The sequence below is a fragment of the Oryza glaberrima genome, chromosome 12, assembly GCF_000147395.1.
Source record: "Oryza glaberrima chromosome 12, OglaRS2, whole genome shotgun sequence".
Lineage (NCBI taxonomy): Eukaryota > Viridiplantae > Streptophyta > Magnoliopsida > Poales > Poaceae > Oryza > Oryza glaberrima.
Genome location: NC_068337.1, coordinates 150,884 through 211,831, shown reverse-complemented (window position 1 = coordinate 211,831; position 60,948 = coordinate 150,884). Strand labels below are relative to the sequence as shown.

Sequence of the window (60,948 nt, the reverse complement as noted above, 5' to 3'; positions counted from 1 at the left end):
AAGGGAGGAGAAAGGAAAGCGAGGGAAGATGGAGAGAGAGGGGAGTTGTGGCGCTGCTGCTAACAACACCATCCGTGTGGCAGCCTCACCGACGGCGGCGGAAGAAGGCCCTGGGTCGGCATTGTTTTTCCATCTCCCAGGTCTACTTTAGATTCTACAGATTTAGGATATGCATATTAAAATTCCCATTGGGTTTGTAAAGGTAAAATTGTATGAAAAATTTCATCGATGGTAGGGTTCGAACCTGTGCGTGCAATGCACAGGCCTGTCTCCATAACCACTCGGACACATTGACATATTTACGTGTGAAGCCTTGTGGGCATTTTGACATATTGTACTGCGTGAGGGAGAAAGATGACACACTTGTGTTGTACCGTCCGTTTCACTTGAACGGGCCATACAGTACGCAAATGATGGACGGAAATGCTTTGCATGGATATACAAAATACAATATTTTTAAGTAGGCTAGCAAGATGCTTGTGACCTACTTGTAAGTTGTAACGGTGTACAAAAGAGCGATGTTGCGACAATAACGCATGAATGAAACATGTTGGATGACCATTCATTCACCTTGTGCACTCGGTTCTAGAGGTTTAGTTAGAAGATGATATAATGTGAAGAAAGACAAACTGAAGTTGTTGTGTCTTCGACTAGATCAGCTCCTTTATGGGCTCATTGTGACCCTAAATTTCCTCTTGTTAACATGCGCGCTCTCTCTCTTCAAGTAGAATCTAATTTTTGCTACTATTTGATTGTTTTTAGGTCTCACAACGTCATCTTGCAAGCCAACAACTGCCTTGGCACAACGAATATTTTATCGTTGTGGCTAGGTGGTAACTTCACCATTGCTTATAGGCTTCCGTGCGCCGAGGAAAGGGGCCCCATGGATGCCATTGTTGGTGTGAGTCGACGGTGTGTGTTTTCCTAAGCAACTTGACAAACCAAGTACATTGGATTGGCGCGGTGCATCTGGACCAAGCAGCTAGAGGTCAAGGCGAAGCTGTTTAGGCATGACGTCATCTATTGATGTACGTGGATGTCGTGCCGGTGATGCTGCTCTCGGTCAATGGTGCCAGAACTATGTTGGCGTGAACTAAGTCGACGAACACAACGCCCTAGGAGATCTGCTTAGCTCCAGTGCAGGTCCAAAATATTGATGAGATGTGGGCGTGCCAGTCAGTTTGATCCTGCAACTAACAAGATATACGAATAGCATATCAAAGAGTCGATTGGCTGACAAGCCCATGATGTAGTCCAGCCGATGCCGATGACAGCCGATAGCGATACTAGCCGATGTCGATAGGGTTTTGAGACATCAGCTATATGTCCAATGTAGATAACGATATAAAGACAATCGACTGACGGTCATGTAATAGAACAACAGTCCTGGAAGATCTGCTTAACTTCAGTGCCAAGTCCAAAATCTTGCTTTTAGGTTCGTGAGCATGCCAGTTGATTTGATCCTGCAATCAACAAGAAAGAAAGACAAGAAAACCGCGGTTAAATCCATAAATGATAGCCGATCAGCTAGTTACCGATGACATATCATTTATCTTTGAGCCGATGTCATATTGGGATCGATCGGCAGTCATGAATAAATAAGATAGAACTAAATCTACTCGATCGGCTATAGATATTAACGACATATAATCAATCCTTCGATGTATATTTAAACTAAGTGATTGGGATAGATCGGTCGCCATGCCGAGACAGTATAAATCACTTAAGTCGAAGTATACATTAAAGTACTGATTATATAGAAGTTTATAGCATAGCCGATCAGATAGATTTAGCATGTATCGGCTAATACTCCGATATTACTCTATGTTAAGATATTAAAGCAGGCAGAATATATCAAACTAGAAGTCTAATATTCCTTAATGCAATAAGATCTTAATATAAAGGGCGGATCTAGCATATCAATCAAGCATATAAGATATAAAGTAACTAAATCAGGTAAGATCGGCTGAAACCCCGATGCTCTCTCTCGATGATCATAGAACAAGCCAGATATCATAATTATAAATATTACTTAATAGATCGAACTCAACCGATGCAGCATTAAGCATAAAGACAAGTATGAGATCTAGGCAAGATGATGAAAACCTCTAAGAAATGGTAGATACACGATGTAATCTAGATTAATAACAGAACATAACTCTACCGATTGCTTCCTAACAATAAGAACCAGTCGATAACAAGTTATATAGTGCAACTAATAGAGATTGCAACGTGTATATGTGTCGCGTCCCAAATCGACCCTAAAATACATCCTCTAAATTATGCCTAGAATAATTAAAATGCTTGTGAAAGCCTTCAAAAATTAAAATGTGCAAAGTTAAAAGTCAAATAGGGCTTGGAGGATTTTTGTATATTTCCTAAAAGCCTAAAATGTGTAAATAAATTTTAGTGGAATTTTCAGAGCACAAATAATAATTATTAAGAAATAAACAAAGTTAAAATGATTTTATAAAAAGAAAAACCCTAAAATCCCTCCTTCTCTCTAATGGGCCGGATTCGGCCCATCTCCCTCCCCCTCTCTCCTCCTCCCCGCGGCCCACTCGCCGCCTCCCCGCGCGCGCGCCGCTGACGGGCGGGCCCGCCCGCCACCCTCGCTGACGGGTGGGGCCCACCCGTCATCCCCTTCCTCCCGCCGCTCCCGCCGCCTCCCCGCGCCCTAGCGCCGCCGCCGCCGCGAATCCCGCCGCCTCCCGCCGTCCCCGCAAGCACTAAAGTGGGGGGAATCACTCCCCGTGATCCCCTCTCCCTTTCCCCCCATTTTTCCCTCTCTCTCTCGCGTTCAAACGGGCGGTTTGCCCCCGCAAATCTCGCCGGCGCCGTTGATGGCGGCCGGACCTCCCGCGCCGGTTTCCTTCCCCTCCGGCCGCCCTCTCTCACTCCCAACCCTATATAAACCCTCCCCGAGCTCCCCACCACCGTTTCCGCCACTCACCGCCCTCTCTCCTCGCCGGAATCGAGCTCGCGCCGTCGCTCTCTCTCTCCGCCGTCGCCGCCGAGCTCCGGTCCGCCGCCGTCGTCGCCCCGGACCACCTCCCACCTCGGGGCCGCCTCCTTCGGCTTCGCCGCAACCTCGCCGACCTCGTCCACCTCTCCGTTTCGGTCGCCGACCGCCGGAGCGCCGCCGACCCCGTCGACCCGAGCCGCGCCGCCGCCTTCCTCCGCTCCGGTTGCCGTTTCCGTCGTCGCCGTCGACCCGGGGTGAGCCGTGGACCGCCGCCTCCTTTCCCCCTTCCCTCCCCTCTCTCGGCCGCTGCTCCGCCGTGCCGGTGGTCGCCGGCGGCGACCATCGGGGCGCGGGCGCTGCCTCCCGCCGGCCGCGCCGACGTGGCCGCCTCCGGGCGCGCCTAGCGGCTGCCGCGTGGGGCCCGGCCGTCAGCCGCCCGCGCCCTCGGGTGCGGCTGACGCGTGGGGCCCACGGCGCCGGCCGGTGTGAGCCGGGTGCACCCGGTCCACCGAGGACCGTGAGGCTGCCGCGTGGGTCCCACTCCCGTGGACCCGGTCCGCGCGCCCTCTCCCCCGGCTGACGCAATAAATATATTTTTAAATTAAAATTTAAACGAAGAAATTCGTAAATATTCATTTAAAGAGCATATAAACTTCAAATGGCCATAACTTGGCCATTTGAACTCGGAATTGGACCGTTCAAGTCTCTAATTTTTCCTTAAGAAGTCAAGAACCCATTTTTGTGCTTTGTTCCTGCTTGTTATATGGAGTTTATTAGAGTAAAAGCCCTTTTATTTTCCGTTGGTCGTGTAGACGCTGCAGCTTCGGAAGATCCGCTCTTCGTGGAGGTTGAAGCCGACGTTTGGGAAAGCGAGCAAGGCAAGTCACATCATTCTTTGAACATATTGGATCCTAGTTTATAAAATTATTTTGATTTAAATTATTGCATTATCGCTTTATTTAAATTCCCGCGTTATCACTGTTTTATTTAGCCATGCCTATTTACCTTTGTTATGACCTTATTATTGTGGTTATTGTTATTATTACCTTGTTCACCCTAGAATAAACAAAACCCCAGCTAGTGGGCACTCTATTCATGGCTCCACTAGTATGAATTTAGGTAGATGCTTCGCTGATTAATTAGGCAACATTAGGTGGTTTTATAACTCTAGACTTTGGGAATATTCATATCACTTGGACACCATGGAATGGTTGGATTATTGTGGAATTGGATTCACACCTCTCCCTCTATTCAAAACCCTCAAAATGGTTTTAGGCTGGGCTCGGGGTGCATGGTTTTGATGGTAGCACCTCGGCCATACAAGGACCGGTCTTCGGGCCTCTGTTGCAAAGCACTACCGTACTTCCACATGTCTAATGGGTAAGGCTTAGTTTGTGGCTCAGTCTGGCTATAAACAAAAGTACACGGATGGAGATGGACGAAGTCGGGGGTCGATGGACATCTCTAGGGCAAATGAAGGCTACACGAGCTGCGGCCCGGTAGTCGAGATGTCATGGCGTAGGACCGGTGTCCTGCTGCTAGGGGCTCAGTCCTGCCTACCTGTCCCGGGGGTTCCGGCCGTAGGTGGGGTTGGGTCGGTACTCTTGTCTATGGTTAGGATGGGTTGGAAACTATGTCACGTCTTCCGTCCGTATACCGTGGTGGTATGTGGCACGTGGTTACGCGTGAGGAAGATGTGTCTTGTGGGTAAAGATGTACACCTCTGATCAGAGTATAATCTATTCGAATAGCCGCGCCCTCGGTTATGGGCAAGCCGAGCAATGTACCCAAGTTAGTGTTTTAATTCTTAAAACCTGCTTAACAACTAAAATGTGGAATGGTTGGCCTGGGTTGGCTTGGGACGAGCTGGGACCCAGGGTCGGGTTGCCAGTTCGGTCTGAATCATCGTAGGCCTTGGGTTAAGGCAGGTTCGTGTGGGTTCACGGCCTTGGTTAATAATATTGTACAGCTCTAGAATCGTGTTTACAAAATAGCTTTGAGCAACTAAGGGTCTTTTAAATGCTGTTTATTGCAAAACCTAACCCCTATATTATAACTCCATTGTACTCCTTTGCATTTATGCTGCTCTTGTGGGTGTGTCTTGTTGAGTACGGTGGTTGTACTCAGTCTTGCTCAATTTTTCCCAAATCCAGAAGAGGAGCCCCTGGATGATGAAGGCTTTGGTGTCTAGCTCGTGCCTGCCGTCAAGCGCCTGTGGTCGTCGCCTTAGTCTTCCGCTGTTTTTCGTTGTCTTTGAGTGTGCTGGGCCATCGCTGCCCATGTAACAATTAACTATTTACGCTTCCGCTTGTTAAACTCTGAATTGTATCAACTTTTGGTACACCTTGCCTCCTGGGACAAGGAATAACACACGCACGTAAGGAACGCCCGTTGGGTTATTTCCGGTCGTGACAATATGATAACTCGACGAATTACGTAAACATGATTAGAGTGTCATAAATATGGAAGCACTAATCCTGAGAACGCAAGCCGCCATGACAAGTTTACCTCTAGTTGAAGATCGAATCGATGCAGCTCAACCCGAAAGCAAGAACTCGTCGAAATAGAACGAAAGTAAAAAGGGCGGCGATGCGCCGAGATTGTATTGAACTGTTGTTGTTTGATCACATGGGTTTGGGTCTTGTCGGACACGACTCTTATCTCTAACAAACTCTAAGATACCATAAGTCTTTTACGGTAGACTTTTGCCCGAACATATCTCTAAGGAAATTATACAAAATACCCTAATTAATAGATACAATTGCCTATCTGAGAGCTTTATCTCTATCGTGGCAATCCTTGTGAAGCACGTTGATCGATTCTAGAAACAGCTTTGAAGCCATCGCCGCCAAAATCGGCTGTATTGACTCTATCGGCTTCATCGGCTGTCCTTTGTCCGATCCATCTCAGCCGATGTAGACTCTAGCCAATGCCTTCGCAGCCGATGCATAATCTGTTCTTCGAATCCATCTCTTTGCCGAATCCACCTCGATTCCAATGTCGAATCTTGTTCATATCTTACCAAATTTGGTCGTCAATAATAATCCAGTAGAAACCAATCGGCTAACAAATATAATAGAATAAGCATTGATCCGAAGGTTAAAGCATACATCAGCTGGAGGTCCAATGTCACTAAATCCACACGATTAGATAAAGAGTGAAACCTTTGTTGCGATCGGTAAAATCCAATTTGTATGTAATCTTTATAAGCCGATGCAACGTACAGATAACTCATCGGCTGAAAACCCTGATGAAACCCTTTTTGGCAATTAATAAGCAGGCTAGAGGTTATGGTTCTAAGCACGACTAGGGCTGCTGCAGCACAAAGTATGAAAAGAAACATAATATCCATAATATCTAGACAATTAAACTCTTGACTGATTTTCAAGGTGGTAGATACCTTAGCTAATCTAGTCTGGTAAAGCAATTTAGCCAATACCGGCATAAACCCTAAAATGAATCTTAACTGATACAAGTAAATTGAACTAGCAACTAGATTAACTAAGATAGATGATAGATAGGTGCTTACATTGACAAGATCAGAGTGTCGAAGCCCTAGCTCCGCCGATGCAACAGCCATGATAAGTATAAACTCGTCGAAAAAGTAAAAAAAATAAAAAGGACAGTGATGCGCCGAATTTTTATTGATCGTGGAGATAGTTTACAGTAACCCCGAGTGTACATATTTATACCCATGGGTAGATAGTTTACAATAACCCTCGAGTGTACAATAGTCCTCGTTGGACAAGAAAAAAACTTTCCTAGAGATAAAACGAAAACATAAAGTCTTTATGGGACACTAAACATATTTTCCTAAAGATAAAAGGAAACTAATAAACTCTTCATAATTAATAGATAAAGTGCCATGCCGCATCCTCCTTGAACTCGGTCTCTTCTAGATAAACTTCCTTTAATTGATTAATTTCCTTAACCGAATATAGTAAGAATCTGACTATTGACGACTTGATAATTTCCATCGGCCGATTACATGACTCTAAAGCCGATACCGACTCTAAGCCGATGATGACCTCGGGGCTTAACAAATTTCATTGTTAATAGGGTTTTACATAATTTAATAACAAAGTTATCACAAAACTACATATTTCAGAATTCTCAAGGATTTCATTCCTACAGGATTTTTTCCTATAGGAAAATCATAGGAATTTTGAAGGATAGGAAAATATGTAGTTTTATGACAAATTTATTACTAAATATTTAGTTTTACGATACTCCACCTTAAATCTGTAATTCTGTGAGAAATTTAGTGTTAAATATGTAGTTTTGCGATAGTATCACCCTAAAATATGTAGTTTTGTGATAATTTAGTCAAAGTATTTGTATTTTTTGAAAGAGTAATTTCACAAAACTACATATATTTTGCACAATTTATCACAAAACTACAGATTTAAGAGCTTGTTTCACAAAACTACACGTAATTGGTACAATCTATCACAAAACTACATATTTAAGAACTTATTTCAGAGAACTATAAATTCAATGTATTTGTTTATTATAGAACTACACATTTAGTGTCTTCATTTATCACAAAACTACATATTCAGTGTCTCCATTATCACAAAGTTACAGGTTTTAACAATGCTAAAATATGTAGTTTTGTGATAATGGAGACACTAAATATATAGTTTTGTGATAAATGAAGATATTAAATCTCTATTTTTGTGAAATAAGTTCTTTAATCTGTAGTTTTATGATATATTGTGCAAAGTACCTATAGTTTTGTGATAAACGAAGACACTAAATATGTAGTTTTGTGAAACAATTTCTTAAATATGTAGTTTTGTGATATATTGTGTAAAGTACTGATAAACGAAGACACTAAATATGTAGTTTTGTGAAACAATTTCTTAAATATGTAATTTTGTGGTAGATTGTGCAAAAATATATGTAGTTTTATGAAATTTACCCCCCTTTTTTTTGGGAAGGGTGGGTTGGATTTATTTATTTATTTATTATTTTAGTATATAGGAGTATAGTGTAGTGCTTCCTTTTTTCTCATTTATTTTGAGCGCTGCTTATTATTGGTGTTGCTGATGGGGTCGCAGCTTCTCCACCTCCCGTACTCGTTTCCTTGTCGCCTCTTCTTCTTCCTCCTCCGGCTCCGCTCCGCCGTAAATTCTCCTCCTCCTATATAATCATCAAAAGCTTAGCTTAGCAGTAGGCCAGTAGCAGTAGCGATGCCGTGACGGATCCTCCACCACCACCACCTCGATCGTCAAATCCTCTAGCTTGTCTTTTGTTTTTGATTGACGAGACGAGCATGTCCGGCTCCGACCATCTCTTGGACGCCCTCCTCGCCGCCGCCCGCGCCGCCCGCGCCGCCCTTTCCCACCTCCACCTTCCCTTTCCCGGATCCAATCCCAAGCCCCACTACTCTGATGACCTCCATCTTCTTGGAGTTGGAGTAGCTCATTTCATCCACAGATCCCCCCCCTTCACAATTAGGGCATGCTTCCGCCGAACCAAACACCCACCACCACCACCACCAGGTCCACCACCGCACCAGCTCCTTCTCTGCATTGGCATTGCCTTCCATAACCTGCTGGACAACCATCTTCTCCACCACTTCCACACCCTACTCATCCATGCAAACAAGCCCCATTTTGATGCCTTCCTCTCCAACCTGCCTTTTGCCAAGCTTAAGGTTGCCCCACCGCCTCAACCGTCTGCGTCTGTCTCCCCTGCACCTCCAACTCCAGCTCAAACTGGGGACAAGGAAGACACTGACACTGCTGCTAATCACTCTCCACGGTCGACACTGCCTGTTCGCCTGCTCAACATCCCTGTGGACCGCCTACGCTCCACACTTTCCACGCTTTCACTCACCGACTTGATTGACCTGGTTGCCAGGTCCTTGCCATCCCCTGATACTCATCCAGACAAGAAGAAGCTCTTCTCTGTACACGACTTCTTCAGATATGCGGAGTTTGAAGGTACATACCATCATCATCATCCAACCTGTCCGTCATATTCTGCCATCACCAAAAATGCCTTATGCACTGTAACATCGTTTGTTAATCAATACTGGCCTAAAGTTGATTTATATCCTTTCCCTTTTGACTCTCTAGACCTGGAGTACCTTTTAGCAAAGCTATACCTCAGTTTGAACAATATTATTGTTGTCTCATGACATCTAATAAGATGATAACATTGTGATGCTAATCAGATGGTCACCAATTGTAACAATTGTACCATAAATGCTGAATTTAGTTTCTTTGGCATGCCTCCAATTTTCTTTCAAAGCTATTCATATTGGTTTTCTTCAAGTATGCAGATTTATTGTAAGGTGTTTTCTGTTACTCAGTATTTTTCTGGTTTTACTGAGAAAATGCGTGTTGCATGTTACTTAAATATTAGCAGCTCTCAACCATACTACTTCCTGTACAACATGATCATAGTATCTTATTTCTTTTATGTGTTCATATTCACTACTTCAGACTCTTCATATTCAGAATATGCATAAGACAAATTCCCGATGGATCTTTATTGTGTTAAATGGTTTACAATTATGTACAGATAACTAGCGCTCCAAAGATTGGCTTGATGATGTTGGTCTGACATTGATATCGCTGAAATATTATTTCTGATAATGTTACTTTATTGTTCTATTGGAAATGGATAGAGGTGATTCTTGCATGTTGTTATCCTAAGCTCTTTTTTCTTGCTTCTGCAGGAAAGCGATTCTTTGAGGAGTTGGATAGAGATGGTGATGGCCAAGTCACCCTGGAAGACCTTGAAGTTGCAATGAGAAAGAGGCGATTGCCAAGGAGGTATGCTCGGGATTTTTTACGGCGCACCAGAAGTAACTTGTTTTCAAAATCAATTGGGTGGAAACAATTTCTATCCTTGATGGAGCAGAAGGAGCCAACAATATTGCGGGCATACACCACCCTGTGTTTGAGCAAGTCTGGGACACTTCACAAAAATCAAATTCTCACATCTTTAAAAGGTGCAGGCCTTCCAGCCAATGAAGATAATGCTGCTGCCATGCTGCGGTACCTAAATGCGGATTCAGAAGAATCAATCTCCTACAGCCATTTTCGCAATTTCATGCTCCTGCTTCCTTCAGAGCGCCTTGAAGATGACCCTCGGTATGTTGATGTCTTGCGTTAGAATCCATGTTTGCATCTTTGAACCATTACACAAACCCTTTCCTTCATCTAAATTGAATATCTGACCAGTCATGAAAAATAATAACATGTTCTTGGCCATCTTCTCATGGCATTAAATACTAACCTTTCCACTTAACTCATTTATTCACTTGCGAATGCATTTAGGAACATTTGGTTTGAAGCTGCTACTTTGGTTGCTGTTCCCCCACCGGTAGAGATATCGGCTGGGAGTGTTCTGAAGTCTGCTTTAGCTGGAGGTCTTGCTAGTGCACTTTCTACCTCCGTGATGCATCCCATTGATTCAATGAAGGTACACAAACTTGTTACCTTTTAACCCTTTTAGTGCAAACAACTTAACCGATTTCAGCAGTGCGTTCACTTGATGGCATTTGTTAGAAGAGGATGTCTTAATGACAGAGCGAATAAAATCCAACATACTAAAATTTAGATAATTATGACAAACCCCATTTGCTTCTAGCAGGTTCCATGGGAATATCATGGGATGCAATCAAATAGAAATTTATACAAAGCATACTACTGGCAGGAGCTTTTTATTTCTACTATTTCTTTTTTCAGTTTTTCCTCTATGAATGATCTCCCTTCACTCAAGGCATTACCTGCAATGGACTTGCCTTACTTTTTTTAGAAAGTCGATAATCAATTTACTTGCTAGATTTTGTGCTAATGGATTTTTTTTTGCTTGAGAAATTCAACGGTTTTATGGATATTTCTGATTCAAGCTCTTTATTTTCTAAACTGTATCAGACACGTGTCCAAGCATCTTCGCTTTCATTTCCGGATCTCATATCAACACTTCCACAAATTGGGCTCCGAGGACTTTATCGGGGTTCTATCCCCGCAATTCTTGGTCAGTTTTCAAGGTTAGTGTCAATTCAGAGTTTTAGAGGCAAATTTGAATGTAGGCTGCAAATTCACATCCTGCCATTTGCAGCCATGGTTTGAGAACAGGAATATTTGAGGCAAGCAAGCTTGTGTTAAAAAGTGTTGCTCCAACACTTCCAGATATTCAGGTGTGCTTTCCTAGTCCTTGTGCAAAATTTTGCATGTGCTACTCACTGTGTCATTGGCATGGGTATGTGGAATCCCATACCCACCTTGTCAGTCTCAACAACAGAAAATGTAATCTGTGTCAAGCCCTCTGCTACATTAGTTATGGCTTTTGACCAACCTTAGTTCATCAAGAGCTAATTATTCTCAGAAAATTGAGAGCTGAGTCTAGTCACCATGAAACTTGTCTGCCTCAATGAACTTAAATTTTTTTGACCTAGTATATTGGCTGAGAAAATATTGCTTATATGAAAATCTGATGATAGACATGTTTGTTTCGCAGGTGCAATCACTCTCTTCCTTCTGCAGCACCATCCTGGGAACAGCAGTCCGTATACCTTGTGAGGTTCTTAAGCAGCGTTTGCAGGCTGGAATCTTCAATAATGTAGGGGAGGCCATTGTTGGTACCATGCAAAAAGATGGTCCAAAGGGCTTTTTCCGAGGCACTGGAGCCACTCTTTGCCGAGAGGTTCCTTTCTATGTTGCTGGAATGTGTCTTTATGCAGAAGCTAAAAAGGTATTGTGAGTTCTTATTGTTTCTTTGGACTGTACCTTAAAATTGGTTTTCTTTCATCTATATTTTGTTGACTGAAAGGTCTGCAGTGAGCTGCCTTTGTTTAATGTAAAGCTTATTATCTGTTCTGCATATTTGAATTTCATGCATCTGAAATGGCATCTCCATGGAGTTTTTCTTCTATCCACCTGCCTATCAATGATGTCCTTGGACTGAATTATTTTTCTTGTTTTATTTTCCTCGAAGATTACCTGCAGTAAGGTTGTTCTGTTTTCTTCTGTATGTATTCTTTTTTTCAGATCACTATTTTTCTTAAGAAGTTTAATTTTGTTCGCACTGGATATAAAAAATACAAAAATATAGTTACGGGGAAGTTGTGAAACCTTTCTTTTAATGGACTTAGATTCAGAACTATGCCCTGTGCGTGGTTGAATTTAATGATCATGTCATATGCTCTTGTTATTGTAGGCGGCACAGCATGTGTTGAACAGAGACTTGGAACCATGGGAAACTATTGCAGTGGGAGCGTTGTCTGGAGGGCTTGCAGCAGTTGTCACAACTCCCTTTGATGTGATGAAGACTCGGATGATGACTGCTCCACCAGGCACCCCAGTCTCCATGCAGTTGATAGTTTTCTCCATCCTTCGAAATGAGGGACCTCTCGGACTGTTCAAGGGTGCGATCCCCCGCTTCTTCTGGATTGCTCCTCTCGGAGCAATGAACTTTGCAGGCTATGAGCTCGCCAAGAAAGCAATGATCCAAACTGAGAGTGACTCCGCAGACTCTGTACATGAGAAGAGAACCACAGTGGGTTCCAGAGGATGACAGATCCAAATTCACCTGGTTACTCTATATGGTGTAAAGAAAGGACAAGCCATGCAACAGAAATGTTTTTGCCCTTGTTGCAAAGAATTAGAACCATTTTTTGGCATTGCCTTCGTGATACATGTACCAAATGTTAGGTCCTTTTATATCCTTTCCATCCTCCCCAACAGAGGGAAATTTGTCGAATTCCCATTACCATAGGCCTTTATTATACCACTGTATAGTAGATGACAGAACTACAGGAGTAGACGTGCTGCCCTTTCTTGCACAGTTCACTTCATCTGTTGCTATTTCTTTAGTAATCCAGAGCCTTGATGACATGTTTATTAACCCTCCTCGTGATTAGTTAGCTCAGTTGTGACAAGTCCATGAGTTACACACTGTGAGTTATTTGAGATGTTAAAAAGATATCAGAGACAGCATTGTTACGATAAGCATGAGCATGTTATGATGAAAATATCCATTAATCTAGCATGGCAATTGAACAGGCTCGCCAGGATTGAACCCTTGAACTTCAGCTAACTGCAAAGGTTGATGTCTGGCAAAAAGGATCCCATGAAGTAGCATGTAGCAATATTGGATGGCTAGGTAAAAATAAGACGTTTTGACTTAAGTTTGACCAAGTTTGTAGAAAAAAGTAGTAACATTTTCAATCCAAGATAAATTTATTATGAAAATATATTCAATTATTGATTTAATGAAACTAATTTAGTATTGTAAATATTACTATATTTGTCTACAAACTTAGTCAAAATTGAAACTAATTTGACTTTAACCAAAGTTAAAATATCTTATAACCTAAAACGGAGGGAGTAGATATTAGTAGCTGTAGAAGATAGAAGACAGACATTGACTCTATGTGTGATTGTGTAATCTATATCTTGCAGTTTACTACTTTTCACCTGTTCATGTGATGATTTAGAAATCGTTAGCTAGGCTGGTGATCTTTCATGTGATAACTGCATGCTGATCATATCAACATGTATGTGGTGTAATTACAAGTTAAAACCAAGCAGACCAGGCATTCATCGTCACGTGACTGTAAACCTGAGCTAATAGCTCATATGAATGAAATATTTTTGAGGATGTTGCTGAAGGATTTGTGCTCCATGTTTTTTTTTTTGGTTGAGCATTTACAATGTCTTGCATAGGAGCTATTAGTAGCTAATCTGAACGAATATTTTAGGGGATGTTGCTGAAGGATTTGTGCTCCACCTATTTTTGGTTAAGTGATCGCATTGCTTTGTATAGGAGCTATTAGTAGCTAATCTGTGATGCAATACTTGTCTACATTTATTTTTGCCTTAGAATAATAGTTCACCTACAAGCATCATGGTATTTTAATTAACATACTAGCTGCAACCGTCTTTAACATACAATGAGGTATAAATTATAGGCAGATAGATGACAGCATAGTTCAACGTCTTGCTTCCATATACTCCCTCTGTCTCATAATATAAGGGGTTTTTTTTTCTTTCATTGTTTGACCATTCGTCTTATTCAAAAAATTTGTGCAAATATAAAAAACAAAAAGTTGTGCTTAAAGTATCTTGGATAATAAAGTAAGTTACAAATAAAATAAATAATAATTCCAAAATTTTTTGAATAAGACAAATGGTCAAACAGTACAAGTAAAAAGTTAAAATCTCTTATATTATGGGATGAAGGAAGTACTGGTGTTGATCAACGACCGGAGCGCATTTGCTTCTCTGTTGCCAGGAGCGACCAACAAACACGAGCTTCCACCTTACAAAACCCAAGATTGAATACACCACTACTACTCCCAGCCTTTTCAGGAGTGAAAATAACCCTGCCTCTCGAAACGATATTTGAACTCTTGTCGGCTTGCGAGGCCACCACGTCAACACCCAGCTTTCCCCTTGATTCCACAGAAACCACATGCCTTGAAAGCTCAATGGCACCATCACAATTGATAGGCATTCTTCCATCTCGAGAATCAAGCAACACGAAATCCCCTCCCTCCCTCGCATATGATCTGGCCATGACCCCTCAATAACTTGGACACTAACCATAGTGGCTTCAATTGTATCAGCGAGTACAACATATGCCAACTCAAGCTCACTATGCTTGCTGGACAAACATCTGCGGATCATGGGAGAATACTTTACATATGAGGGAGCCATGTGGTGCGTAAAGACCCTCAAGCTCAATTCTTTGTCACCGGTCTCTGTTTTGCCCTTTACTTTTAGGTCAACTTCAAAAGTAACTGGATCAATTAACAAAACTGCACGAGATGGACCTGTTAACTGCAAATATGAATCCTGCAGGCATCACAACCAATTGATCAGTTGATTTGTTAGTTCCTTCCGCATAAAAAGGAACCAGTATGCAACCAATCCATATTAAGTTCAGTTGAAGAGCATATAGTGTCCATCACAATCTTTTATTTCCATAGACTAGGTAAATGCCTGACTTTGCTACCAAAGGAAGAAAGAATGACAAAATATTGCCTAACATAAACAAAATTAATCTATGTTTTGCACGCAATATGTTATTCATTTATTTTCAACAGGGAGTGCCCATCTTGGTTATATATGTGGCAATCCTATTATATTTGTTTGTTGGTAACATTATCAATTTATATAAAGCTGCAATAGGAAGATTCACTGCGAACACCACAATTGCCTTCTTTTAAAAGAAGTATAGGTATACCAGTGGTGCCGATTCTATCAATTCAGTTTGTACCAATGAGTTATGTGCAAAGAAGAGTTGTAAACATGCCTCCAATTGACAGTTTAGGTGCAACCAGCCTGTGAATGCACTAAATCTCCAAAAAGAGAACACATTTATACAAACTAGTGTATAGAACAGTAGTAATCTACTAGTAGAAATTGTAGTAGGTTGAGGACTTCAAGCTCCAAGAAAAATGAGAAACAATAAAGTTAAGAGGAAATTACAAGATATCTAACCTGTGGAGTCAGAAGTTGACGATTATCCCTTGTGCGCTTGAAAAGAAGGTTGCGCTTTTGATCTACAGAATCCCTGGTGGCAACTAAGCCATAGACATGTAGCGGCCAGTTAAGACCATCTTTTGCTTCTATCACTTGGAGAGAGAGGATCTGCAAGGCATCGTCGGGGCGAGCATATCTTGGGATAGGTCCCTCCGTATAACGCATGGGACATACAGTTGTTGCAGTTAAGTAGTAGCATTACTTATTACCAAATAATAGCATTGTGGATGCCCTTAGCTGTTAATTGTAATGTCCCATGTTCGAGTCATAAATCCAACTTTAGTTAAATGATTGAAGTGACAATGTGGAGTAAGATAAGCACACATATAGAGGCATTAATCTTGTTGAGGATGAGAAGTAAGATAAACAGAAATATGAAATTTAGGGATTATTTACCAGACAAGCAGTGACAAGAAAAGAAAAGCAAAGCAAAGACGAAAAAGATAAAGATCGGAAACTGCTTGTTAAGTTGATATTCCACTTCAATTCAGCCAGAAACCATCGTGCTACATGATGAAAAATCAAATTGGCTCGTACTATTGCGGATTATTTGACATGCTTTTGTATATACAAAATAGAATTAGTGGTTCTTATCAAGAGGGCACCAAGCCAGATGGGTCTGATCGATCCAAATATTTTGTTTTTCTAGTGACCTGTTGTAGTTAATAGGGTTTCTGCTTTAGCGCATTTATTGAGGGACGTTGCTAAATGTGTTGCGTAGTTGAGGCACAGGTATTTAGCTTGCCAATCAATCTCTTAACCCCAAAATAAAAGAGAAAGACAATGTTTTGCTAATAGAACATGAACCAGACAGAATTCAAGCACACTGACACTACCCTAGTGGTGTGTGTATAATGGCGATATCAAACAGGATAGATAGATAGATTTGCAGAAATAATAATCCCTAATTAGCGAGGCAAGGCCACCGAGAGAAGCTGAAAAAGAGAGGAGGAAATAAAAGTGGGCTTACTGGAGTCGTCGAAGGCGTAGCGAGGGCTAAAGCGATGGGAAGTCTTGCACCCTAATCAGCTCGGTCTTCTCCTCATCTTCAAACACCAACGCCTCCTCCTCCTCCCCAATATCCACCAAAGGAAGCTTGGCGCTGCTGCCCATCTCCTATTATTTTTTTTCCCCCTCCGTCGCCACAGGATGGTTAACTAGGGGTGTGTTTAGTTCACGCCAAAATTGGAAGTTTGGTTGAAATTAGAACGATATGATAAAAAAGTTAGAAGTTTATGTGTATATGAAAGTTTTTATGTAATGAAAAAGTTGAAAGTTTAAAGTTGAGAAATAGACCAAACATAGGGTTACTCCCAAATCCTGATCCGCATTACTCCACTATGCAAAAAAGGAAGGAGGGGATTGGACACGGATGATCTGAATCGTTCCATCTGGCGCAACACACAATTTTCATCCCTTGGATTTAATCAATCTAAAAAGTGAGCGAGAGGCGTGTTGCATTTTTTCCCATGGCTTTGCATATGAAAGAATTATTTGGTAGAGAAACAGCTGATAATCTGCGTTTTTTAGAGTGCTATATGTCGATTTTTAAGAAAACCGAGAAGTAAAGACTAGTACTACCATAGTACTAGAATGTGATAGATACTACCTCCGTCCCAAAATACTCGTCCCTTTGAGTTTTTGTTCGTAACTTTTGATCATTCGTCTTATTCAAAAAATTATGAAATTATTATTTATTTTGTTTAAGATTTGCTTTGTTATCAATATTTTTATATTTATACTAATTTTTTAAATAAAACGAATGGTCAAACGTTACAAAGAAAAAGTCAAAGTGACAACTAAACTGGGACGGAGATAGTAAAAGTTTTGTTTTTTTTGTGTGTCTGTTGTTGGTCCACTCGCCGCTTCTCGGGAAATTTAACTATTTGCCACTTTTAGGTTTGCCACTTATCCAAATGCCCCTCTTAATAAGTTTGTTCTTAATAATTTGCCACTGGAGAGAGATGATTTCTTAACTATTTGCCATTTTTTCCTACGTGGCGTGCCACCGTGTCGTGCCCGCATGGAAAGAAACGTGGATCCCACCCGTCAGCCCCTCTCCTCTCCTTCTTCTCCACCTCCGGGTGTCGTAGCCACCCCGCGCAGTGCCGCACTGTCGCAGCTAGTGAGGATCCAACCGGCGGCAGAGCAGAGGCAACCCAAGTGTGGAGGAAGTGCGTCGCGCTCGCGCCGTCGCAGGCGGCGTGGTGCACAGTGACGCCGAGGGCGAGGCTGCGCGGCGCCGCCGGCCCCAACAACACGGTGGCCTACACGGCGAGCACCGCGCCGCCCTACGGGAGCGCCGGCACGAGCGGTGCAATCTTGGCAACCTCCCTCGGGTCATCCGTGGCCAGCTCGTCGACGCCAGCGTTGTCGTGCTCGGCGACGGTGAAGGTGACCGCATCGTCAGGCTGGAGTGGCGGCGATGAAGGCTGAGCAGCGGTGGAGATGGCGGCGGAGGGGCTCTTCGCGGCGGTGGAAGCGACGGCCGAGGAGGTGTAGCGGCACCGGTGGAGGAGGAAGCGTAGTGGCAGCAGATGGGCCTCTCGCGGCGGTGGAGCTGGCGGAGGAGGCGTAGCGGCGGCGGACGGGGCCCTTGCGGCGATGGTGCCGGTGGAACAGCGGTGGTGGTGGGCGTGGTACGGCGCCACGCCGTACCGAAGAGAGGAGAGAGGAGAGGCTGACTAGTGGGCCCCACACCAGTTTCTACCCCTCCGTTGCCATGTTGGAATGCCACGTAGGTAAAAGTGGCAAATAGTTAAGAAGACATCTTTTAAGAGGAGAAAAAAAAGTGCAAACCTAAAAGGGCATTTGGATAATTGACAAATCTAAAAGTGGCAAATAGTTCAATTTCCCACTGCTTGGGATTGGATCCGAGAAAAGGAAAGTTGGCATTAGGTACATGTTATTGACTATCTTCTCATGGCATTAGGTACTAATCTTTCCACTTAACTCATTTATTCACTTGTGAATGCATATAGTAATCCAGAGCCTTGATGACATATTCATTAGCCCTCCTCGTGATTAGTTAGCTCAGTGGTGACAATTCCATGAATTACACACAGTGAGTTATTTGTGACATTAGAAAGATATCAGAGACATTGTTACGATAAGCTTGAGCATGCTATGATGAAAATATCCATTAAACTAGCATGGCAATTGAACAGGCTCGCCAGGATTGAGCCCTTGAGCATAGAACATTCGTCTACTTCAGCTAACTGCAAAGGTTAATGTCTGGCACAAAACGGAACCCTTGAAGTAGCAACATTGAATGGCTAGGTAAAAATAAAGCGAAAAGTACGGGGATTGTCCTGCTCAACTACTGTACTAATAACTAGATATTAGTAGCTGTAGAAGACGGCATTGACACTAGCGATTGTATTGATAGAACTGGCCATGGTGACGGTCCCCTCCATCATACTGACGATGGTAATCCACATTGTACTGAAGGCCTTCTCCAACATAGTAATTATTTTCGTCCTCATCATAGTAGTCATCATATTCATCTTCAGGATCATCATGGATACCAGCATTGCCTTGAGGATCATCACGGATAATGTTGCGTTCATCCCACAGTGGACAAGAGCAGGTCGCTTTCTTCTCCTTCCATTCTTTTCCACAGGTGTAGCAGAACTCATAGCCGCACCTGCAACAAGCATGAACAGGATGAATGAAACGTTCAAGTGAATCTGAGCATTAGCACATGAGAGGAAGTATCAAAGACTTTGGAGGCAGATCAATGTTGAATTGTTAGTAAAGGTAATAATAATATGAGGATGGCAGACTCAAGGTTGAGGAGAAAACACCTACACGCAAGTCATATGGTAGCAACCCTCTGCTAGTTCAATCATGTGCTTGCATCGGATACATTGACGCCATAGCCGCTGCTGTGCAAGGTTCTGTAGATAGGCATCTTCTAGACGAGCATGGCGGTACCTCCTCTTGTAGTCATAACAAGTCATCTGATGATGCCATATGACCTTACAGCTAATGCAGAAAGAGCCACTGCATTTGACACACTTCCTCAATGTGGCAGCATCAACAAGAGTGTACTTTGAGGATGATTCTTGCATTGGATGTATCAGTTCTCTCATGGACATCAAGGCTGAGCACTTGGGATATGGGCAATAAATCTTGTGAGTTGGAGGAATTTGTGCTTCCCTGATACGCGGCACCATGATCGGTAATAACCGTGGAGATAGGAACATCTTTGAACCCTCCACAGTTTAGCTTGGTAGTGCAACCATCTTGTGGGCAAGCTGGGAGCATCCCATGAAGTAGCTTAACTTTGACATGCTCCTTCATGCAGGAGAAGCAAAAGCGATGCGCACAGCCTTCAACTGCATGAATCTTAGAGACGTCAGTGTCTTCCAAGCAGATGGTGCAGTTCTCTTTTTTCTCCTTGCCAGCACTCACAACAGCAGCTTTGGCAATTTGAGTATGCAGAGAATCTGTTGCTAATTTTGTGACATAGTTGACTTGGGTTCGTGCAACACACAGGATCTCACATTGCTCAAATTTCTGTTTTGCTGAGAAAGCCTCATTGATCAAATCCACAAGCCTCTTCTGTCTTGGGCGCCATATTCCACTCATCTGCAATCCCAATTCCCAACAGCATTAGGAAATAAACACCAGATTGTATGTATTGTATCTATCAACAATCATGTAGTGCACATCATAACAAGACCAGTGATAGACGAAAAATAATTGAATAATGGGAGAATAGCTAATATGGTCCCTAAAGTTTCGCTCCTGGGTCATTTTAGTCCTTAATCTTTCCTATTGTCCAAACAAGTCCTTTAAATTTATCATGTGGGCTAATATAGTCCTTGGTCCCACCAAAATTGCCACATGGACATGCCATGTCACATTCCTATGCAAAATCTATATAATTTGTCCAATTTACCCTTATGCATAGGAAAATAAAAAACAAAAGAAAAAAGTTTAAAAAAATATGGTACATGTAAGAGCAAAAATATACCTCAAAAGGGTGAAAAAAGAAGTATTTTTTTCCTATGATTTACTACAGTACATGGTTGTGCAGCGGCTTGTTGTCAGTGAGGACGTTGAGGGTCCGGATGCCGAGGGCGAGCGCCGCATTGAGGCCTTCCACCAGCGCCATCGCCTCCAGCATCATCCGCCCTTGCTGCGCCTCCACGGAGCACCACCTCCCCCCTTGGCCCGCAGATGGCGACGGCGAGCACCCCGATGCCAGGGTCGCGATCACGCGGCCCCACCACCTCCCTGCTCGCCATGCCCTTGAACAGCACGCGGAAGAGCGCGCCGCCTCCTTCCAGGGGGAGGGGCCGCTCGAAGTAGTCGCCGTCGTGGGCCCACTTGTCCTCCGGGATGGCGGCGAGGTCGCGCGTGAAGAGGGCGTCGTGCGCGGCGACGCGGACGGAGGCGGCGGCCCGGGCGTGGTAGGCGCGGCAGGCCTGGGCATCGCGGTGGTCCTGCTCGGCTCGCGCGAGGTCGGCGGCGTGGATCGCCAGGGCGCAAGAGGCGTCGGAAGGCTCCTCCGGTGGCGGTGGCGGTGGCGCGGGGTGAGATGGGGCGGCGGCATTGGAGGATAGGGAGCCCTGGATGGCCTCGGAGAGCTGGAGGTGGAAGGCGAGGTCGTGGTCGGAGGCGGAGAGGGCGGCGGAGGAGGCGAGCGAGACCTGGTGGTGGAGGGCGGCGAGGTCGTCGGCGGCGGACATGATCGACTCAATTCCCTCTGCCGTTTTCTTCCTTCTCAAAAAGAAGACTCAGAAACCAAAAAAGAAAGGAAAAAGTACACCCAAGGTCCCTCAACTTCGTCATCGAATTACAAAATCGTCCCCCAACCACAAAACCAGATAACGGACATCCCTCAACTAACAAGACCGATCAATTCAGATCCTTCAATGGTTTTTGACCCCGGTTTTATCCTATGTAGCGGCTGAGTCAGCGTAGGACCCATATGGACCCACATGTCAGTGTGACCACATCATCCTCCTCTTTCTTTTGCTCTCTACTCTCCCCTTCTCATCTCTCTCTCTATTCTGCGATGCCGGCCGTGTGAAGCGGGAGAGGCGTCGGGCGTCGGCGGGCGGCGACGCGGGGACGGTGGTGGGAGGAGCTGCGGGTGGGCGACGAGAGGAGGAGCGGCACGCGGGCTCCCTCGCCGGCCGCCGCCCACGAGGCCCACGAGGCGGCGGTGGGGGAAGGAGCTGCGGGCGGACGGCAGGGGAGGGGCGGCGAGCGGCCGGCGGATGAGCAACGCACGGGCCGCGGGAGAGGAGGAGCAACGCGTGGGCAGCCGGGCGGGGGCGGCGCCACGACAGCGGCGGCGGCGGCCTTTACCCAGATGAGCAGGTATAGTGGCACCAAGCGGGAGAGGAGTCGGCGGCCTCCGTAGCGGGCAGTGGACGGCGCGTGGCGGGAGAGGAGTTGATGACGTCCGTGCATTCGTCTTTGTTCCGGTGGACCCTCCTCATCGACGGGCTGTGGGTCGGCATGAACGAGATCTCCGACTTCATCGACCCGCTGCTGCTCGATGCGATCGACGCGCTCCCGTCGCTCGACTGCTCCTTCATCCTCCCCAACGCCGCCTCCTCGCAGGTCCGCCACCTGCCGACGATGCTTGCGTACTACGCGTGGCAGCGCCCATGTCGTTCGAGATGATGGCGGTGCCGCCCCACCTCGCGTTCTCGCAGGAGCAGTAGCAGCACGCCACGGTGGCCGCCTTCGATCGGGGCACACTTCGCGCGAAGCCGGCCGCGCGGAGCAGGGCGGGGCGATGGCGGACGATGACGACAGGTTCGAGGAGGAGGAGGACGTGCGCCGCTCCTCCCTCGCCGCAGCGACCTCCACCACCACCGCCGCCACCCGCTTCCCCCTGCCTCCTCCTTCCTCACGACGACGGCGTCGTTCGTCGACGCTCGATCTCCCTCGTGCTCCCGCCGCCGCCTCCATCCCCTTCTTCCGTGTCATTGCCACCGCATCGCCAGCCGGCCGTCCGACCTCCTCGTCCCGGCAACCTCCTCCCCACCGCAGGCCGGCTTGCCCAGAGAGAGAGAGGAGGATGAGGAAGAGAGAGGAGGGGGAGAGAGATGATAACGTGGCGTCTTGACATATGGGGCCCACGCTGACTCACCCGCCACGTAGGATAAAACCGGGGTCAAAACCACCTAGGGATGTAAAACAAATGGTTTTGTAAGTTAAGGGATGTTATTGTGATTGATGGACGATTTTGTGATTCGATGACAAGGGACCTTTCGTGTACTTTTTCCAAAAAGAAAAAAGAAACCGCTGCTGGTTGGGCCTGGGCCGGCCCACCGATTAGCGGCCGATATAGATTTTCATTTCCCGCTGGCAACGCGAGGTTTCTTCTCCAGAAAATTCAACTTCAATTCCCCATCCAACTGAGCTGCATCGCCGCCGTCGCCGCCGCCGCCTCCGCTCGCCGACGGCGTCGTCCTCGACTCCTCCGCCACCCGCCTGCTCCATCTCCTCGTCTTCCTCTTGCCACCTTCTCCTCTTCCTCTCCTTGCAGCTTCCTTCCCTGCCTCCTCCGCTACAAGCCAGATCCATCCCCATCTCCGCTCACCACTGCCCTCGTCCACGACTCCGTGGGTAAGCACTACGGCCATCTTCTCCGCTACATCAGGCGCTTCAACATGCCTATGGGTCCTTTTCCTTTTTTATATATATAATTGCCCCCTTTCTATCTAGTGGAGTATCTTCTTGTGATTTAGATTGATAAACATAATATGTTTGCTCTTGTTTGAGAAAGGCAAAATTTGCACTTCACGTGGACACCAAACATGTAAAAAAAATGGCAGTTCAAACCGATTCCTCTTGACTCAATTCAACTATAAATTGAAATCGAATTCATTTCTTGTGATACCAGGTATCCAAAAAGGACAAACAAAAAGTAAATTTCTTCAATCTCACTGGCACGCTCAGTCGTCAATCCACATGTAAATGGCCTCGCCGTGCCGCATCCCTGCAGCCACCGGTTCCGGTGAGCTCCCCCCCCCCCCCCCCCCCCCCCCCTGCATTTGCACATACTAGGGTTTGCCCTGGACTTTGATTTTCCAGGTATCCAATAAGCTTTACTTCTCTAATAATATCTTCATGGACAGGCAACAAAGAGAACAATATCTCCCAAAATCGACACCATGTCTTGGATTGCCAAACCCCGTGCGAAGGCAAAGGCGCGGCTACCTCTAAAAAGAGGAAGAACAAGCCTGCAGGGGGGTTCAATCTCAGAAAAAGCATCGCATGGAATCCTGCTTTCTTCACTGAACAAGGTACAAGATTTCTTTCACAGCTACTAAATGCTTCCGGCAACTGAAAAACCTCTATGCTTCTGGCAGGCGTTTTGGATAACACGGAGCTTTCTATGCTTACTGGCTCCCAAGTGAAGGCAACTAGGAGCCCTGCCTCTGGATTTTCTTCTACCTTTTCCCCATTGTCTAGGTTTGGAAAATCTAGCAATACATCTGTGCTCAAGGAAGTCGGAGAGAATTCTCGTGGAAAATTTCCTTCAAAATGTTTGAGCGCAGAAAACAAGGGAAGGAAGTTGTTTGCTTCCTCAAAAGCTTCTGAGCAGGATGAACGAAAAGCACCCGCGGTCAGCTCATCACATAGCATTTTGCTTACTTATGATTAAAGCTCATGCAATTTCTCGTTCTCTTCTGGACAATTGCAGGGCACACAGGATAAAAGGTCAGCAAAAGCTGTCCAAAAGTCCATTCCACGACCACCTGCAGGATATAAATATCCTTATGGAGATTCTGGGATTATTGGATATGTCTTGTTTTTTTTTTCTTAACAGAATCATGCCATTGCCTGGTTAATACTCTTTTCATAAGTTTCACTCTTATTAATTATTGTGCTGTTGTTAGTCTTAACTTAATTATACACCAAAAAAAGTGCCAAACTCAAGTGGTACAGGTCAAATACAAAGGATACCAAAGAAGTCTGAACCTTCTCCTTCTGTGGTCTCTAGAAGTAGAAGTACCTCATCTGTGACAAATGTTCCCAAACCAACAACAAGGCCAGCTACAGGTAATCTTGCTCATAGTCCTCAACTCTACCAATGAAATCTTCCTGACATATAACTTAGGTTTCAGCACTTTTGCATGTCACTATAACTAATTCAGCACGCCACTATTTTTCAGTTACAAGTGAGCGTACACATAAAGTAGAGGGGCTCCCACTTGAATCGAAGACTGAGCGTTCATCTGTAATTAAATCTTCTGGACCTACCATAGGGAAGAACATGGTGAGTGATAGCATCAATTACATTTAATCGAGGGGAAACTCTTAGTACACCTCCGTTATTTGAAGCACTGCCAATTCTATCGCTGCGACTTTGTTGGATACCACTCAAGATCTCAAATCTTGCCCCTATATATGATATTGAATGAATTTGAAAACATCATAACCTTAAAACTACAAAGGATGTTACATGCTTATTTACTTCTACAGGTGCCTACTGTTACTGCCATCTGTCAAGAAACCAATGGTTCTGGGAAATGTGAAACTTTTTCACCATATTCACAAGATAACCCCTCCAGTTCTGTTGTCGCCCCTGCACGAATATCTGCTAAGCCATCTGCTCTCCGGATGCCTTCACCTTCAGTTGGCTTTTTCACTCAGGTGATCTATTATGCTCTTTCATACATATTCACTAATGTTGTTTCTTGTTTTCTCAGTGATATGAAAATAACGTGATATTTTTGCAGCTACTTTGATGTATCAATATATTTCTCTTGCACGTTAAGTGTTTACTTGCATCTAACCAGACGTTACAAATTAATTACCTGAAAGCGCATTAAAAAAATAACGGTGAATGATTTGTATGTAATAATTGCATATGTGGGTTACTGGATGATGAGGTGGTGCGAAAATTGTTTGAAACAAGAGATGGCCATCCTACAAAATGTATGTCTGAGTTGGTACAAAATTTTATTCTCATTCTTGGAGAAATTTTACTTTGGCCATCCTACAAAGTGTATGCCTATGTTTCATGAGTTTTTTTTTTGTGAAAATCTCAATACCTCATTTTTGACTAATTATTTCAGGGAAAAGCTTCTGTATCACATAGTGACAATGCTCAAAGAAATCCAGAAAGGTGCTTTAGTGGAAATATTTCATCACTTGTAAAACCCCCCAGGTATAAACAGCCTGTGGATCCAAAAAGCAGATTCCATCTAACAAAGCAGCTGCCAACCAATTTCTCTGCTGCTTCCAGTCTTCCTGTGCAACCTGCCACTCGTGATCCCAACGTCTTGGCCTCTTCTCTACCTGGTGTTGAGGATACTAACGTTCGTTCACTGAAGCAATCCTTATCAGAAAGTACTGTACCATACTCAGAAAAATCAGGGAATATAAATTATCAAGAAATGCCAGATGATGATTTTTCGTTGGCTGGAAATGGAGCTACTACAGAGTTGAGTTTTAGAGATAATGATGGTGGCAGAAATATCATGCCCAATGAGTGCAGTGTTGCGCTGTCTGTCGGACAGGATCTTAATGCTATTTGCTGCTCAAGCATTGAGCCTGCTGAGGATTCTTGCTTTCTTAAAGTCATTTGCTCCTCGAGCGAACCTACCGTGGGGAGGAACTTGACAACATCTTGCATTTCTTCTCCAGGGTGCACCCCAAATGATCTCAATTCTCAAAGCAAGTCTGACAATGGTGAAACAGCAGTTGACATAGAAAATTCACTTTCTGGAGAGACATCTGGTACAGTTTGTTCATCAGAAGGCAACAATTGCACTTCAGCTACAGATTCCTTGCGAAAATCCGATTCCTGCCATCAGCAGAATATGCTAGTTCAGTCTGTACATTGTACAGATCAAATGCCACAGTTTGATAGTTCAACAGGCATAAAACCATCTTTAGCATACAGCCAGTTAGACTCCAACACTTCTTTGTGTAGTGAAGTTCAGCTTACTTCATCAGAAGGACCAGATATTGATAGTGAAATGGAGCTTGATACAGATGATGCATTCACTGTGGAGGAACCTCCCCTGTTACATGTAGGGGGTGAATGTGACCATGATTACAGGAGTGCAGAATCTTCACATATGAACCTGGCAGCGCCTTCACCTCGTGTAGATCAAAAGGCACTAGCTGGCAATTTGACTGAAAAAGTAGATACAGCTGACGGTAGAACAGAATCACATCACTGTTCGACCCAGGAAAGACGACCTATTTTATCAGAAGAACAAGATACTGAAGATACAATTGAGTTTGACACCAAGTTGTCGTCTTCAGAGGGTGCATCAAGTATAGAGTATGTCTGCATCGAATATTTGAATATACAAAGTTAGTCATCTACAATTATATATTGCATTGATAGCGTGTCATTCTTATATTTCTGCAGGAGGATTAAGTCAGTGGGTAAATCAAGAACAAATACCATAAGTAAAGATCATCTAAAAAACTTGGTACCGTTTACAGAAGAATGGCTTGCTGTCATGGAAGCTTTTGGAGAGGTCAGTTTACTTGCATCATGGACATTTTGAGCTTGTCAGGTTGTAATTTACATGAGTAGGTTGTCGTGTGTCTTACACAACTGCTTGTTTTTGTTCTATTTGTATGGGCCCAGTCCAGTGTTCTTAGGAGAGGTCGAGCTCGGTTTATGCCCCTCAAATAAATTTTATGATATGCAACATGAATTGCCACCTAATCGGCTTACCTGAAGTTTACCTCGCCGTATAAGTTTGATTGAGTCTTCTGCTGTGAGGCCTATACCTGAGTTTACGTATGTTTTAGCAGGAAGTTTTGGAACAGAAGACGGGCGCTGTGCAAAATTCTCCTACCGACAAAGCTGCTCCAGAACCTAGTCCATGGTCACCGGTATGCCTTTCTGAAATTTAGAAGTTTGGGATGAAATTTCTTCAAACATATGTAGAGCGTTTGCCTTATTGTTTCAGTCAGTCAGTTTATGCATTACATGTAGTAAACGAAGATGCATCGCTGGTTCTTTTTGCGTAGGATCAGTTGTTGCCATTGATGGTAACAAAAGTGAAGTTAAGTAGGTTGATTGATGAAGAGCCATTCCTTGTGATGGTGTGATCTCGTGCAGGTTAAACGGAAAGCTCAAGATGTTGGGCCATTCGACTGTACCAAGTATTCCAAGAACGTCAGAACAAGTGACTGATGATACCCCTTGACAGCAATCAAATCGTTGGCCTTGGACTTGTCTTGAGGTCAGAGCACAACACGAAGCCTTGCTCGCAACAAGTTGGTCCTGTTGTTCCATGTAATTGGCTAACCTTGTACATGAGACATTCACAAGCCTTGCCACTGCGCTTACTTGCGCTCATTTTGTTGTTATTTGGTTGCCAAATTTGTAGAACATCGTTCGGACCACGTCCCAGGCAAACGCTTGGCTAACAAATCAATAAAGGGAAACCTCTTGTTCCATTTCGTCCCGGCTCCTCGGTAACAGCGTTGCTACCCCCTATCACTATCAGTTTATGTTTATTTTTGCTGAAAAACAATTTACTATGAAGTTATACATAACTAGCATAGTGGCCCGCGCAGATTGCGCAGCTAGCACCATTATATTTTCTCTCATATAATAGCATATATATTTTCTCATTATATTATTAAAATATATTACAATGACAACATAGTTTTAAATTTTGCAATAACTTTACGAAACTACTAATGTGTAATATTCATATTGTATTTTATATACGTTTTAGTTATTAATTATTTTTAATATCAAATTTTAGTTATTTGTAAATTATATATATTCCTATATGGACTCTAGACTTGTCTTTTAATATTTCTTTTTTCAATTCTGAATTTTTATTATTTCTAATTGTATTTGTATGTGGACTCTAAATTCATCTTTCAATATCCTTTAATTTTTAATTTCAAATTTCAATTACTTCTAAATTGTATTCCTATATTGACTTTAAACTCTTCTTCCCATGTTTTTCTTAATTTCGAATTTTAGTTATTTGTAAATTGTATTTTTATACGGACTCTAAACACTACTTTTCATTTTATTATGTTTATTCTGAATTTTAGTTAGTTTTAAATTCCTATATGGACTCTATACTCTACTTCTAATATTCCTTATTTTTTTAATTCCGAATTTCTATTATTTTCTAATTGTATTTCTATATGGACTCTATACTCTACTTGAATTTCAGCTATTTCTAAATTGTATTTCTATGTGGACTTTGTTTTTTCTTTTTCTTCGATTAATGTGAGAATTTCTAGGCCATGAGAGCGAACGTGGAGACTCCTTTTTCTATTTCTTTAATAATATAATAGATGAGCAAGGGAAGCAAGTAGCTTCATGGACTGTAGGAGTAGTACATAAAACATATGTTAAGATTTAACATTATCATTAGTAGTATATATTAGGGTGTTAGTTGAGGCCGTCTTGGAGGCGCCAGTCGGTGGCGTAGTAGGAGTTGGGGAGGCCGAGCCAGAACTTGAATGCCTCCGCGGCGCGCTTCCTCTCCCGCCTCCGATCCTGCCTCGCCTGCGACGCGTGCTTGCTGGTGAACATCCGCGAGTGCAGGTCCACGTACATCCTCTTGTACTTGGCCTTGTTGGGCTCCACCCCCATCTCCTCCATCCTCGCCACCATCTCCAGCGCCTTCCTGAACAGCGCCGCCCGCACGCACACGTCCGCCAGCGCCTCCACCACCTCCCCATCCACCTCCTTCTCCTTCTCCTTTATCTCCTCCCACAGCAGCAGCGCCTCCCCCGGCCGCCTCGCCACCGCGATCCCCTTCGCCAGGCTCCCGTACGTCGCCACGTCCGGCTGCACTCCCCGCGCCTTCATCCTCTCCACCACCTTCTTCGCCGACTCCAGCAGCCCCAGCCTGCAGTACGCCTCCACCAGCATGTTCCACGCCGCCCTGTCCACCGCCACCCGCGGGTCCTTCTCCATTTCATCGAACACCTTGTGCGCCAGCTTCGGCTGCCCCGACGCCGCGAACGCCTTCATCAGCGTCGTGTAGCTCACCGCCGACGGCGCGATGCCCCGCTCGCGCATCTCGTTGAACAGCGCCACCGCGCCCGCGCTGTCGTCCGTCAGCACGCACCCGTCGATGAGCGTGTTGTACGTCACCACGTCGGGCTGGATGCCCGCCTCAGCCATGTCTACGGCGAGGAGCTCCTTGGCCTTTCCGGCCTGCAGCTGCTGGCAGTAGCCCTTGATGAGGACGTTGTATGTCACGCGGCTGGCTGCCACCCCTGCTTGCCCCATCTCCTCCAGCACGGCGCGCGCTCGCTCCATGTCCCCGGCCGCCACCAGCGTGGAGATGACCGTGGTGTAGGTGACGTGGTCGGGGCGGCTCGCTGGCGACGTCTCTCCCTCTCGCCGCATCGCGCGCAGCATGGCCACCACGTCCTCCACGCGCCCGGCGTTCATGTACCCCTTCATGAGCGTGGTGTACACTCTGGAGTTGGGCGGGTAAGCCTTGGGAAGCAGCGGCACCTCGTCTTGTTCCCACGGCTTGACGATGTCCTCCAGCACACAGCTCTGCTGGTCGTGGCTGATTATGTGGTCGTCCGCGACAGCCCGGAACAGCAAGCAGATGTCGGTGCGTCTTTCGCGCATGGCCTGCACGATCCTCTCGGCCGTGGGGATGTCGCCGAAGCCGACGTAGGCGGCGACGAGGGAGTGGAACGTGGTGGCGCAGGGGGTGAGACCAGAGGAGAGGATCCGGTCCAGAACGCGCGCGACGAGGTCCTTGCGGCCGGCGCGCGCACACATCTTGATGAGGACGTTGTAGGTGAGCGCGTCAGGCGGCGCGTTCCAGGCGGGCATCTGGTCGAAGAGGTGGCGGAAGCGGATGCAGTCTCCGGCGTTGGCGCAGGCGCTGAGCGCGGCGTTGAAGGCGGCGGTGTCGGGGAGGGAATTAGTTTTATTGTGGTGGTGGCGGAGGTGGTGGAGGAGGGCGTCGAAGAGGCGGAGGGCGCGGGAAGGGGGGAGGCGCGCGAGGGCGGCGGTGTAGGCGCGGCGGTCGGGGAGGAGGCCGCGTCGGAGCATGGAGAGGAGGAGGGAATAGGCGAGGTGGGGGTTGTTGGAGCGGGCGGCGGCGGAGGAGGCGAGGGAGAGGGAGTTGGCGTCGAGGAGGTGGAGGGCTTGGCGGGCGCGGAGGCGGTGGAGGAGGGCGGAGGCGCGGGAGAAGGAAGAATAGGAGAGCTGGGCGAGGAGGCGGGAGGAGGAGACAGGGGAGAGGGGGAGGGAGGGGTTGGAGGCGAAGAGGTGGTAGGCGGCGTCGGTGTGGCCGTCGCGGAGGAGGGAAAGGAGGTGTGCGTCCAGCTGGGCGTTGGCATCTGCAGTGTGAGTGTGAGTGTGCGTGGAGGATGCAGCAGCAGGGGAGGAGGCGGTGTTGTTGGTGCCGGAGCCGGAGCCGGAGAAGAAGAATGGTACTAGTACTAATCTGGGGGGCGGTGGGGGCTTGCAAGAGTAGTAGTGCTGCACAAGTGCATTGGATGAGCTGCTGCAATTGCTACTCATTCTCCGGTGGCGGTGCGGGTGGGGGTGGGGATGGCGACGACGGAGCTGGACTCACCCAAGCATTGCAACTGCAGGGGAATGGAATTCCCACCAAGTCGACTGAGCAGGAAGCCAGGAAGAAGAAGAAAGGAGGAGAGATTGGGAGAGGCTGCTGGGAGCCTGGATGACGCTGACGTGTCCAATTCTCCGACTAATACTCCTGGCTGGCCTACTAGTGGCTAACGTGTCCGATTTCATAACACACACATCCGATTCCATTCCATTCGGCCCGGCCCAACATGCAACTTACCTATCCCAGTACATATGCCACTCAAATATAAACATCGTAAAAATAAAACAGAGTTCTAAGATAAAATAGAGTCGTAAAAATAAAATCCTAAAGGTAAATAGAGCTCTTAATCGAATCTTAGATATAAATATAGGGACCGCTAGTTAGCACAACTACACGGTGAATAAAGGTCGTACACTCATTACATGAGGAAACTCGCGCTAACACCCCTCTATGATTTAGAAACTTTCAACCAGAAACTTAAAAACTTTATGCCCATTCTAAAAAGTTTCAACTCATAATCTTAAACCCGATATCTCACTGGGAGGAGCAAGAAAGGGAACAACCCCCCCCCCCCCACCCCACCCCAGAAAAAGGAAGAAACAGAGGACGACATGGATGCTAGGAGAAGGAAGAATAGAATCCGACAACCCAACATCTAGGGCAGCAGTAGCTCATCTAGTGCTGGCGAGGCTTAGGCGACATCCGTGATATCTCACCATGGACAGGGAAGAAGGGGAACCAGGGGTCACCAGGGAGGAAGAAGAGGGATAGCTAGGGTGCACGGGATGTCGAGAAGGAAAGACAAAGCAGTCCTTGGCCTGCTTGCAGGCATGGGGAGCGGCGTCTCGTCTATCATGGCACATAGCTTCAATTGGTGTGAGAGGTTTGTTGCGGAATCAAGTGAACCAGGTGGGAGAGGATAATAAGTGAATAATTTATTTGTCATTTCATACTTGCTAGCGTACGTGCGCGGAATAATATTCCCGGATACATCTACTGTTTACTTTTCTTGTAATCCAAACATCTATCTTGTATGTACCTCTGAGAAGGTTCATATAATATATCATAATAGAATATGACAATAGGGTTTCTCCCATACTAATTACTATTTTTTCCACTATCTGGTCCGGGCCGGTAGACCACTAGGACTAATTAAATCAATGATATTTATGTGAACGAAAATCACATGCATTCGTTGATTGCTTTGGTCTGGTTTGATGAAACATACAGATCCATGCGAGGCAAGCAAGTTGTATTTAGCTACCTTTGCATGGCACAGTCTGCGCCCATAATTAAAGGCGAAAATGTACTATATTCGTGGGTATGATTACCTCATTTTATTTATTTCATCATTGTTGGATCAATTAATTGGATCTCCATCTTAACTTAGCTTAGCTTGGAAGGCTAGCTAGCTACCAACCTATATGCTGCAGTACTCGCATGATGATGATCGATATATATGCAACTAACCTACTGTTTGTAAGGCCGTATTACAAATTTACAATGCATTTGCACGCATGTCGATCGACTTTATATATACGAGCTAGTATATATCCTTCATGCATGATCAAATTAAATTAATTACAGCTTAGCTGGTTTAAGATTTGGCAGCTGCGTGCCTGCAGCCTCACTAAATAATCACTAGCAATATATATCACCACATCACGTAGTACCTCTGTTACAGGATTGCAGAGGATCCCAACGCTGTAGCAGCGTGAGTCGAGTATATATATATGTAATAATTAAACACATAGTAATTGTTAGGAGAGTAGTAGCTTTTCTTTCCTTACTTAACCTTCTCGTCCTGCAGATCGACTCGAGTGAGTTGTGTGTTCATTATATATCTTTTTTTTCACACACATGTACGTAGTATGATATACATGTATATATACTCCATTTGTTACTGTTAGCACAATATCGTACCAGCAGCTAGCTTAGCTGCATGCACGCATGATCCAAGTTGGTCGTCCTTTTTCTTTCTTCATTCATTCTTTTAGAATTGATAGTTTGGTCAACCTCTTGCAGCTTAGCTTTTTAGCTGCATCGATGATTTATATATGTGGGTCCTCTGGCTACTGACTTTGGGAAAAAGCCCAAATTAATTAAGCCTTGTCCCGGTCTCACACCGAATCCATGCATATATTGCATTTTCTCACTTCGATCATATGGTTCGACCAAATTACAGCCCAATGCTCCAACCTTTTGCTTTTCATAAATCAGCCGTTGCAGGAAACTAAATTATATTTCTAGACATAGAATTCTAAACTTATAGAGATTATTCATTCAAACCGTAAAAATGCTTACTTCCATCTAGCATGTGCATGTAAATTAAAAAAGTCAAATTCCTCACCAAAAGCAAATTTATATCCTGCTGAAAATGAATATATTTTACCCTTTTTTTTGCCAGAATGGTTTAAGAAGAGAGTAGAGACCATCCAATTGTCGACTAGGTGTAACTTTTCACGAACAGGGTCGGTTAGGTGTAACTTTTCACGAACAGGGTCGGTTTTGCGTTGGATTCTAGGGTTCTTGCGATGCTTGAATATTCATATTGGTCTTTATACATGCTATGGAATTAGTGGTTACTTGTAACTAATTCTTGGAAATTCTTTTTGTTAAAACTCTAATTTAAATGCTTTATTCGCGAGGGTGGATCCAAAAATGGTGGGGAAGGGGGGGGGGGCGCTCATCTTCTTTTTTTTTATGCAAGGGGGGCTCATCTTCTTCTTCCTTCTTTAGCCCCTCTACTCTTCTTCCCCTTCTCTCTCTTCTTTTCTCCATTGTTATCCAACGGGGTAGGTGGGCTTGAGCCCCTGTCACCCACGTAGGATCCGCTCGTGTTCATTCGTACTAATAGTTAAATCCAATTCAAGGTTAAAAAATAGTTAAATCCAATTTAAATGTTATCGAGACAAGCCACCAAATATGAAACAGAGCCTCATAATTAAACAACTAATAAGATGTAAATTGTTCAACAACATACAAAGTAAACTGGGCTAATGTAAGAAGCTAATATTCGTGTGTATTTTAACGTTAATATAGTCATGTGATTTTGAGCTACGACTAAAAATAATGCACCCACATTAATAAACACAAAATTTTGGGCCAAGCTAGGTTGATACTCATGAGTTTTAGGGACAAAGACTTGTAGTTATATGTAATTTCACCAAAGGCCAATGCTCATTTATTTTTTGGCCCAAGATTAATACACACAAAAATTTAGGCTAAAATGCTAATCTTCATCTGTTTTGGGCTCAACGTTAGTACTCATGAAATTTTGGGTTGAAAAGCTAATACTCAGTGTGTTTTTGGGGACATGGGTTAAAATTCATGCAATTTTTAGGACCACGTTAATTATGAAACCATGAAATTTTGAACCAAAGACTAAATTTCATATGTTCTCAAGTCAAGATTAATATGCATGAAATTTTGGTCAAAGGCAAATACTCGTGTGCCTTTTGGGCCCAAGGTTGATAATTTTGAAATTTTGGACATAAGGTCATTATTCATGTGTTTTTAAGTGGAAGATAGTACTTGTGTGTAATTATGCCAAAGGCTAACACTCATGTAATTTTTTACCGAAGTCTAATGTTCATGTTTTCCAGTTCTCGAGGGTAATACTTAATTATGAAAAATTTTGGATCGAAGGCTAATATTGACGCGCTTGTAACCCAAGGTTAATACTTATGAAATTTTTGACCAAAAGAAAATAGTCATATATTTTTAGGCTCAAATTTAATACCTGTGAAGTTTTGTCGGAAGGTTAATAAACATTTTTTTTGCTGAAGGCAAAAATTCATGCATTTTTAGGCACAACAATAGTGATCATGAAATTTGTACCCAAATGTAATATTAATGTGCTTTTTATGAAGACTAATACTAATATGTAATTGGGCCAAATGCTAATAACCTTTCATTTTTAGGCCCAAGGTTACTCATAAAATTTAAAATTTTGGACCAAAGTTCCAGTAAAAAAAAAATTTTGGACCAAAGTCCAATGTCTGTGTGTTGTCGATAAAAGGTTAATACTCATGTGTTTTCGCCCAATATTAACATGTGTTTTGACCCAAGGTTAACACTCGTGTGTTTTTGGGCCAAAGACTAATACTTATGTGTATTTTGGCCGAAGGGTAATGTTCATTTTTTTGCCCAAAGTTAATGCTGATGAAATTTTAGGCCAAAGGCTAATACTCATGTATTTTCGTCTAAAGTTCAAATTCATGCATATTTTGGCCCAAGGTTAATAGTTGAGAATATTTGAGTAGGACCATTTTGGCCATAAGATTAATTCTTACGAAATTGTTGGTCAAAGGCTAATATTCATGTGTTTTTGGCACAAATGAAAGCCCTTAATTTTTTTAGCCAGAGGATAATATGCATGTGTTTTTCGTCAAAGGCTAAATTTATTGCCTTTTGTTCAGTAGGTTAATCATCATGAAATTCTAGGCAAAAGGGCAATGTTCATGTGTTCCTAGGCACAAGACCTAGAAAGACTGATATCCGTGTATAATAATGCCACGGTTAGTACTCATGCATTTTTGAATTCAAGATTAATTCTCAACAACATTTTGGATCAAAGGTGAATGTGCATTTCTTTAAAGGTTAATACTTATGAAATTTTGGCCGAAGGTTATGTTTGTGCGGGTTGAAGGCTACAATTCATGTATTATCGTAAAATTTTGGACTTAGTAATAATGTTCATTTTCTTTTCAGCCGAATGGTAATATTAGTGAAATGGTAGGCTGAAAGGTAAACCTAATGTATTATGGGCTAAAATTCATGTATTTCTAGGCCTAAATTTCTTGACACAAAATTTTGAATATATGATCCATGCGTTTTTTTCCAAGTTTAATACTCATGAAAGTCTAGGGTCAAGTTAACCCATTCATTTTTGGCCCAAGGTTAATAACTATAACATTTTGGACTCAAATTTCTGTCAAAATTGAATCAACAATGTTTATTCAATTATTTAGTTAAATAAGTAAAGAAAGATATCATTGGCTATACCGTTAGAAGTATTTTGAACATGCCTCATAGGTTTGTCTATTTATACAATTATTTCCTAAAGAAAGACAAATAGTCCAGAGGTAGTACTAGAACCACCGAATATGAAACACAGCCTCATGAATCATGATTGAACAATTGCTAAATTGTAACATGCTTAACAACAGACAAACTGAACTGATGGTAGTTTAATGTAGTAGTTTAGAACTTAAAGTCGCAGTTTGTTAGAATGTTCTTGTGCAGCAGTAGTAGCAAGTAGTTATAGAAGATGCTGTTTGGTTTGGTGGTAGCCCAGTTTGTTGTATACGGGTGTGTTTCACGTTAAAATTGGAAGTTTGTTTAAAATTGAAACGATGTGACGGAAAAGTTGAAAGTTTATATCTGTAGGAAAGTTTTGATGTGATAGAAAAATTGAAAGTTTGAAGAAAAAGTTCGGAACTAAACTTGGGCCGTAGTAGTTGGAAAAACAGAGGTCCTCAATCTTCATGGTAGTGTTGGATTTATTATACTCCTAAGTCAGAAGTCCTTTTAAAGTCGAGTCTGAGCTTGGAGGTTAAGCTAATTACTACGAGTAGTACCACAAAATGATGAGTTTATTGCTCTAGTAGTTAAATACAGGAGGCACAGGTACCACAAATGAGTGACAGAGTCACAGAGGCGTGGATGATGCAGCAGCAACAGGGCAACAGCAACAGGTAGTGTACTGGTCCACTCAGCTCGGCGCAGGCGCAGCAAAGGCAAAAGGCAAAGCAGGCTCAGGCTGGCCTCTCCTCTCTCTCACCTTTTCCATTGCTTTTCCTCTACATCTGCATGCTTGCTTTGCTTTCTTTCTTGCTTGCTTTTCTCCAAGATTATTACACAGAGACAGAGGGTGCAGAGGCTGGCTGTGAGTGAGAGCAGGAGACTGGGATTGGGACCCTCCTGTCTTCTTCTTTCCCCTTCCTCCTGTCCTGCTCCTCTTCTTCTTCTTCTTGGAATACTCCTGCTTGGTTTGGTATTCTCTTCACTCCCCTGGCTGTTTCTGGTTGAGCTCTTTCTTGCCTGTGTGTGTGTGTGTGTGTGTGTGTGAGAGAGAGAGAGAGAGAGAGAGAGAGAGAGAATTGGTGATTGCCCCTCTCTCCCCAACCCCAACTACCAACAAAATTTCAATCCTCTCTTTTCCTTTTGTTTTAGGACTTGTTCCAAGGAGGGAGCATATGGATTGATTCACCAGCCCGCACCCACTGTTGTGCTAATCAATCCATCATCAATTCAGATTACTGAGGGAGATGCCGTCTGCTTCCGCCGCTCTTGTGCTCCTCTTCGTCGCCTTCTCGCTCTCCAATGCTCAGCCTGGTCAGTCACTCTCCCTCTCACTCACCCTACTCCCTTCTTTTCTTTTCGAGTTTCTTGGAACTCAATAATTTCCACCCTTCTTTACCATTCGCTGGACCTCCTTCAGCTTCAGGGCTGGGAAATCAAATCCATCTCCAAATATAAATCTCTACAAGAAAATTCCATCTTTGATTTGATGCATGCAGGTTTCATCAGCTTGGATTGCGGGGGAGACGATGATTACACGGATGGCATTGGGATCCAGTGGACTTCTGATGCCAAGTTTGTCTCTGCTGGCCAGAAAGCGAACCTCTTGCTCCAAAATCAACAATTGCAGCAATATACCACCGTTCGCTCTTTTCCAGCAGACAACAGGAAGTATTGCTACACCATGAATGTCAGGAACAGAACACGCTACCTTGTTAGAGCCACCTTCCTCTATGGCAACTTCGACAACAGCAATGTCTACCCAAAGTTTGATCTCTCCCTTGGACCGACCCCATGGACCACCGTTGTCATTGATGATGCCACCACCCCAGTCGTCCAGGAGGCGATTATCCTCGCTGCTGCTCCAACACTCAGCGTTTGCCTCTCTAATGCCAGCACTGGACAGCCCTTTATTTCTACTCTCGAGCTTCGCCAATTTAACGGCTCCCTCTACTACACCACTGATGAAAAACAGTTCTTTCTTAGACTCTCTGCGAGGATCAATTTTGGTGCTGAAAGCAATGCATCAGTCAGGTATGCGCTACTACTGCTGCGTAGCACCATTGTTCATACTTTCGTTGCAATATCTGCCTAAAGAATTTGTTGTTGATGATGTTTTCAGGTATCCTGATGATCCATTTGATAGAATATGGGAGTCTGATTTAGTGAGGCGAGCAAATTACCTTGTCGATGTTGCTCCGGGGACGGAGAGAATATCAACTACAAAACCCATATTCGTCAGTACCAACGAAGAACCACCTCAAAGGGTCATGCAAACTGCAGTTGTTGGCAAAAATGGATCCTTGACCTACCGGATTGATTTGGAAGATTTCCCAGGAAATGCATGGGGAGTCTCATATTTTGCAGAAATTGAAGATTTGGCCCCAAATCAAACTAGGAAATTTAAGTTAGTCATTCCAGGCAAGCCAGAATTCAGTAAACCAACTGTTGATGTGGAAGAGAATGCTCAGGGAAAGTATCGTCTATATGAACCAGGCTACACAAATATTCCACTTCCATTTGTTTTCTCTTTTGGATTCAAGAAGACTAATGATTCGTCAGAGGGACCTATATTGAATGCCATGGAGATCTACAAATATATAGAGATTTCTGTGGGATCTCAAGATGGTAAGCAATTGTCTGTCTGTCTGTCTGTCTGTCTGTGTTGTAGAATAAATGGAAAAATACACCTGCTGTGTTATAATTTGGTCTTCTGGTTATATTGACAGCAAACATTATGGCCAGCTTGGTCTCACGGTATCCAGAAGCAGGTTGGGCACAAGAGGGTGGTGACCCTTGCTTACCAGCATCATGGTCTTGGGTGCAATGCAGTTCTGAGGCAGCACCTAGGATATTTTCAATGTAAGATGATCCTGTCAATCTGCCTTCAATTTTGAGTTTTTGTGCTCAATATTTGAACATTTGAGATCTAAGGATCATTTCTTGCAGCTCATTGTCAGGGAAGAACATTACAGGGAGTATCCCTGTGGAATTAACGAAGCTATCGGGGCTGGTCGAACTGTAAGATCAGAATAGTTTATTTTTTGCTCTCCCCTCTTTGTAGTTGGCTTTTTTCTGATAAATTTATTTCTTCAAATTCAGAAAGCTTGATGGTAACTCATTTACTGGTCAAATTCCTGATTTCACTGGATGCCATGATTTACAATATATGTGAGTTTTCCATTATTTTGATAGTGTATCCTGGAAACATTATTCTTGTAATTTAGCACTTAGGGTGCTTGTGTCTGCACTGCAGTCACCTTGAGGACAACCAATTAACCGGTGCATTGCCACCTTCCTTGGGAGAACTACCTAACCTGAAAGAGTTGTAAGTTATACACTTCAGTACACTTTCTTTCCACCCCCATGCTATTTGTATTGCAAGTGCAGTAAATATGAATTTGTGCTGTTATTTTGTTCTTATGATCCTCAAGACCTCAACATGCATCATTGCTATAGATTTTATCTCATTTTACTGCTTTATTCATTGTATTGAAACAAAAATACCTTACTGATCCAAGCCTTCACAGGTATATTCAGAACAATAAGCTGTCTGGAGAGGTCCCACAAGCGCTTTTCAAAAAGAGCATTATTTTCAAGTATGTGTAGCTTTTTCTTTAAGCATAGCTTAATCATTTGATATGAGCAGTGCATACTTTTGTGCCTATATGAACTCCAGTGTGGCTTAGCAAGCTTCATTTACCTTCGATGAAAGTATATATTTGTTTCCCATGTAAATCGAGTACCTAACTTGTGCATAGGATTGTGCTGTTTGTTCTGATCTGTTACCCGTATGCAGCTTCTCAGGAAACAGTGACCTTCGCATGGGACACAGTAACACTGGCCGCACTATAGTAATTATTGTATGTGCTGTGGTTGGGGCCATTTTGATTCTTGTTGCTGCTATTGTTTGTTACCTGTTCACATGCAAAAGGAAGAAGAAATCATCGGACGGTGCGTATTCTTTAGCTCATTGGGCATATCTGGTATGGTGTATGGTCGCGTAGTAATTACTTTGTGTCTCTAGAAACCGTTGTTATTGCGGCACCAGCAAAAAAGCTAGGCTCATTTTTCAGTGAAGTGGCCACGGAATCGGCGCACAGATTTGCATTGTCTGAAATTGAAGATGCTACTGACAAATTTGACAGAAGAATTGGTTCGGGAGGGTTTGGCATAGTATACTATGGAAAGCTTACAGATGGGAGAGAAATCGCAGTCAAACTTCTCACAAATGACTCCTATCAAGGCATCCGAGAATTCCTGAATGAGGTATGTTTCTTTTCTTGCCTTATAGTTTTTTCTTGAAATATAAATCACATACACAGTAAGTGTTAGCGTTCGGCCTAAAATATGAAGACTATTAAACTTAGGCTAAAAATGGATGACTATTCCCGTTTGGCCAAAAATTAACCTTGGGCCCAAAAATGGTTGACTATTAGCCTTCACCTCAATGACACAACTATTAAGTCTTTGGTCCAAAAACACATGAGTATTAACCTTGGGCCCAAAAACAAATGAATGTTAGCTTGGGCCAAAAATGCATGATTGTTTAGCCTTCAGCTCAAAAACACATGAGTATTACCTTCGAGCCCAAATCACATAAATATTACCTTCGCTCAAAATGTCATGAATATTATCCTTGAGCTGAAAAAACACAAGAATATTTGCCTTACTCCAAATACACAGGTGTATTACTCTTCCACCAAAAAAACATACAAGTATTAACCTTCGGCACAAAATTTCATTAGTATTGACCTTGGGACCATAAGTGCATGAATTTGGGCTTCGTCTAAAAATTTCAAGAGTGTTAACCTTGGTCAAAAAACACATGAATATTAGCTTTTGCCCCATAATTTCTTTAGTCTTAGGGCTAGTTCGAACCAGCAGTTTGGCTGCAGCGGTTCGCAGCTCGGAAACGGGGCATATCATTAGCATATAATTAGTTACGTACTCCCTCCATCCAAAAGTGTTAGGCAATTTTTTTTTGGTTTTTCTAAAAGAGATGATTATATTTGTAGTCTTCATGTGCTAAATTAATTGTTGACAGGAACCCAAGCAACCATCTTAATATTCATTGGTTGCATGCATATAGTTCCTTGATTTTGTTACATGGGAGATGAGTTAATTTCTCCTTGGTCTTGGTGACAAAAGAAATATGTCTTACATTTGAGGATGGAGGGAGTATTAACTATTATAAATTTAATAAATGGATTTATTTGATTTTTTTAAAGAACTTCTATATATTTCACAAAACACATCGTTTAGCAGTTTGGGAAGCATGTTGACGGAAAACGAGGAAGTTGTTGTTTCAAGTTGCTGAAAAGAACTCAACCTCAACCTTAGACCCATAAACACATGAATGTTAACCTTCTGCTCAAAAAATTCATGATTATTAACCTTGGGGCTAAAAATGTATGGATTATAACCTTTGACCCCAAAACAAATGATTAATAGTCTTCAACCCAAAAAAAATTGTGAGTATTAATTTGGGCCAAAAACTTATGAATATTATTAGCCTTTCCAAAAACTTATGAATATTATTAGCCTTTGGCCAAAGTGCACATGAGTATTAGTCTTGGGCACAAGTATTATCACTGGGGCCAAAAACACATGAATATTAGCCTTTGGCCCAACTACACATGAGTATCAGTCTTCAGTTCAAAAGCACGTGACCCTAATACCTTCAGCTGAAAAACACGTTACTATTTGCCTTCAGCCCAAAACTTCGTGAGTCAACCTTGGGCCCAAAAGTGCATCTATATTAGCCTTTGACCCAATTACTCATGAGTAGCCTTTAGCCAAAAACAGATGAATTTTAACCTTTGTGCACACAGTTTAATGAGTGTTGACCCAGGGCCCAAAAAGGCTTTGCGTTCGGCCCAAAATGGGCTGTTTTTCACAGTTTAACAGTTTAAGATATAAATAGAACTTGCGTACCTATTGCTAATTTTACCACTGCTTGGTAGATTGAAACCTTGAAGCTGAAGCTGAAGCCCAGTATATTCTGGGACACATTCATTTCCTACTTAATTGATAGACCTACACTAATGGGATGTGACCATGTTGTGTTACATATACTTATAACCTCAATTTATTTTAAGTAGTATAAGATATGAACATTTTCTATTTGGAACATCCTATGGACCCTCACCCTCTATGTAGGCATCCCTCATATATCCTTTTCTCAAGGTCTACTGGAAAACTCACATACTTTTTCTTTGGGTGGTTACTGCGATCCGTTGCTTAGTATAGTATCTGATGGACTTATGTTTCAGGTAACATTGCTTTCAAGAATTCATCATAGAAACCTGGTGAGCTTTCTTGGTTACAGCCAGCAAGATGGTAAAAATATACTTGTGTATGAATTCATGCATAACGGGACGTTAAAAGAGCACCTCCGTGGTAAGTTCCTATGGTCCTACCATCTGATGATAAATCTAGTTTGCAGAATCAACACCAAATTGTCGTTGTGTAGAGAATGATTCTTCTACAAGTAAATGTTCCATGCGTAGTTATATTTTAGAATATTAGGGTCTCCATGATTTCGTATGGTATCTCATTATCTCCTCCCCTCATACAGTAATTATTTTGAGAAATTTTTTGGAGTCATATGCATAGTTTGTGCAGTGGTTTCCACGATTTTATCAGATTGGTGCTTTTCACCTGATATTTCCCTAGATAATACAGCAAATTCATGCTTGAGTTTTCTTTTTCCAGTTTTGGATAAGGATTCGTGTTCTGAAAAACTTATAGGATCTTCACTGATGTATAAGCCTTTTCTTTTCTGTTCTGATGTTTACTTCTTTCCAGTCTTAACTAAGAACTGAATACAAACTGTCAAGATTTCAGAAGTTTCCATACTACACATAAATCAAGGCTCAGCTGCGGCTTTGTCTACTTGTCTAGCTCGTGCATGATTCTTTGACACTGAGGCTCAGGATTGACATGAACTTTATAATACTTTGACAGGAGGCCCTGATGATGTAAAAATAAATAGCTGGGTCAAGCGTCTTGAGATAGCAGAAGATGCTGCAAAAGGTTTATCTCCCTCCCTTCCTCGTGTACAATTTTCCTGTGATTATTCTACCAACATGCATTTCAAAGATTCTGAAGTCTTTCATTTCCATGAAAAATAAAATAAAATATCAGGAATAGAGTATCTCCACACAGGATGCTCCCCAACTATCATCCACAGAGACCTCAAGAGCAGTAACATTCTCCTTGACAAGAACATGAGAGCAAAAGTTGCAGACTTTGGCTTGTCAAAACCTGTTGTTGACGGGTCTCATGTATCAAGTATAGTTAGAGGAACAGTTGGATATCTGGACCCAGAGTAAGGCCATGTCTTTCCTGAAATTTATGAAGTCTATTCTTGTTATCAATGGCCTTGCAAATTGAATTGCTATATACCTTTGTAACATCTGATGCCAAGTGTTCCCCAAGCTCACCCTTTTTGCGTGTGCTCGTAGGTACTATATCTCGCAGCAGCTAACAGAGAAGAGTGATATGTACAGTTTTGGTGTCATTTTACTTGAGCTAATCTCAGGCCATGAGCCAATCTCAAATGACAACTTTGGGCTCCACTGCCGTAACATTGTTGAATGGGTAAGAAGTAGTAGGCCTTATGATGATACATGAACTTTGCATTTAGTCTTTCTTCCTGATAGTGAATTATCAAAGATATCCGAGCGATTGGCGCGGACAAAGATGCTGAGTGAAGAGTTGTCAATTGGCAGGCTAGATCGCACATGGAGAGTGGGGATATCCACGGCATCATTGATCAGTCGTTAGACGCAGGGTACGACCTGCAGTCGGTGTGGAAGATTGCGGAGGTGGCGACGATGTGCGTGAAGCCCAAGGGGGTGCTGAGGCCGTCCATCTCGGAGGTGCTCAAGGAGATTCAGGACGCCATTGCCATCGAGCTGCAACGGGAGCTGCCCTCCAGCATTCACCACCTCATGTCCAAGACGTCTCCCTCCGAAGCCGTCAACACGACAGGCAGTCTGCAAGACCTGGAGCAGAATGCGTCGTTTGATGAGCTGCTCATGCGCCCAGGTCTCAGGTAGAGGTAGCACATACGGATTACAGACTCTTCTAATACTATATTTCTAATATTCGTTGATAGGTTAAGCAAGCTGTGCATGACTTGTTTAGATTTGCCACCGAGCAACGAATTTTGGGTGAATTTGTCCTTCAGGTCGTCGTGCACTTTTGAAATGATCATGTGCATTCATTCTCGTTCATTCTTACATTGGCTCTTGTTCTCTTCTACCCCTCGAATTCTTGTATCAAAAACGACCAAAAAACAAGATCGATTCATAATACCGTGATATGATTATCAGAGCATTTCCTTTCAGATTGAACGGTACTGGCCGTGCAGCTCAGGCTGCATCTGAAATCCTGAACGAAACTGCCATCCTAGTTACTAGTAGATGCTAGTAAAACAATTCTAAGGAAAAAAGGAACAGAGATTTTGTCATGAATTGATATTATTAACAACAGCACACCCAAGTACTCCTCGACCTTGTTTTTGATTCAACACCAAACAACACCCAATTCAGCATAAGCTGGCCTGGTACCATATAGCCATTTACGTTTGGTTCAGCAAACCCATCAACAAAATAATCTCATGTGCACCACAAAAGCTACTAGCAACGAGTAACGTATCATGTACAAAATGACGCTTTTACTATGCCAAAACCAAGAAAATATTTCCACATGACGGCAAAAAAAGAAGAAAGAAGCAAATGCTAAACGGTTTATATATTCTCGAGTCTGCTTCCACCACAAGTATATATAAACTTGAAGGACAACCTCATGGATGCATCTTTGATATATATATCCTTTCGCCCAAAACAGAATCTGATGACCAAACGAGGCAAATGGTGAGTAACTTGCCAGCAAATTCCAGAACAAACACAGCAACAAATTCCAGAATAAAATGGAAGAGACCAAGCACAAACAGTACTAACCAATGCAATAAGAAGATAACTCACACCACCTATCCAGGACAAGGGGTAGCAAGCCATGCATATAATATAGTAAAAAAAGAAGTGAATAGAATGGTGAAACACAAACCTGGTGCTTGAAACGTCTGGTTACACACCCAGTTTCATGCTGGTCCACTTGAATCCAATGCCTTTCAATAAACACTCATGCGCCAATCCACAAGCTCAACAATCACCAAGTTGAGTATCTTGAGCCTGTGCAACCAATCAATTTCAAGAACTGAGAAATGTGCAAGTTAGCTGGGTGATAGGTCAAGTCGCATCTCCCAAAGATAATCACAGTCCAAAAGCTCTGTTATACAGATCATTTGAACCCAGCATGTGGAAGTTGTTTGCTTCAGTTGGATATAACATCCTTGACATGTCAGGCATGGAAACATTATTCCCTTGTCTCAAATCACCCCAGCCATCCCAATGACCATTTGTAAGATCTGAGCTTCTAGGTTGTTGGAGTGACATCTGTGTGTAAGAGGATAGAGAACCATGGTTCTGAGGTATAAGTCGGGATGCAAGATAATTATCATTCATAGGGTTGAATGCATCTTGAACATGTTCTGCAAATCCAACATTTTGATGGGAAGGCCCGTTCTGCTGCATAAGTAATTGAAACCTTGGATCATTTGATGTTTGCAACTGCGAAGGAAAAGTATGGGAAGTTTTCATCTCCAACCCTGAATCACTTATTCCAGGCATCCGCCCTTTACCCACAGCCAATATAGCAGGATCAACAAATTCTATATCACTTGTTTGTCTAGCTAACTGTGGTTGATAATGGCTAGTATTTATACCCAAAAGATCATCAAATGGGCGAGTTTCTGCAAAACATTGCAAACTTATTAGAAACTGAAATTGTTTTAGGAGAAGCAGAGAGAGAGAGAGAGAGAGAGAACCTGAGTATGCCGAACCATAGATCTGATTAGACCCACCCTGAGAAGAAAATCCAGGAGGGGGATTAGGCCCATTATGAGATGAAAATCCTGGAGGTGGATTCAACCCCTCATGGGATGAAAATCCAGAAGAAAACCCAGGAGGAACTCTTGCTGGTGCTGAAAATCCAGGAGGCGCGGATACTTTAGGCTTTGATGTGCCTGAAAAAGCATTTTTTTTTGTAAGTACATAGAAGTACCATGGTGAAAACATCAGTTACTAAAATGCTTCAACATAAAAACACAGTGCATTTTATACTTAATAGCTCCACAACCCAATCACATATGTTACAAGATTGCCAACATTGAATTAAAAGAGGGGAATGGGTGCACAAACATTGGATCCCTTCTGTATCCTAGCGAATATATCTATTTGTTTTGTGACACATTAATATTACCTCAAATATATAAAATAAATATTAAAATAAAAACATTAACTGCAGTACTGCATCTCACTGTTCATTAAGAATTTAATAAACAAGCAGCGTAATATAACTTCATACTACTCACCGGTAGCTAGCATATCCAACATAGTAAGAGAGTTGCTCTTTGAGAAACCTTCCTCAGGAGATTGAAATGCAATGCCACTCTGATAAATGTTTCCATGAGAATTCTGGGATGGCAAACTGAAATTCTGCTCACTTTTATAATTTCTCATAGATGAATCTAGGAGGCTTCCTTGATTATCTTGTCTAGCAAATGAAAATCTAGACTCACTATTGCTGGTTTTTGTTTTCCATGAACGTGCATCAAAAAGCACATCGTTCTTTTCAGATGCACTAAGCATCTTAGCAAAATTGTTAGCCGTTGAATACGACTCATCCCATGGATCAAACTCCAAAGACAAAATATCAGCAATTATGCTGCTCTCATCCTTATTTACACTTACAGCCTTGTCAAAACTGCCTATGTTATCAATTCTCACTGCACCAACTGCTCCAGGCTGATGGTTTTTCATTCTACGATGTTCAGAAACCTTACCAGGTGCATATATAGTCCCTAGCCCTTCTTGATGTCCATTTAACATGGTAGAAGTGCTGTCAACTGAAGATAACAGCCCAGGTTGCATCATTGTGGAAGTTCTATCACTTGATGTATGGTTAATCTCTTTACCATTCCACAGTGAAGTAGGAGAAGTGTTAGGGAAATGGACATATGGTGAAGACGAAGCTTGATCAGCAGCATCCAGCACTCTACCATGAGATTTATCAGTGGCTACTGCATAACTTTCTATGTCATTTAACTGAGGAGACACACTACTCTGGATATCTGAACACCAATCACGATGCTTATCTGAACTAGGCTGACATGTAGAATCATTACAGTCAGCAAGTTTCAAATTCTGACTAAAGGGCACCACAACTGAAGTACTTAGGATTGCATCCGGTTGTTGGTTTTCGGCAATACTTTGAACCCCATCTTTTCTGCTTAATGTTACTGAAGATACTCCAACAGACAGCCTATCAATATCCGTGCTCTCAGATCTAGTATCTTCGGTTGCTGTGTCAATAGCTGCTTGATTAGATTGGTCCTTTCTAATTACCAAAGTAGAAGTTTTAGAAGCCATGTTGGTTACTTGGTAATCACCATCACCATCCTTTACTTCTGATTTAGAAACCAATGGACTTAATACACAATTTAGAGGACTTTGCCTGGTACTGTTTACTGCGATGTCTTTCTTTGGTGATGTCGTTGACTTCGATGTAAGATGCCCTGATTCAGCTCGCTTTGAAGAAACTGAACATTCAAACTTTCCATTGTCATTTACAACCTGCTTCTCGTCACTTCCTTTTGACATGCCATCTGATGTGATGACATCATCGTTCCAAGCTGAAGGTATGGTAGAGAAGTCTATGTCAAGCGATGACTCCAGTGATGTTACAGCTTGGGTTTCCTTTGCAATACCAGGCTTATATGGCTTCAAGGTTTTAGACAAACTATCTCGTCCTTCCGTCATTTTCGGAACTGTGCTTGTGTCATCATTCCATGAAGAAGGTAGTTTTGTACTTGAAACAGTCGAAGAACTCGAGAATGAATTACTTTGAGGATCTGCTTTTGATTTAGTAAGAGATTGTGACGATGCCACCCCAGTTGCTGTTGTCCTGGTATTCAAATCGCGATGCCCCCTGCTCATACCAAAAAAATTTTAGCAACAAATTCACATTTTAAAACATATCATGAGACCCTAAGCAGCATCATACCATGAAGCAGCTGGTGGAAGTGTGGATCTCCCAGAACTACTGTTTGGAGGCGAAAGCCTGGATTGATTTGCAGTATTCTGTACAAAATAAGACCAGTTAATGTAGCAGCATGAAATCAAACAGAAATGAACATGTCCAGTGTCCCAATGGATTTTTCAGTATAAAAAACATACAGTTATTCCATTCTTGATTGGATGTTTAGCTGCAACCACTGCACTATATGAGAAATCTTCTGCTGGAGGAGGTAATACAGTCCCTGCGCGTCTTTGAGAAACATTAGACGCCATTTGGGGAACCCTACTCCTGTAGGAACGAGAGATGATGAGTCGAAAGCACCAATCAGAACTACTGAAAATCTTAGCATTTAGCAAAGCATAATAATTCATGCATAGTATAGGGAAAAGTTGATAGACTACAAATTCTCAGAACAGAAGAGCATTATATAGTAACAGTAGCAGTAGGCTTGGCAGGGGAAAAAGTACATATGGGGTACCATAATAAGGAACAGTGGAACTTTCCACACATATGTTCAACGAGCTCAGCTTACCTTGTATATGCTGAGATTATCTCATCTTTAGTGAAACTATCTTCCTGGCTTCCTACATCATGTAAATAGAGACAATCTGGATTTCCACAGGTCTAAAAAAGAGAAGAAAAAAGCCCTCAGAAGGATGGCAGTAGGTAGAGTAATGGTAAATAAAGCTGCCAGGATGAAGCAACGAGTATACCATGTTCCGCAGCCATGCATGGCAATACTTTGTAGTACCAAAGCACGCTCTGCAACAAACCATTAACGATTAGGCTAACTGCGTTATGTAAAAAAAACTGCTGCAATAAGGCTACAAAGCATAGAGGGTGACCTTAACACTTTCCCTTCCAAAACAAAATTGTGTACAGCTTGAATACACCTGATGGCCTCTTCTTCTTTGGCATATGTAATATATCTGAAAACATCACAATAATGAGCCCATTTTCAACACACACAGTGCATTCTATATACAATCTAAGTTTCACATTTTGGAATCTACATGGATCCAGTCGATGCTGAGGATTCCTAAGAGAAAGATGGAGCTGCATTCAAAGAACTACAAAGTGCTCAGACAGGAAAATTTTGATAATCCTTGAGGTAAATTCTATGAAATACCTGACATCTGCATATGCAAAGGTTCTGAGCTCAATCAGACTTATGATGTAAACATACAATTAGTACATACCATAGTTAATATAATAATCATGATATGACTGAAGCAGTCACGTTTGCATTTATCTGATTATTCAACACTAGAAATCTACATCTTTTGCTTTGGCTACTAGGCTGCTAGGTGTGGCATTCACTGATTCACAAATGGATATGGAAATTAATGATCCTTAGTCAAATCATACTGTTAAGTAGGTAATATAAATCTGAAATTAATTGCAAGAACATGGACATATCATATTTGAATTAGCCATCATTTTCATCTATATTTAAGCATATAATTTCTCAACAATAAATCACCTATGCTTAAATGCTCTAGGCTTGGAAAGTACAGGAGAGCATAACTTGAAAACACCACTTGTACATACGGTAAGATATATCTGATCACTTGAAATAATAGGTCATGTTTATCCATGAGAGAAACATCATAAACATGTGGCATGAGATTCACATAAACATACACGCTGATACTGTTGTTTGTTGGTGCCTGCTGGGAAGGAGCCCCAGTCGGCCGAGAAACTGAAACTTTCAGAACCTTGCCATACTGACCAAAGTATTCCCTGCGCTCAAGTATCTGAAATAAAAAATGAATTGTGTTGCCAAGGTGAGAAACAAAATATACACATTACTCAGTTGAAAAGAATCTGTCTGTGCACAATATGGTACTCACGCTTTCGTTGCATAAATTTGCAGGTAGTCCAATTATGTACACGAGGTTTCTCTGGATAACCCTGACGCTAGCAAGATGTTTCTTAGCTTCCACAGTTACCGCGGCCTTTGACTTGACCTTTTGGGTCTTCTGTTTCTTGTCCACATTTTTCTCCACTACCGTCCTGTTTCCATTAAAAGAAGCATAAGTACAAAATTTCCGATGCGATAGACAGGTAAAAGAAGTTGCTTATGGCGCTTTGCAAACCACAATTCACGACAACTGGGTGATGTTTCGTTTTGTTGAACTGAAGACCCTAAGCTCTTGTGCGGCCATCTTCGCATGTCAGTGCAGTTAGTGAGGTGAAAGGAAAAAAGACGGTTTGAGATGGAGGGACCTGTCACAAGTGGCAGCCATCTTGACAATCCTATCTTTGTCATAGCGAGTGCGGCATGCGGGGCAGCGGCCCTCAGTGTCCTCTTTCTCAGCCATATCAATGATGTGGTGCCAGCACCAGACACAAATCTGCAGTGAGATGCAAAAGGGAGGTGAATGGAAGGGGGGTGTGGAGAGTAGAGTGGTGGGGAGGGAAGGGAAGAAACCTCATAGCCGCATTTGCAGGGCTTGAGCTGCTGGTCAGTGATGTCCATGTCCTCAGCACAGAGCGGGCAGGTGCGGTCTCCATCGTCGCTCATGGTCATCCTTCGGGAGCAATTCAGCGGCAGGAGACATGAAAGATAATATTATTAGTAGTACATGAGATTGTTTGTTTGTGGGAATAACAATCTGTAGTAACACGGTGTAATCAATCAATCCCTAATAAGAGAGAGAAGCTTCCTATCATCAAATCGAATAAACGAGAAAGTGAGGGGTGGGGGGGCAAGCGCAGGGGCTGATCCTTCAAATCGAGGATCCAATCCAAAGAGTCTATTATGCTCCCAAGTGGATTGGAGCAACAATCAGAAAAGAAAAAGGGGGGGATCAGAGAGGGTGAAGTACTCACATTCCGATGGGGGAAACCCTAGGTAGGTGGTCAAAACGGGGGCGGCGGTGGGAATCGATCGATCGATGAGAGGGAGGGGGCGCCGGCGGGTGGATGGATGGATGGGGGGAGTCGCGTACGATCGATGGCCGTCTATGGAGTCTCTCTCTCCTCCGCTGCTTGCTGGCTGGTGTCGTCGTGTTCGCGTATGGTGGTGATGAGGAAGGAGGAACGAGTAAGGAAGAAGACGAGGGATGGAGGGACCCGGATCTCCTCCTCCTGTGCCCTCCCCTGTGCCTTCCTCTTCTTTTTTTTTCTTTCTTTTTCTTTTTTATTTTTAAGTAAGTTGCATATTCCAATATTTTCATTTTATTGCTACCTATTGTTACCACATTTACACTTTGGTCTGTTGATTCACATGTTAGCCACTTATCTTCTTCCTCCCTACCTCGTCACCTCTATTTTTCATTATCTTATATGCTCCCAACAAAAACATATATGTGTTGCTTCTGACCGCCACGGTGTCGTCGTCCACTATGAGTACAAAATCATGCTACATCAAGAATCATCCATTGCATGCTATTATTGCTAACTCTGACTCACTTCCCTTTTTCCAAGTCATCGAGCCCCCCTCTCTCAACTTTGTTCCATCGTTTGAACTGCTTGTTCGCTCAATGACTAGAAAAGGCATCAACTATACTATCTGCACGATTTAGAATATAACATTGCTTTGAAAGTCCTTTTCTCCCATTCATATCTCTTGTCCTCCCCATTGTCTATGTTAACCGCTAATATTAGTAGAGATTGCGCCCGATCAGGGGCCAGCACATATGGATTTCAAGCATGAGCACCACAGCGCCGGAGGACTTCAACTCAAAATAAACATTGACACAGCACATGAACATAGCTCAAGAGGCCACCGGCAACACAAAGCTCGAGCTCAAAGTGTGGATGGCATGGGCTAAGCGAGCAACTCTAAAGTATGGGTGACAATGATGGTGGCAAATATAGGAAGCCAGAGGTGAGGGAGAGATGAAAAGATGGAGATAACGAGTCTAAATTACACTAGAGGTAAGATTACCTAACTCAAAGTAAAAACATTTGCTAAAGAGTGATCCAATATAAAACTTTTGTAAATATACCTAGCCATTGTGCAATTAACTTTTTTTTTCCAATAGAGGGGGTCTTTATGTATGCCCAGGAGTACATGTCATATTTGGACAGTGCTCTGACCTGGGGCTCTTGCCTAGACATGTGCATGTAGCTATAGGCGTATGAAATTGGACGCTCGGGAATGATGCTTTGCTCAAGCGTGATTTGTCAGGGCATGATCCAAACATGCACTATGTGTTAATGTATAGTAGCCACTCTACTTTGGTTAAGTACCTAATCAGGTAATAGTGTCAACATATTGCATTAAGATGATTGTAGTGATCAATTATATCCAATTATTACCAAAGATCTTATTAGTTGTCACATACTATTTTGTGAATGGTGTTGACGCAAAGTAATCGTATAATAATCCAAGTTATATTGGGATGAAGGGCATGTGTACATCAAATAATTGATAAAAAAAAACAAAATCAAACACAGTTTTTATAAGTCTGAAAAGCTCTCTTTGTCCTTAATACAGGAATCCTTATATAGCATAATGAAGTATCTACATTATGTTGTTTTGTCAAACGAGTAAGGATTGTCTCGTTACATGTTCTTTCGTTCTCGTATTGCATTATCTGCTAAGCTACATTATGTGTTACAAATGTTGAAGCTAACTCACAAACCCACTCGTTGTCCTCCGAAAAATGAGTTAGTTGTTAAATAAAAAGATATGATTGAGATCAACAGCGAAATGACAAAATAGACTGCACGGATCTACAGCGATCCCACGGCATTTAGGCCCTGTTTAGTTCACACCAAACTTTTCCCCAACTCCCAACTTTCCATCACACCACATCATATCCTAAAATTTCCTACACATATAAACTCTTAACTTTTTTTTACAAACTACCAATTTTCCCCAAACTTGTCACCAATTATATGAAATAAACATAGCCTTAGAGAGATTAATAAATTAATACTATTCCGAAGAGGGTTAAGGGATATCCCCTGGCCTGAACGCGCAAATTAAACCGGAGGGCGAGCCCCTTGTCTCCCTCTCCTCCGCCCACCCCACCGGCGATGGCACACGGCGGCGGCGAGGAAGAGGAGGAGCGGGTGCTGAGCCACGGCGACGTGGTGCTGCTCCGCTGCGACCTCACCATCCTCCGTGGCCCCCACTTCCTCAACGACCGCATCATCGCCTTCTACCTCGCCCACCTCGCCGCCGACCACCACGACGACGACCTACTCCTGCTTCCCCCCTCCGTCCCCTACCTCCTGTCCAACCTCCCCGACCCCGCCTCCGTCGCCGCCGTCGCCGACCCCCTCCGCCTCGCCTCCCGCCGCCTCGTCCTCCTCCCCGTCAACGACAACCCCGACGTCTCCCACGCCGAGGGCGGCTCCCACTGGACCCTCCTCGTCCTCGACAACTCCAACGCCGTCTCCGGCCCCCGCTTCGTCCACCACGACAGCCTCCCACCCACCAACCTGCCCTCCGCGCGCCGCCTCGCCGCCGTGCTCCGCCCGCTGCTCCCCGCCTCCGCGATCCCGCTCATCGAGGGCCCCACGCCCAGGCAGACAAACGGCTACGACTGCGGCGTCTTCGTGCTAGCGGTGGCCAGGGCCATCTGCAACTGGTGGCTCACCCGCGCCCGCCATTCCGATTCCGATTCCGATTGGTTGGAGGCCGTGAAGAGGGAGGTGAACGCCGACAGCGTCAAGGCCATGAGGACCCAGCTGCTGCAGCTCATCCATACCCTCATCCAAAACAACACCACCACCAACCAACATTCGTGCTAGCTAGCTGTTGCTCTTTCACAACTTATTTGTAGTCTTCGTGTTCTTACTGATATTATATATATGGTTTTCTGTGAGCACAGCAAGAACAACATGTACAAATAGAACAGGTCTTGTGTAGTAATCTTTTTGCAGAATTTTGGGGTCCAAATACTCTTTACTGTTGGTTATGGTTAATGAAACAATGCTATTGTGCCTATTATTTGAGTATAAATGGTTGAATCAGTGTTGGAGCTCATAGCCTTATGTTCTGTGATCCATATAGAACAACAACAGCAACCAACAGTCCTAGCTATTGATTCATTCTGTGCTGCTCTTGAGAGCTTAATTGTCTCTGTGCTTGCGGTGATTGTTTTCCCCTGAGCTTGCAACAAGGACATGTAGACTATACTAGGTCTTGTGTAAGTAAGTAGTAATCCATTTTGCAGAATTCATCAGTTCAAATACTCTTTATTACTGCTGTTTATGGTTAATGCAACAATGCTACTGTGCTTATGCTTGCAAGTTACTTGAGTATATGGTTGAATCAGTGTTGGAGCTCATGGTCTTATCTTATGTTTTTGTGATCCACAGATTAAATTGGTACATTACCTAGTAATGTTAGATGAGCCGAGTCATTGGTATTTGCATTTGGTAAACTGCAGCAAGGAGGGCAGCTATCTGGCATCTGCCAGTCTACCTACCACTTCCGGACCTAACAGTCATACATGCATCCTTAACTATCTTCCTTTTCTCCTCTCCTTATCAGCCCTTCAACTCAACTTCCTTCTCACCCTTCGATTGCATCTACCAGTCTCTGCCTGTCACAGCACAAGACTTTGGGACTTGGGTATGTGAACTATGATTCTTCTTCCTTTCTCAATTTTTGCTTTGTACATGCACAAGAGGAAAACAAGTAAACATCTTGAAATAAAGAATTATTACTTCAGCATGTTCTGCATGTTTTGTTGCTTGGTCTCAACCAGGCTTCAAAATTCAGCTATAGATTGCATAAATTCACTTTTTTTTTCCATGCATGCTATTTTGTTCCAGTATCACTCTTCTCTTCTTTTTTTTTTGGTCAATTCCTCAGTTTTACATCTAGCTCACTATGAGTTTCCCTCTGTTCTCTTTTATTCATTCACCACGTACAGGTAGCAGCAGAGGGGAGCACATCCATGACTTGTGTTCATAAATTTTGTGTTATTCTACCTTCTTTCTTTGTCATTTCACTTTGGTACATAAACTGTGCTAAAAATTTCACCAGTGCGATATGCAAAGCCACAAGAAGGTTGCTGCTGTGAAGCCTGTGGCTTCCAGGCCTTCTTCCAGATTGAGGTCCTTCTCAATGCTCCAGGAAGACTCCACTGCTATTGATTCTCCTTGGGTTACTTCCCTGGAGGAGATTATATTAAGGCGTCCAAAGGCAACGCGATTCACACACCCATTGAGTAATTCATCGACAGAAATTGCTGCAACCAGAGTCAGTTCGATACGAAATTCAACTTCTCTGTTTCCTGGAAAGAAATTTCATTTTCTTTCTGACAGTTACATAATTTTGCACCTTCTTTTAAATGATGCTTTTTATAATTATACATCTGTCCATTAGATTATTTTGAACCTACCTTTGACATGATCATATGGTCATTTTCTAACAACATGCTGAACTTTTTAGTTAGAAGACAGTGGAACACATACAACATACGATCAAAAGAAAGCAGATACAGGAAAGGGGGCCTGTTGGGACAATTTGACAGTGTCCCAGAGTGTCAGGAAGCCAAATGTCAGTGCGAAGAACAGTTTGTCCTACGATGGCTACAGCTGGAGGAAGTATGGGCAGAAGCAAGTGAAAGGGAGCGAGTTCCCACGGAGCTACTACAAGTGCACTCACCCAACATGCCCTGTCAAGAGAAAGGTGGAGATGACACCAGATGGCCGGATTGCTGAAATTGTATACAACGGTGAGCACAACCACCCCAAACCTCATCCTCCAAGAAAGCCAACATTATCAACAAGTGTGGAGACTCTGGTTGCCACTAATGATGCTGGATTAGAAAACAAGTTAGAAGGATGTGACCAAGCTATTGGTTCTGATGCTGTTGTTGAAGCATTAAGAGGTGGTTGTCACTGCTTGGATGAATTTAGAAATGGTAATGAGATCAGTGACTGCAAGAAAAGGTATGCTTATGCTGTAATTTTCATTCAGAACTTACTAATGTTTTTTTGTGCCAAAAATGTGCAAGTGGTTGCTTAAAATATCAAGTAGCATATTATGATATTTACGTTACAGACCCACAGCCTCCTTGGAGGACACTCCTAGATGATTGCTGTGAAATTGTCGTGTGCCTAGGCTTTTCCGTTTTGGAGTGAGATTTCATGATGGTTCATGTAAGAGAATTCTGGCACAACCGCATAATATAATTAATTTAGGTTCACATTTGGTAGCTGAATATGTTCAGGAAAAGCAGTAATGTTGATAGCTGAATAGGTATTGATTGGCAATGAATTCATTCACTGTAAAGTTGACAATCTATGTCGTGAAATTCATGCACTTTGTAGGACCTTGCTGACTAATCTATTCAGAGGAAAAAAAAATCAGCAACATGAAAATAGCTGCCCTAGAATGCCTCATCCAAGAATTGTTCCATGCCACTGTATATCAAGGTTGAGGTAACTGCAAACTAGGAAGGACTGCCTTGTTAACTTACTGATATGAAAAAAAGAAAAAGAGATACAGATTTGTGTATATAAGTCCGCTCAAAATTCCATATGCTGAAGAACACATGCAGTCGTACTTGCGATTGTCTGTGCTTGTTTGGAGTTAGTACACTTGTTTAACCCCTGAAATGTAATTGTCGCTTCACCTTTTGTATTTTCTGTAAGAAAATTGTCAATCAGTGCTACATAGTATAGGTTTGTGTCATGTGTTGCTACGATGTTAAGTGCTTGGATGTGCATTGCAGGAGTAATTAGAGATGCAGCACGCGCGAGTACGTGGATGATCAGAGGGAAGGCATAATCTCGAGATCAATCTACTCATCTTGGAACAATACCAGTAGCATTGGCAGCAATTATTGGCATGTTAACGTGGTATACTCCTCAAACAAAACAAAAAGGGGAATAATGTCAGTGAACTGAGTGAGGTGTTAATAGGCAATTGCTAGGCCTCCGAACTAGTGTGCTGTCACTCTACTAGCTAGATTAGGCATAAATTACCAAATGATACTGTGACAAAACTGAAATGTAACCACTCCAGAATCTTGGTTTAACACATTGTTTATGTGCAAATTGGTTTTATCAAATGATACCGCTGGGAATTGTTGTTGGCAACTAATAAGTGAATGCTGCTCAAAGGAGTTACAAGAGGAGCAGGAAACTGGATTTGGAGAGAACTGCTGCTGCAGGTCAGGTTTGTATGCACGTTGTAACAAGAATTCCCGATGTAAGCAAAAGCAAATTTGTTAGAAACTACACGCAACTAAAATTATACGCACAAGAACAAGATTGTCCAGCAGAAATCAAATCCCATATATGGTGCATAAACAAATGAGCTAGGAGTACAGTAGGCATGATCAACACTGAGCATTCTTCTACGCAAGCGCACAATCCCACCGCAGCAACCAAAACGATACAAATGGCCCAAGGGGGTCCAAGCAGCGCAATGGTGAATTGGACTCATCCCACCTTCCGATTTTACTCAGCACCGTCGCCTGGATGCCTGGAAACAGATATTCTATGATCAGAAACAAATGGCCAGGCAAAAAGGGAAGGTGCAAAGAAGCAAGGCAATAGTTCCAACCTCCAAGAAGTCGTCAGATTGCGAGCTTTCCGGTCTAGCTGGACGTTTTCTAGAGCACTTGATGCTCGCAACACTTCTTCAGAGATATCATCAGCATCATATCTCCAGTTGTATTCATCCTTCCTTGCATTGGAAGCCGAAGACCCCCCTCTTCGGTCTGAATGTCCAAAGCGCTAGCTTTAGAGGAGCACTCTAGCATAAAATAAACAAACCGAGAAAAAAATTATAATTTACCTGACATCTGTGACGATGGCATTGGCCTGCGAGTTGCAAGGAAATGTTACCTGTGTTTTGAGGAAACAACAAATATCTGCAAATTGAATAGCTGAATAGTAGTAAGCTGTTACCTTCCCATAGGAGGCAAGCCTGTAACTGAAGAAGACGACGGTGGCCTTCTCGTGTTCCTATGTTCAGCATTTAGAGCCGGATCCGACTCGGAATTGATTATTCTCCTACCAGTACCAGCCATCCTTGTTTGAGACAAATTCTGCTCAATGCAGCAATTCAAGTAACCAAAATCAGGCAATATAAGCAAATAAAGATTAAAACTAAGATATGTAAAAATGCATTTTCTTTTAGAAGAGTAAGAGAAAGAGAGAGTTTGGGGTTATGATAGGTTCTACACCCACCTCACTCTAGATTTTTCGTGGTTAAAAAATATGTAGCCTTGTGTGTATTATTTGTAGAAATTCCATAGAAAAGTATTGTATATCTGTATACAAGTATACATAGGTGCTCATTTCGTCTCATTTAATCAAGTGAATAAGTTTTAGCGATAATTATTTATCTATTGTATTTTATATTTTATACATAGTATAGCTAGTTGAAATCTATGCAACACAAGGACATTTTACTAGTATCACTAATCGAAGTGTTGATAGCTAATTCATGTGCTCAAGAACAGCGAAAGAAAAATGTGGATATCTTTCCTTACTCTTATAAAAGAGAGTAGTGGTGGTGGTGAGTGGTGAATCTGCCACCCCTCCCACCACCAACTCTCTACTATTTGAAAAAGAAAAAGGTCAAGTAGGACCAAAGGGTCCACATGTCAACCACCTCCATTACCAATTCCTTACATTTTATTAAAAGAAAAAAGTATGCAGGAAATGATGGTAATAATGGGTTAATAATAATTTTCTTTAATTAAAATCCTGTTGCAACACAGGGATTTTAATTAAATCAAAATTCCATAAACAGAAAGATTTCCATATACATTTATATACTGTCTGCCTGAGACTCTGAGTTAGCAAGAGTACCTCATATTTGAGATATCCTTCAAGAACATCTAGAAGCATGGGGCCACTTTCAGCACTCCTGCTCCCTTCAGCTCCGCTTTTGTTAGAAAAATCCTTTAATTCATTCTTCCAGAAGTCCTTTGGCTGATTTACAAATGCAACAGCCAACAATCAATAGCAGCATTAGCAGATGTTGATTTTGGACATATCCATCCAAGATTTATGAGATATGGCAAACTGTTACCAGATTACATTCAGGCAGATAAACTTTCATCGTGTGACTTAGCTGGGCCCACTCCAAGTATTCACTTACAAGTGCTGTTAATAACCTACCTGAGAGCAGTAGAAAATGTTCGACGTAAATCAATTATAAACGAAGAAGAAACTATGCAGCAGAAATGAAAGGCAAAGACTAACTAATCATCAGCAGGATAGAAAAAAGGTTCTTTCATAAGCGTAGAAGAGAAAGATGAAGTGAATAAAGATGCTACTTTGGCACAATGGTGGCATTTTGGCAAGCTGCAAATTCACAGAATGGTATGAAAACAAATCTCCAAAAAAGGAATCTAGAGAATCATATATATGAGATAAATTATTTATGAAGCAGCATGGGAAACAATCTGAACTTCTGGGTAGAAAAGAAGGCAAACCTGATGGTGAAGCATGCAGCTGCTTAGCTCGGTCATTGCAGCTACCAAGCAAAGCGGGATTCCCACCATCATCATTCTCCACTACCCTATCCTCCTCTTCTATGGCCTCGAACACACTTGCTCTTAGCTCAGCCTACTCAAGCAAGAGTGCAAGACAAGATCACGCCTTATGGTAATAGGAGGGTTTTCGTATGTAATGTAATGTAATGGTTCTTGAAACTGAAGAGAGCACATGGCTTTATAACCTGGCTTCAACAGATGAGGAAAAGTAGAGCTATCCACTTCCTTCCTCAAGGATAATACTATTATCTAAATTTCGGACATAGATTTAACAAAAAAATTAAATAGCAGATGTCTAGAATCTTGGCACACGAGGAATGGCATGTGCGTAGATCAACATTTTGCACTCTAATTGACAATGCAAACAAAAGTAGGGCAAGCGTGAGATCCCTTTTTGTTTAACAAATTGAAACCTAAATAGAGCAGTAGACTTTGTCAAGACGAGAAAATTCCTTCAACAAGTGCAGAGCAAGTGCGGCGCATGGAAGTCGAAGGTGAGAGGAAGCAATAAACAGTGAAGAGAAGCAATTCCGGCGGGCCGGAGATTGAGATCCGCAAGTAGTGAGTCAGATCCGCAGAAAGGTGAGCAAGAGAAGAGAAGAAGAGGGATGGGGGATTTGTACCCTGATCTTGGCGAGGACGCCCTTCTTCTCGAGGGTGCGGGTGACGAGCGTCTTGAGCTCCATCATCTCCCGCGCGTAGTCGTCCATCCCCCCTTCCGCCTGCCTCTCTCTCTCTCTCTCTCGGAAAACGAGGGGAGGCGGCGCCGGAGCCGGAGAAGAGAGAGAGAAAGAGGGGGGCACTGCGGCTGCGTCCTGTCTTTGACAGACAGGTGGGCCCCCTCTCTCAATCGCATCTACTAGGGAGGGGGTCCTTGGGTTTCATTCCTGCTTCAACATTCATCTTCTTTTTCTTTTCAATTGTTTTCATTTTGGTTTCACATGAGCGTTAATACATTTTTCTCTTTTTTTTAAGGGGGCTCGAGTATATTTTAAAGAGAATCTATTCTATGAGATATATCATACAAAAATATTTTTGTAGAAAGTAAAGATGCCAAAAATAACATGAAACTTATAGAAACTTCCATGTTGTGTAAGGAGGTCACATATTTTTTTTCATATTTTTTTGAAATTTCTAATTAGATAAATCAATCCTCTAAGGGTATTTTTGTTTAAATGGCTCGGCCCAATGAAATATTATACAACCATCGACGAAGTCATCGATATATTGTAGAAAGAGACAATGTCGGTGGCAAATCGTTGAACTGGGAAAGCTCAATAGCATGGAGTAAATTATCTCTACCTTTTAAAACTAACGGAGTTATCATATAAGAGTGC

At 43.0% G+C, this 60,948-nt stretch overlaps 7 protein-coding genes and 2 pseudogenes across 11 annotated transcripts; 4 read left to right on the top strand and 5 right to left on the bottom strand.

Moving 5' to 3' along the window:
- The first annotated feature begins 8,011 nt into the window (after positions 1–8,011).
- LOC127758032 (calcium-dependent mitochondrial ATP-magnesium/phosphate carrier protein 1-like) lies at positions 8,012–13,095 on the top strand. Its single transcript, XM_052283649.1, has 7 exons — positions 8,012–8,916; positions 9,657–10,074; positions 10,261–10,405; positions 10,861–10,976; positions 11,048–11,126; positions 11,447–11,680; positions 12,146–13,095. Exons 1-7 carry the CDS (start codon positions 8,244–8,246, stop codon positions 12,500–12,502), a joined length of 2,022 nt encoding a protein of 673 aa, XP_052139609.1. The 5' UTR covers positions 8,012–8,243; the 3' UTR covers positions 12,503–13,095.
- Positions 13,096–14,363: 1,268 nt separating this feature from the next.
- Positions 14,364–16,587, bottom strand: LOC127757310 (uncharacterized; annotated as a pseudogene).
- Positions 16,588–18,843: 2,256 nt separating this feature from the next.
- LOC127758118 (E3 ubiquitin-protein ligase RSL1-like) lies at positions 18,844–21,381 on the bottom strand (annotated as a pseudogene).
- Positions 21,382–22,836: 1,455 nt separating this feature from the next.
- Positions 22,837–28,259, top strand: LOC127758168 (uncharacterized). 3 transcript variants are annotated; one of them, XR_008013640.1, is made up of 13 exons: positions 22,837–23,070; positions 23,348–23,461; positions 23,583–23,750; positions 23,817–24,073; positions 24,152–24,220; positions 24,366–24,510; positions 24,624–24,727; positions 24,934–25,104; positions 25,530–26,746; positions 26,837–26,948; positions 27,229–27,312; positions 27,542–27,718; positions 27,813–28,259. XR_008013640.1 is itself a non-coding variant. In XM_052283788.1 (13 exons), the coding sequence occupies exons 2-13, from the start codon at positions 23,422–23,424 to the stop codon at positions 27,614–27,616; spliced, it is 2,364 nt and encodes a 787-aa protein (XP_052139748.1). In that variant the 5' UTR covers positions 22,837–23,070; positions 23,348–23,421; the 3' UTR covers positions 27,617–28,258. The 3 variants fall into 3 exon arrangements, 2 of the variants coding, with proteins under 2 accessions (XP_052139748.1, XP_052139747.1); XM_052283788.1 differs by having other exon boundaries at positions 25,530–25,621; positions 25,700–26,746; positions 27,542–28,258; XM_052283787.1 differs by having other exon boundaries at positions 27,232–27,312; positions 27,542–28,254.
- Positions 28,260–28,601: 342 nt separating this feature from the next.
- LOC127758063 (pentatricopeptide repeat-containing protein At3g09650, chloroplastic-like) lies at positions 28,602–31,140 on the bottom strand. Its single transcript, XM_052283684.1, has one exon. It carries the CDS (start codon positions 30,950–30,952, stop codon positions 28,844–28,846), a length of 2,109 nt encoding a protein of 702 aa, XP_052139644.1. The 5' UTR covers positions 30,953–31,140; the 3' UTR covers positions 28,602–28,843.
- Positions 31,141–36,768: 5,628 nt separating this feature from the next.
- Positions 36,769–44,247, top strand: LOC127757520 (probable LRR receptor-like serine/threonine-protein kinase At1g67720). 2 transcript variants are annotated; one of them, XM_052283046.1, is made up of 16 exons: positions 36,769–37,002; positions 37,182–37,343; positions 37,529–38,063; positions 38,152–38,657; positions 38,759–38,891; positions 38,979–39,050; positions 39,132–39,200; positions 39,286–39,357; positions 39,560–39,628; positions 39,829–39,983; positions 40,057–40,298; positions 42,305–42,431; positions 42,999–43,067; positions 43,179–43,362; positions 43,499–43,634; positions 43,766–44,247. In XM_052283046.1, exons 2-16 carry the CDS (start codon positions 37,277–37,279, stop codon positions 44,093–44,095), a joined length of 2,766 nt encoding a protein of 921 aa, XP_052139006.1. In that variant the 5' UTR covers positions 36,769–37,002; positions 37,182–37,276; the 3' UTR covers positions 44,096–44,247. The 2 variants fall into 2 exon arrangements, with proteins under 2 accessions (XP_052139006.1, XP_052139005.1); XM_052283045.1 differs by lacking the exon at positions 36,769–37,002 and having other exon boundaries at positions 37,009–37,343.
- Positions 44,248–44,518: 271 nt separating this feature from the next.
- LOC127757519 (uncharacterized) lies at positions 44,519–51,245 on the bottom strand. 2 transcript variants are annotated; one of them, XM_052283044.1, is made up of 14 exons: positions 51,015–51,244; positions 50,614–50,713; positions 50,409–50,536; positions 50,033–50,195; positions 49,824–49,936; positions 49,025–49,108; positions 48,893–48,941; positions 48,712–48,803; positions 48,338–48,467; positions 48,165–48,241; positions 46,474–48,089; positions 45,928–46,125; positions 45,108–45,852; positions 44,519–44,891 (listed from the first exon to the last, which is right to left on the bottom strand). In XM_052283044.1, coding segments are annotated over exons 1-13 (3,291 nt in total). In that variant the 5' UTR covers positions 51,017–51,244; the 3' UTR covers positions 44,519–44,891; positions 45,108–45,313. The 2 variants fall into 2 exon arrangements, with proteins under 2 accessions (XP_052139004.1, XP_052139003.1); XM_052283043.1 differs by having other exon boundaries at positions 45,108–46,125; positions 51,015–51,245.
- Positions 51,246–53,051: 1,806 nt separating this feature from the next.
- LOC127757442 (NEDD8-specific protease 1-like) lies at positions 53,052–56,807 on the top strand. The gene is given in 4 exon segments (XM_052282941.1): positions 53,052–53,884; positions 54,637–54,679; positions 54,682–54,717; positions 55,543–56,807. Coding segments are annotated over 4 exon segments (1,371 nt in total). The 5' UTR covers positions 53,052–53,171; the 3' UTR covers positions 56,122–56,807.
- A 564-nt stretch (positions 56,808–57,371) lies between these two features.
- Positions 57,372–60,482, bottom strand: LOC127757441 (protein TONNEAU 1a-like). Its single transcript, XM_052282940.1, has 8 exons — positions 60,235–60,482; positions 59,552–59,684; positions 59,146–59,234; positions 58,923–59,045; positions 58,014–58,153; positions 57,901–57,926; positions 57,667–57,823; positions 57,372–57,585 (listed from the first exon to the last, which is right to left on the bottom strand). The coding sequence occupies exons 1-8, from the start codon at positions 60,319–60,321 to the stop codon at positions 57,561–57,563; spliced, it is 780 nt and encodes a 259-aa protein (XP_052138900.1). The 5' UTR covers positions 60,322–60,482; the 3' UTR covers positions 57,372–57,560.
- Positions 60,483–60,948: the final 466 nt, after the last annotated feature.

What these genes read in the sequence shown, in the direction of transcription:
- LOC127758168 (XM_052283787.1), top strand. Translation starts at nt 23,422, where the DNA reads ATGGCCTCGCCGTGCCGCATCCCTGCAGCCACCGGTTCCG. An exon ending in AACAACAAGGCCAGCTACAG is followed by an intron (nt 24,511 to 24,623) that starts GTAATCTTGCTC and finishes ACTATTTTTCAG; the next exon opens with TTACAAGTGAGCGTACACAT. An exon ending in GAGGGTGCATCAAGTATAGA is followed by an intron (nt 26,747 to 26,836) that starts GTATGTCTGCAT and finishes ATATTTCTGCAG; the next exon opens with GAGGATTAAGTCAGTGGGTA.
- LOC127757519 (XM_052283043.1), bottom strand. An exon ending in CCTGCAAATGCGGCTATGAG is followed by an intron (nt 50,537 to 50,613) that starts GTTTCTTCCCTT and finishes ATCTCACTGCAG; the next exon opens with ATTTGTGTCTGGTGCTGGCA. An exon ending in ATGCATGGCTGCGGAACATG is followed by an intron (nt 48,804 to 48,892) that starts GTATACTCGTTG and finishes TCTCTTTTTTAG; the next exon opens with ACCTGTGGAAATCCAGATTG.
- LOC127758032 (XM_052283649.1), top strand. Translation starts at nt 8,244, where the DNA reads ATGTCCGGCTCCGACCATCTCTTGGACGCCCTCCTCGCCGCCGCCCGC. An exon ending in CGCCTTGAAGATGACCCTCG is followed by an intron (nt 10,075 to 10,260) that starts GTATGTTGATGT and finishes GAATGCATTTAG; the next exon opens with GAACATTTGGTTTGAAGCTG. An exon ending in TTTATGCAGAAGCTAAAAAG is followed by an intron (nt 11,681 to 12,145) that starts GTATTGTGAGTT and finishes TTGTTATTGTAG; the next exon opens with GCGGCACAGCATGTGTTGAA.
- LOC127757441 (XM_052282940.1), bottom strand. Translation starts at nt 60,321, where the DNA reads ATGGACGACTACGCGCGGGAGATGATGGAGCTCAAGACGCTCGTCACC. An exon ending in GCGTCCTCGCCAAGATCAGG is followed by an intron (nt 59,685 to 60,234) that starts GTACAAATCCCC and finishes TTGCTTGAGTAG; the next exon opens with GCTGAGCTAAGAGCAAGTGT. An exon ending in GGCTTGCCTCCTATGGGAAG is followed by an intron (nt 57,927 to 58,013) that starts GTAACAGCTTAC and finishes TGCAACTCGCAG; the next exon opens with GCCAATGCCATCGTCACAGA.
- LOC127758063 (XM_052283684.1), bottom strand. Translation starts at nt 30,952, where the DNA reads ATGAGTAGCAATTGCAGCAGCTCATCCAATGCACTTGTGCAGCACTAC.
- LOC127757520 (XM_052283046.1), top strand. Translation starts at nt 37,277, where the DNA reads ATGCCGTCTGCTTCCGCCGCTCTTGTGCTCCTCTTCGTCGCCTTCTCG. An exon ending in GTTGGATATCTGGACCCAGA is followed by an intron (nt 43,363 to 43,498) that starts GTAAGGCCATGT and finishes GTGTGCTCGTAG; the next exon opens with GTACTATATCTCGCAGCAGC. An exon ending in GCCGTAACATTGTTGAATGG is followed by an intron (nt 43,635 to 43,765) that starts GTAAGAAGTAGT and finishes GTCAATTGGCAG; the next exon opens with GCTAGATCGCACATGGAGAG.